General features: G+C 41.2%; 1 pseudogene; it reads right to left on the minus strand.

Moving 5' to 3' along the window:
• Positions 1-13082: 13082 nt before the first annotated feature.
• LOC147607508 (3-ketoacyl-CoA synthase 4 pseudogene) lies at positions 13083-14519 on the minus strand (annotated as a pseudogene).
• Between the last annotated feature and the right edge of the window lie 57570 nt (positions 14520-72089).

Consider the following 72089-nt stretch of genomic DNA (forward strand, 5'->3'; position numbering starts at 1 on the left):
TATGGTATCAGAAAGAGATAGTAAGAAAAAGCACAATAGACAATGTCATAGATACACAATGGAGAGAATTTAAAATTCTGATTATACCAAAGAGGTACAAGTGATGGTGTTGTCCACCCGGGACCTTGCACTCTCAAGTAGAGCTTAGATGGACATCTAGATGGATTGTGGATGGAGTATGTACGAAGTGTAGAAGGGGGTGGATACTCACAAACATTGGATACCTTAGCTCATGGCAACCATGTCCATGTATAGTACTCTAGGCGATGTGGTAGATGCGTATACAATGAGGGCGGTTACACTACATAGACACGATCACTGCCCGCGTATCAAGAACACGGCCCACTAAGACCACCGACCACCACTCACTAATGATGGACCTGGTATCTGAGGGAATATTCCTCATACTCTGACCCCAGCTAATGCTCGTATCCCTGACCATCTCCTAACTCATCTCATCAATGGTCACGATAATGATCCCATCGGCATCTGAGCCAAGGTTCCCACTAAAGACATATGCACCATGGCTACTCCTCATAATGGGGGCCTAACAAATTTGCATTATACATCAAAGTGAGATACATGCTGAGAGGCGGGCATTGAGTGTATACTAACATATCAGTGTTGCAAGAAACATTATATAGAGCTAGTTGCTTATTTGTTCTCTTAAGATTGGTTCCCTCTCACGTAGTTTGATGTCTCTTATCCTTGTAGCATTTAAAGAAATCGTTTGAAGAGGATGCCTCAAAAATGGATGTTTCTTAAAGATATTTTATTTTTGGTACAAAGGTTGAAAATAATATTTTGTCATAAGGTTATTGTCCAATTTTAGAAGAAGACCATGTACGTAAAGTAAAGCAAATTATTTTTTCTTTGAGATGTATCTTGAGCCCCAAAAATCTATTTTGAGTATAATCGATTTAAAAATATACCAAGAGGAAGCATGGGCTCACTCTCTTCAATGTGGAGGCAAATTGGATCCAATCTTCTGTTCTTGTCTCTACTCTTTTATTTTTGTGAAATTTAATATTTAAAGAGTCCTTGTCACCCAACCTTAAAGCTCTAAGCTTATTTAAATAATACACCTTAAGGCTTACTATTTCTCTCCCTAGTTCCTCCACATGACCTCTTAACTTTTCTTGTTACTTCTTTATAATAGCAATTTTGTAAATAACAACGAGAACTATGAAGTCTCCCTTCCTATGATAAACCAAAATATGTGTTGGTATACATGACTTCAATAATCCCTTTGATAAGACTATTGTCGGTTACAATAGACTTAGCAAATGAATCTCTTGTATTGCTACTTTCACCACATTTATTTGGCAATTGGTTGTTGCAAAGGTTACCCAATATACCCTCCATGTTAGATACACAAGATTTGGTATTGATTTCATATTGTTGATCAACAAACTAACCTTGCTAAAGTTGAGATAACCTTCTTTTTCATCAGATCCTTTACAATGTGCTAAATGTAATTTGTCACCCATTTAACTTTTCTTACTCTTGAAAAAACAACACAACTTTATGCACATAAGATTTATTGAGCCTACAATGAATTTCATCTATAATGATCTCCTACGATGCCTCACTCCAATGAGCATTAAGACTTTGAAGCAGTTGTACCAACACCTTTATCCTCCATGTTGAGAACTTGAAGAAATTGTATAAACACCTTTATCCTCCATGTTGAGACTTTGAAGCATCTGTATTCTCCAGTGTGAATGAATTCCTGCCTACGATGCCTTATTCCACCACGTTGAGACTTTGAAGTAATTGTACCAACACCTTTATTGTAAAAACTAATTAAGAACACAATCCTCACCATCAATACTATTAAAGATAAGAATAATATTATCTAATGTATATCACTTCCGTCAATATCAAAATAAGTAAAAACATCTTAAAATCATTTCATCTTTGTATGTAAAAAGAACATGAAGTTTATAAATTAGATGTATAGAATAAATATTTGCATTGTTTTTTATTATTATGTTCATCACATAAATTCATTTGTAAACATTTTTGCTCAAGGTTTGCACATACCCAAGCAACCTTCCATGAGGTTACTACGCTTTAATTAAAACATTTCTTAAGAGTTAACACTAGTTTGGTAATAGGACAAAAAAGTGTCTGTGGACATATTTATGTCATGTTTATTGACCAACTTTATGGAATTATTTAGAACACATGGATAGTGAAAGTCAAAGCTTTCCTTTTTTCATATCATCAGGTACATAGCGAAGGAAATTTGAGATTTTTAGGGATCACATTGATTACCTCTAGGCTTTTCAATTTCATAAAAGAATTCATCGACCAAATTATAATCATAATGCATTGCTATTTGGACTATATTTGGAACAAAGGCTCTAATTAGCCAATTTCTCATTGATTTTCAAAACGTTTGGATATGCATTTCTTCACAAACATATATATGGTGTAATACAGTCCGCCATCTTAGGCTCAAAATCAACTAGAACTCCAAAACTTAGATCTTAAATGAAAATTATAAGGTATTTATCTGTCTTTAAAAAATTTAACTTTGACGATTTTTATAGCTAATCAAACAATCATAGAATAGGACGAAATCTTACTCACATGTTATTCTTTGCTCTAGTGCATTTTGTGAGAGCCAATCACATATACACCTATCCTTTTAGGCACTTTGTTTTAGATCAAAGTTAACAAATTTTGAACCATATTTATTACTATAGAATAAGAGACTACTTCACTCATTATTTAACATATCCTAAGGCTTTAAGTAGAATATCTAGTCATTTTATATAATAATAAAGACTATTTTCAGTTTCTCACTAGATGATCTAAATATAAGCAAAAGTTCATATACACTATTTTGTTATCAATGCACTTTCGAAAGTTGAGACTATCACCTTGTCTTCTAACTAAATTTAAATATTTAGGTATGTATTCTTGACCGATTACTTTCACGGAGACATTGATTTATTAGTATAACTAAAGTAAATTACCATATAAGCTCACACTATTGTCATATTTTGGGTGTCAAAGACTCAACAACTAAAAAGAGATTTTAAGAAGTAGATTTAATTGAATTTATTATTAATGCAATAAATTTTGTGTCATGAAAAATCTCTCTCATCTCTTAAATACTATGTAAGGTCTAGGAGAAACTTATAATGAGTCGAGATCATTTTTTTCTTGCATATAGATACCTACTTTGAAAATTTATAACCTTTTGGATTATAGTGATGGATATACCTCTACTTATGGTGATTTCTCAATTATATTTAAGGTTTTTATCATTTTAATAATTTTATAAGATTTGCCACATTCATGAAGACATGCCTTAAAAGAGAAATGCTAAAATACCACTCCCATTCACAAGATATGAACTTTTAGCAAATCCCTGAAAATAAATATTTATGTCCTACAGGGCTACCAAAGTAGTGTTAAAGAGTTTACATTCTCCAAGAGTTAAAGAAATAGATTTTTCAAGCTAGTTTATATTTCCAAAGAGTTAAAGAAATAGCTTTGTCAAGCTAGTTTCCATCACCATGTTGTAAGTTGCTACCTTTATTTTGCTAATAATTTTGATGGCATGTAACATACCCATCTTCACTAATAAAGAAATGTCCATGTAATAGAAAAATTTATGAGTTTTTATGGTATAAAAATCAATGATTTTATTATTTGAGTCATTTCTACTTAGAATCTTCAAATTTTGAGCCCAAATTTGGAATCTGCGTGCGATTTTACCCTAATATAAGATTTTACAGCATCTAAAACGGACACCAGATCAAGCTTATACGCAAATTTCAGTCATTTTAGTTAAAAAGCGACGACCTTTGAACCTTAATAAATGCACGACCGGGCGTCCGATTGACGAACGGTCTAAACCCCAACGACGACCTTTAAACCTTAATAAATGCACGATCGGGTGTCTGATTGACGAACGGTCTGAAACCCAACGACCAGGAGAACCTCCCGGATAAAAAAATCGCCCCTCGGGGCGGTTCGACACGCAAATCGAGGCGAGCGCCCCAAATTTTAGAGACCCCGCTCCAAAAATTTAGACCGTTGTGTGTAGTTTTTTGGGAACCTCAGACTCAACTTGTACATGTGTACATGAGTGATGTTCGAGTTGTGATAAGGTCATGGGAGCACCCATTGACTCAGTGTGGACACTGTGGATGCGGCAATCAAGCATAGGGTTTTGATGAAAGTGTGTGTGCAGGAAAAAAGATGAAATTTTGGAGACACAGCTTGTCAGGAGCGTAGTTTGCTGAGGGCGGTATCAGCTACTTGGCATCGAATGTGTGGGCGCGTCAAAGAAAGAACGGGCACTTGAAGCTTTATTGAAGTGTGTATGGAAGGAAGGGCAAAAAGTAATGAGGGGCCATGTTGCCTTGGGCATTTGGTGTGAAATGGAAAAACTGGTGGCTTTAATAAAATAAATAATGGAAAATGTGGCCACTCATAAGGAAAGTTGGCATGGATGCTTAACCCAGCTGCCAGCGCACAGTCTAGAAGCTAGCGAATCACGATGGGTCGGCGCAGCTGGACGAAGAGAGGAGGCGACCTTGTTGTTTTTGGGGGGAGGCAGCTGCAAGATGAAGCCAGAGGGGGCCTCATAGCTGCCTGGTGTGAGGCGCTGCAGAGAAGCGCAGAGGAGGGAGATAACCAGGAGCGCAGGGGGGCTACAAAGGATTGCAGAGACGGGGGGCAGGAGGCCACCGCTGTGTGTGTGCTTGACAGGAGGCTGTGTTGTTTGAGTGGAGGAGGAGCAGTGAGCGTAGCTGAGGAGGCCACCGGGTTGTTGAGGGGCTCTGGGGGGCTGCTTGTTTTTTTGGAGAGTGTGGCTGCTGGGGGCGCAGCAGGGAAGACGAGCGAAGGGTTGCTTGTTTTTGGCAGGGTGTGGATACGGCTGGGACTCTCTGGGGAGAGTGCGAGGAGAGAGCCGCGTTGGTGCTTGTGTGGTGCTGGGACGTGAGCAGCTGTAGGCCTGCGACGACGAGGAGAGAAGAAGTGGTGCTGCGTGTGGGAGCCGCCTACGTGCGCAGCTAGGAGCGCAGTGAAGCTGGTGTAGTGGACGCCAACGTGAGAGGACAGGCTGGCATCAAAGGACTTATGGGCTGGTGACTGCAGCCATAAGTGTGTGCAGAGATGCGAAGGTGGTGATTGAGACAGAAAAACAGGCTGACAATGTTCGAGTGTGAGCGGGTGTTAAGGTAACGGGCTGAAGCATAAGGTTCTGCGAGTGGTGAAGGCGGTGTGCAGAGACTGGCGATGACAAGCAGGTTGCTGGCTGGTAGCTGAAGCAAAGAGACAGGAATAAAACCTGATAGTGTAAAGGGATCGCTCAAGTGAGCTGTTTTTTTTTTGTGTGTGGTTGGTAGCGAGAAGAGAGAGCAGAGTGAAGGAGAAGAAGGTGTGCTGGTGGTGTAGCAGAGAAACCTTCAACTAAGGTGCAGAGCAGAGAGCGAGAAGGGCTGCTGTTGCAGAGAAGCAGGAACGAAGGGATTTGGATCGACCAGGAGCTGGAGCAGGCTGATTGCGAGCGGGTGCTGATGAAGCTGGTGTCTGGGATATTTTGTGATATCCACCTCTGTAAAGGTCAAGGTCTTTTCTGAAATATGAGTCTTGCTCATGCTCTTTGGTCTGGTGTTCTGGTGTGTTTGCATGCGTGTGTGGAAGTGTGGCATGCTAAAAGGGCGTAGACAGCTCTACCGCTTCCGTGCCATCACTTTTTGGTGCCTCCACAGAGGAGCAGATTTCCTCTGGTTTGTGAAAGAGAACAGGGCAGTGTGAAGAAAGATTTGGAAATGGCTCAGGATTTTCCGGAGTATTGGGGATTGCCACAGGAGAATGCAACCAGGTTTCTGGAGAAGATGGAGTTTACAGCCTTGATGAAGGACAGGGCAACCCCGGAGATCCTTTCTCGGATTTTGGCTTATTGTTTGCAGGGTGATGCAAAAGTATGGCTACAGATGTTTGTGACTACACACAGGAATGTTCATCGAGAAGATCCTGAGTACCGTGTAGTCAGAGCTGCATTCTTGGCACAGTTTGTCCATGTGAAGAGTCCGAATGAGGTGTGGAAGGAGTTGTGTAACATTCAGCAGAAGGACGGTCAAGATGTGGATCAGTATCTGATAGAGTTTGGTAGACTGTGGAGTCTATGGTGTGAGGCTCTGATTCCTGAAGTACCCCCGCAGATGATAAAGAGAGAGCGATTTGTGGCTGGTTTGGAGCCAACAATCCGTTTGAAGGTGGAGCTGAAGAACTTGGATAGCTTTGAGGAGGCTGTCAGAGTTGCTCGTGAGAAGGAGTGGAAGGTGAAGTGTTTGAGGCAGTTGGGAATGCAGGAAGAGCCGAGGAGATTTGTGAAGGTGCCACAGATTGAGAGTATGCATCCTGGAAGAAAAGCTGTTGTTGTTCCTAAACAGGAGGATTCTTTAAAGAGGGAGGTTCATGATGCGGTGGAGCTCATGAAATCTTTAAGCTTGAATTGGATAGAGTCCACAGGAAGGGGAAAAGGCATAGGTGCTATGGGAAGGAAGACTGATGCATCATCTGGTTTTGGAGGAAATTCAGCAGATATTGGAAGAGGGAAAGGGTATCCGTGTGATGTGCAATGCCGGAATTGTGGTGAGTGGGGTCATATTAGTCCGCAATGTGAGAGACCAGCCAAAGCTAATGGTGGCATATATCAATTGCCTTTGGGAATGAGTGATAGGGTGATGGGCCCTAGTATACAGGTGAAGGATGCAATTCAGCCCAATGTTTGTGAAGTCCATAAGGTCACATTTGCAGAACAGGGTATGGGACAGGTTAGCTTGTTGGGAATGGAGAAGGGTGAGGTTTCTGGAATCAGCCCTGAAGAGCTTTCAAAAGGTGAGGAGGAGGAGGATGGGAGTATTGATGATGTTGTGGATTGTGAGCAGGTGCCAGTACTTCAGCCAGTCAAGATGGAGAGTGATGATCAAGGTGTTACTAGTGAAGATGTTGTGGATGGAGTCCAAGTGGATGATCTGGGTGATGAGTTGGATATTGCAGCCTGTGGTGAGAGTGTGGATGGTGAGCTGGACAGTGTACTTGATAGTGCACTGGATGATCTGTTGAAGATGGCTTCCTTAGAGAAGGAAACAAATACTTGCATGCCAGTTGTGCAGCAGGAAAGGAGTGATGGTGTGACTGATGGTGAGCTGGATGCTCCTTTGGTTGATGGTGCGATAGATTTCGCAGGTGAGGATGCTGATCAAAAGGTGTGTGTTCCTTGTCATGCCCAAGAGGATGAAGTGGTTGTGAGTGGTGAGGATGCATGTGAGACTATTGTTGTTGGTCAGGGGGACCAAGATGCTTTGCCTGGGAATTTGGGGAGCTTGGACTTGGTAGGGATGCCTGTGCAAGATGTGGAGAATCTTGCAGGATCGCCAATGGTCTTGAAGCTGGAGAAACTGCAGGAAAGCGACAATGATGAGTCTACAGTGCACGAGGTTGCTGTGTGTGATGTTGATGGGCTGAAGGGAAGTGAGTGTATGGTGGACACACCACGTGTGGATGCTCAGCAAATGGATGAGTGGTTTGGTTATAGTTCGAGTCTGGCAGATTGCCGAGAGGAAGGGTTGGAAGCCAGTGATGTGGGCAGCAGATTGAGCGACCGTGAGATGGGGGTTGATGATAAGATGAGTGTTGTTTCGGTACATGACTATGGGTGGGAGTCAGATGTGTCCGAGGGGAGTAGAGGTGAAGGATGGATGTTTCCCTCACAAGGTTATGTGAGCTGGTCTGGAGGAGGAAGTGCAAAAGAATATGGTGGTGAGGCCATATATAAAGAGCCAAGGGGGTTGCTGAAAGTGGAAGGTCATCACAGGGTGTATCAATGGTTGTCTGATGGAAAAAAATGCTTGAAGGACTGGAACGTAGATGCACCGAGGTTTTTATTTGATCCAGGGGGATAAGTGGTTTCTGATTGTGCAGCTGCTGCTGGACATAAATGTCTCAGCAGAAAAAAGGGGGTTGCTAAATATGTGTGTAGTTTTTTGGGAACCTCAGACTCAACTTGTACATGTGTACATGAGTGATGTTCGGGTTGTGATAAGGTCATGGGAGCACCCATTGACTCAGTGTGGACACTGTGGATGCGGCAATCAAGCATAGGGTTTTGATGTAGTCTAGAAGCTGGCGAATCACGACGGGTCGGCGCAGCTGGACGAAGAGAGGAGGCGACCTTGTTGTTTTTGGGGGGAGGCAGCTGCAAGATGAAGCCAGAGGGGGCCTCATAGCTGCCTGGTGTGAGGCGCTGCAGAGAAGCGCAGAGGAGGGAGATAACCAGGAGCGCAGGGGGGCTACAAAGGATTGCAGAGACGGGGGGCAGGAGGCCACCGCTGTGTGTGTGCTTGACAGGAGGCCGTGTTGTTTGAGTGGAGGAGGAGCAGTGAGCGTAGCTGAGGAGGCCACCGGGTTGTTGAGGGGCTCTGGGGGGCTGCTTGTTTTTTTGGAGAGTGTGGCTGCTGGGGGCGCAGCAGGGAAGACGAGCGAAGGGTCGCTTGTTTTTGGCAGGGTGTGGATACGGCTGGGACTCTCTGGGGAGAGTGCGAGGAGAGAGCCGCGTTGGTGCTTGTGTGGTGCTGGGACGTGAGCAGCTGTAGGCCTGCGACGAGGAGAGAAGAAGTGGTGCTGCGTGTGGGAGACGCCTACGTGCGCAGCTAGGAGCACAGTGAAGCTGGTGTAGTGGACGCCAACGTGAGAGGACAGGCTGGCATCAAAGGACTTATGGGCTGGTGACTGCAGCCATAAGTGTGTGCAGAGATGCGAAGGTGGTGATTGAGACAGAAAAACAGGCTGACAATGTTCGAGTGTGAGCGGGTGTTAAGGTAACGGGCTGAAGCATAAGGTTCTGCGAGTGGTGAAGGCGGTGTGCAGAGACTGGCAATGACAAGCAGGTTGCTGGCTGGTAGCTGAAGCAAAGAGACAGGAATAAAACCTGATAGTGTAAAGGGATCGCTCAAGTGAGCTGTTTTTTTTTTGTGTGTGGTTGGTAGCGAGAAGAGAGAGCAGAGTGAAGGAGAAGAAGGTGTGCTGGTGGTGTAGCAGAGAAACCTTCAACTAAGGTGCAGAGCAGAGAGCGAGAAGGGCTGCTGCAGAGAAGCAGGAACGAAGGGATTTGGATCGACCAGGAGCTGGAGCAGGCTGATTGCGAGCGGGTGCTGATAAAGCTGGTGTCTGGGATATTTTGTGATATCCACCTCTGTAAAGGTCAAGGTCTTTTCTGAAATATGAGTCTTGCTCATGCTCTTTGGTCTGGTGTTCTGGTGTGTTTGCATGCGTGTGTGGAAGTGTGGCATGCTAAAAGGGCGTAGACAGCTCTACCGCTTCCGTGCCATCACCGTACACACTTACCAGGGTGCCTGTACGATGGCCGCACAAGAACCAAAGGACGGTCGCCCACTGTGTGGCCCACACGTACCGCTATGTGGACACCCACATGCTGCCCCAGCCCAGATAAGGTACATGCGTACCACTCCTTTCCCTGATAACCGACACCGTACCTTTCCCCTAGACCCATGCAAGCCACCACTGATCCATAGCCTTTGATGGTACACTGTCCTTCCGTTCTTGCTTTACGCAGCGCCCGTACCCGTACCCGTACCCTTACCTCACAGCTATATAAACCCCTGGGGTCTCCACATGCAACACACATTTTTGCACAGCGTATGCCCTGTTGTACCGCCATCCGTACCGTCGTCTGTCCCTATGCAGTAGTGTACTTGCTGTAGTACAGCCGCCCCTTGCAACCATCCCTCTCACACCCCCTCATTTGCCTCTTTTCAGATAAGGCAATTTTCCTCCATCCCCCTCTTGCTAGGAGGCAGTGTCCTTAACTCTTCTCCCCCCCGTGTGAAGAGACTTACAGTAGCCCCCCTCAGCCCTTCTCCCCTTTAGCAAAAAGTTTTTGTCTTAAGGATATCTCACAATCCCTCCCCCCATTTGCGTAGACTTTAATAAGAGGTTTTTGCCTTAAGAAAGGGTTCATGCGCTATAGTCTTTTGCTCATACGGTGAGCAAATGATCTCAGAATTGAGATCCGACTGAAGCGTTTCGACCGCGACAGTGGCCCTATCCCAGAAACATCAGAATATTTCCTCGAGAGGAGCACGCAACAACGAGATTAGGGAAGATGCTCCCGATACGGTTCCCAACCACCCTCCCTTTTCAAGCTCCTCAAGGAAATGGTGGCTAGGTTAGCTTGGTTATATTTTAAAGAAGAGTTTTTTATTGCTAATAAATGATAGCTAGGTTAGCTTGGTTATATTTTAAAGAAGAGTTTTTTTTAGTGCTAATAAATGGTGGCTAGGTTAGCTTGGTTATATTTTAAAGAACATGCTCCCGATGCGGCTCCAACCCTCCCTTTTCAAGCTCCTCAAAGAAATGGTGGCTAGGTTAGCTTGGTTATATTTTAAAGAAGAGTTAGTGCTAATAAATGTGTATCTTTTTCTTTTAAAATAATGACATAAAATTGTATGAAATTACGAATTGTGTGATGCTGTATTCAATAAATTGCATTGAAATTGTTATCTTTAAAGAGTGCAACTTTTTCCTGGCTTCAACGCTAACTTCATTCCGTACTTGTGTAGCCGAGCGGCGTTGTTAGCAAAGCCCGGGAATGGCCCATGGTATCCCTCATACCATTGGGAGAATAAGGTTCACCGATTGAGACGAGAGATTATGATGCTGCCTAGTTCTGAGGGCCCAAGCTAGTGCGGTGAATAAGCCCACCCTAGTATGCAGACATCCCTCTGAGGGGCAGGATGATCAAGCGATGGAGCCTGAGAGGGCGACAGGCCGGCTTGAGTCCTCGCCACCACAGCGGGCCGACGATGAGGTGTATGGTCTCGTAGGGTTTTGCCAAGCATGTAGAGGCTGGAAGGCCGAATTCTAGATCATCGGCAGTATAAAGGAAAAGAATAAGAGAGCTGGTTTGGCTTGTATGGAATTGATTCATGTATAAACTTTTTATATATATATCTTGTCTTTGGCATGATTGTATTGTGTAAAAAGGCTGTTTTAACAAACCTTGTAAAAGAAACATGTTTATTTATGTCAAACTGTGTGGTAGGATTAATTAGAAAATAAATTGACGCGTGAGTAGAGTGGAAAGTGGGAGGATGGAATGCCCCGATGGCACCATCCTACTACGGACGGGTGGACCGGATTAGTCAGGTAGCTTTCCAACAGACTAAGTGAAAGCCCTACGCTAGATAAATAGGTTCTTGGGCAACTCTATTCTAGAAGACTAGGTCAACGGTTGTGCCTTGCATGGATGAGGGAAAAAGCGTTACCTCTAGAAATCAAGTCTAGTAGTTACCCAATTTGTGATCAATTACCCTATGGGTGATTTGATTTTTAGAAGATCACGCTTCCCCTGCGGGATAGGACTAGGTCTTACCTATGGATCGTATCCTTGAATCTCTACATGGTCAAGGTGTCGATAAATAGGAAATTTTCTCCAAGTTAAGACTTAGTGGACTATCTTAAGTGTTTCTCCTATTTTAGAAGGGGGGAACCTTACATGGCATGTCTTCACCTATTTACTAGGCCATATGGTAATGTCTTTTATATTAAACATCAAATAAAAAATCATTATTTTTATACTTTATTTATGTACTTTCCCTTGGTATTCCCTTATTATGGAGGTTTAGTACATGCCACTTTTCTGTTAACTGTACTCCTACACATTTAGTATTGGCATTTTGCTCTTAAAATGTAGAAGCTTCTACACATCATTTAACTATAGATACTAAGGTTTTATTGATCCCCCCATTAAAGTTTATATGTTTACAAAACTATTAATTGACGCGCTTAAATTGGTACAATCAATGCATATTTGTATACAAGCAATTGAGTTGGCACTTATAGGAACAACTAAAATAGCTTTTGAAGGTCTTCACTTTGACCTCTTGTTCTTAGTGTCACCACTAAGAGCATGATACTTCAGCACTTTGTTATTGTTGTTATTGTCATTGTGATGATGGTGGTGTGTGTGTGTGTGTGTGTGTGTGTGTGTGTGTGTGTGTGTGTGTGTGTGTGAGAGAGAGAGAGAGAGAGAGAGTACGAAATTTCTTGCATCCTAAAAAATAAGCTCTCAATAAGCCAGTGGAGGAATTAAGCTTCCTCGACATCTCAAAATTGAAAAGTGTGCTTTTTTAAAATCAATCTCACCATTAGATGTCAATACAACATAAAGAAATCATTATAAAGCTAGGTGTGGTAAAATTTCCTCTCACAAGCACTTCAAGAATGTCAATAATCATTAAATATCTAAGCATCAAATTATTGAGACAAATTTAATGCATTTTTTGTGACCTAGAGCTTTCTCATTCTTATTAAGAGGGAACTAAACAAATGAACCCTTAAAGTCGAGAATATGCTTTTTAGATATACCAACAAATTCCATGTAAGACTAAGAAAATTCACATCTACAAAATTCCTCACTAGTTCGTCCACTTTTTTAAAAAAAATGGCCTACTTTTTAACAGGTAGTGTCAAAGGGATGTAAATATTTGACTACTGAAACACTTAGAAAAATATTTGACTAGTGAAGGACTTAGAAAAATATTACAACTTAACAACCAAATATATTCAACCTTGTCTTTGAACTTTTTGGAAAACCCAATTCCATATGTTTTCGGTTCTCTCCTTCTCTCTCTTTCTCTCTCTCTCTCTCTCTCTCTCACACACACACACATCCCTCTGATAATGATTAATCATGATTAGGTACAAGATTAGTTCTATCTAGCATTTACTACCAAGTGGCTTCTTTGTAACTCTATTTTCTTTTAGAACATTGACACTTAGAAAAGGCATGCATGTTATGTATAATTAGAAGGCCCTTGAAATCCACTTGAACTTTAAGCTTCCTTACATTCATAGATTGCATCAATGATGTGTAATACATATCGTATGTTTTGCTAACTGAAGAGGCATACCCAAAATGTATCTGAAGGACAGTTTACTTGGGCTACAACTTGGTGCTTGAGTAAGAGTTTATCAGATTTCATGGTTGCTCTAATGGGCTTCAATCAAGATTAAAAGTACCCGCGTTATGTGAACGCATTAAAATGCTTTTTGACAGCGGCAGGGTACCGATGGATGCAGTCGAGCCAGGGGCTATCAAGCGGAACTGAGATGTCATTGATGGCCTTCCAAACTGCACTGTTGCACTTGAAGCCAGACCCCAAACCGAGCATCCACACCTTGTCCCCTTTCTTGATGTTCTGCTTGGCCTCCATGTAACCGAGCGCGTACCACAGGCAGCTTGCAGAGGTGTTACCAAATCGGTGAAGGGTGGCTCGCGAGGCTTCCATGTGGTCATCAGAGAGGAAGAGGTTCTTCTGGATCTCGTCTATGACTGCACGCCCCCCGGCGTGCAGGCAAAAATGTTGGAAAGCAAGCTTGAAGTCAGGTTGGTATTGCTTCGCCTTGAGGTCGAAGAACTTCCGAGAAAGGAAGCTACACACGTAACGCAATTGCTCCGAGAGCGGTAGAACACGCGCTCCAAGACTTCTTATGTTAGTTCTGAGTGCATCTGCTGCCACCCTCATAAGATCCTTTGTTAACAAAACACCCAAAATCCCATCTCCATCTTCTACCTGAAACGCACACCTGTGGGCGCAGTCTTCCGCCGCCTTGTTAGTCCTCACACAATGCAAAATCTCGTACTTGCATCTTCCCCTCTCCTCTCGCTTGTTTGTCAGTAGCATCGCACTGCACCCTAGCCTAAACAGACAATTAGTCACTAATTGCGACTTGTTGTTCCCACCATACCAATTAAGAGAGATGTTCTCCGTGCTTACGACTAAAGCATACTGATTAGGGTAAAGTCTAAGCAAATCTCTAGCTAAATGGCATGCTATCACAGATGCACTGCAACCCATGCCACCCAAGTGAATGGCTTTCACAGTCTCCTTCATCTTGTAGCGGTTTATAAGCATGGATGCAAAAGAAGGAGCTGGGCTATAGAGGCTACAATTGGTGACTACTATCCCAATGTCCCTTGGATCAACTCTCGTCTTTCTCAGGAGGCTATCTACAGAGCCAAATAATACTTGCTTTGCTTCAAAGCGCGCAATGGCATCTCTGGATGTGGTGTCAGCATCATCAAACATGTGGCGAGGGAAGTAGATCTCTTCGCCAAGCCCCGAACGCCTCAAGACCTTGCGTTGGAACTCCTCGCTGGGTATGGTGAACCTCCCAGTAAGCCTTGTGAAATACTCCGACTTCTCAGTGTTGCATTTCTGATCATCATCGGGCTGAAAGCAGGAGAAATCTACCAAGTATACTGGCCTTGGTCTAAATCTGAGGTAAATGAGGACCGCAGCGGAGGCGACGGCAAAGACCCATGACAAGGGAGGCCTGCAGAAGCTATGGCCTTTGCAAGCTTCGCGAAGCATCAGGAGGTCTTGTTCTGAGTATTTTGCTAGTTCAAATGCGGTTAGAGTGATGAGCACAGGGAGAAGAAGAGATAGAGGCCTCAGCATTGTGTCGGTGTAATGCAAGCTAGCTCTGAGGGTTAGTGATGTAGGTCTGGGCTTATGGGAAGCTCTCCTTGTATGTATGGTTGGCTAAATCGCGGCTCTGCCAGGCTCACATGTAACATCCTCTGGAGCCATAACAGACAAGCAATAACAAACCGAAAGTCGGTTGCAGTAAAAATTTGAGCACGCATAAACATGAAATGTAAATAAATAATAAAAATTTGAGCACTAATTATGATGGGACAAAAATGTAAATAAATAATAAAAATGAAAGTCGATGCATGAACATGGTTATGAGCCTTCTAACTTTAGTGGTTTAAAAGGTAAATTATTACCAAGTATTTGGGGAAATTAGCTGAGACAGTTTTGGAAAATCCTTTTTTTCTTTTTAGCAATAAAAGGTTTTAAACAAAAGCAAACCAAACCATATAAAAAGTGATAATATTGTTACGTAGCCTGTAGCGGCTATGTACAGGAGGCCTGACAGGCTTTGAGACCATCCACGTGGATGGCGAGCAAGTCGGGGTTCAAGGGTGTAGGACGGAGTTCCATGGGCGGCCGGGCATGTGTGCCTATATATGCCCGGCGGTGGGGAGGATTCCCCATAACCTCTCAGGATGGGTGGTGTTCCAGGGCTTCCCTCCTCTACGTTCATGAGACTATGTTGGTGTGACATTGGTATCAAAGCCTCCTCTCGCTGGGGTCTGCGTGTAAATGGGGACCGGGCCCATGAAGGTTAATCAACCTTGGTAATATAATTTTTATAGTATTTATTTTTTGGGTGGGGGATAATCCCTTATCTCAAAAAATGACTATGTGGTTGAGGGGAGCTCACCATTGAACCTGTAGTAATCTCTCTGCCTCTCCTAGGTTGGTTCCACTCTCTCGTTTCAGCAAGACGACTATGTGGAGGAGAAGACAGCCGTAGCCTTCTTTCATTATTATTATTTTTGGATCATGGCTTAATTCTTTCTTCTTCTCCTTCTCCATCTTTTTTATGCATTCATTAATATAATGGACTAGCTTCTAACAATAATTGCATTTTCCTTTCTTCTTAGGCTTATCACCCTCCTTCTTGACATCCTTGCCAAAAGACTGGGTTTATTCTACCTCTGTCTTATAGTCATCTTAAGAAAAGGCTTTTCCTTTATGTTTTTAACTCACTATGAATCCTTGATCTCCCACTTGCATACTACTTCACTTTTGTTTAGATTTCTCTTCTTGCAAGATAATTTCAATGTAAGGGCATTGGGATTACCTTCATCTCATGAGCCAAAGTGTGGATGTAAAACACGTACGAATCCATTAAATTTGTAAAAAGAGTAGACACCAATGAAATGTCTCGATGGGCCTCTTAAATACACACAAGATGCTCCCTGAGATCTTTAACACTAGTTTTGTAATAGGATAGAACTTATGTCCTCTTTACTGACCAACTTTATGGAACTATATAGAACACATGGATAGTGAAAATCAAAGGTTTTCTTTTTTCATATCATTAGGTGAATTGGGTTTTTTTTTGGATCACGTTGGTTACCTCTAGGCTTTTTAATTTCATAAAAATTCATAGGCCTACTTGCAATGGTAATGCCTGGGGGGGTTCACTACTAAGAAACCATATGTATCATGTGCATTTAAGAGGTATTTAAAAAACCATATGTATCATGTGCATTTAAGAGGTATTTAAAAACCCCCTTACTTGTAAATTTTTCATGGATAAAATATTTCCTTTTTCTTTATAGACTTATGGTTCTATTTTTCAAAATAGATTAAAAAAGCCCCTCTGTAAATGTATTTCTATAAATTTACCTTAAACTTTGAATTTAAAAACCCCTTCATTTAAACTCACGTGCTATACTTACATATTTTTAGGTGAACCCCCGGAGGGTAATGCAGAGCTGTTTGGACTCTATATTTGGATCAAAGACTATAATTAGCCAATTTCTCATTGCTTTCCAAAGTTTTTGGATATGCAGTGCTTCACAAACATATATATGATGTAATACAATCTATCTTAGGCTCAAAAATCAATTAGAACTCTAAACTTTAAGAATGGGAGTATGTAAGGGGATGCGACTACCACGTAAGTAAAGATATTTCCTCTCTTGTCCTTTCAGCTTGCTCTAAGGCATCTGTGACGTGCGTGTAGCACCACTGCGGGTGCCCTCACAATGGAGGGATCGGCGACTAGTTCACCACCCAGCCATAGAGGAGAATGAGGATTGCCCCTCATCCCCCAGGCTATATAGTGTGTGGCCTGTCGTCCACACTAGCCTGGCCGCCCATGACTCCGCATGGGCGTCCTCTCCCACTGAACCCCGGACATGGCCATCCGGTCTACCGTCGGTCACAGGCATTAGAGCCTACGTGATAGCATCTCTAAGCCATTTAATATTGTAATCCTTCGAAAGAGCCTCTAGGTTGGGTGGGTATGCCATGTGCCTTTATGTTGATCTCTTAAATGCTTTTATCTCCACTATCCTTTTCTTTTTTGCATCTTCATATTTCTCAATCCACTTTTTCATCACAAAAGTGTTTTAAGAAGACAAAATGTAATGACCTTTTTTGTAGATGGACTCATTCATCTTTCAAATACGTCCTTTTCCATGTGACAACATTCATTCATCCTCATCATTATGCATGAATCTAGACATAGATGGATCAATTCGTTTCAAATATTCAGAGATGTATACGAGGGATTCTTCAACCAACCATCCCTCTGCCATGATTCCTTCTTGCCTTGCTCTTTGCCTCACAAATCTCTTCAAGATTTTCATGAAGCGTTCAAGAAAGAACATCCATCGGCTACTATGATGAACAATGCCACATATAGCCACCTCATCCACCAAATGTACTAGAAGATGCAATTGAGTTGTGAGTATGCTTCTTGGAAAGATTTCTTCAATCATACGCACTGCCTCAATTGACTCAATTCAAGCCTTCTCAATGGAATTTGGATGAATCTCCTTTGACCCTATCCACCTATTCAACAAAGGAATAAATGATAAATTAAAGAATAATAGATCATTTCAAAGCTAAATGTTATACCAAATCCATAGATCTATAGTTTTGATTGGAACTCACCCCGCCAGTCCACCTAATTTATAGATGGCGTTCCAAGCTTTCTCATCTCCGCACCCACCAATTGATAATGAAAGTATGAACTAGTGAAATTAATTTTTGAAAATAATAAAAGATCAATATAGAGTCCACACAACATAAACCAAGGAGTGCCCAATTCATAAATATAGTTATGTATGTACCTGCGTCATCTTGTGCCAATCATGTGATTTGAGACCATACAATTGATGTTCACTCTTCTTTTTTGTTATTGTAAATGCACTCTTTAATAAGTGCATTACACCAGTTGGTGTATGAAAATATGAAATTTGATTCTTGACATTCTTTTCCTCTTGCCAACCTCCATGATACCTTGTCATTGACTACCCTTGGCCATGCATTTTTCATGTGTTCGATATCATTTAGGTCATACCTTTTTGCATGGGTGTCTTTTTTACCAATTAGGTGGTCCCAAATCATTGATGCCTTCTTAAAAATGTACATTAGATCCAAAAGATGATTTATTCTTAACTCTGTCCAATATAGTAGACGATAGAAGATTGAGTACCTTTTCATGCTCGTGGGTCGTATGATGGCAGTCACCCTCCATGTGAGATATCTACCCCCTTTGCACATTGAACTTTGGAGTTTGGTAGTGGAAGTAGCAACCTGGTGCATAGGGCACCGTTTCCCACTTGGCGCCTCGCCCACCACGGATGTCTGGACAAAGAGACTAATCCGATGGCTCTTCCAAATCCGAACCCGGAAAAAACTTTCCTCGCCCAGAAAGCATAGGCGATTCCTCCAGGAAAAATCTTCTAATGTAGTGAATAGCCTTAACTATCCTTTGTATTCCAACCGACCCCACAAGTCACATGGCCAAATCAAAGGAGGAACTTGCACTTGGTTTAACGGTTTTTTCCCCATCAAAAGAGGTACAGCCGTTGATTCTTTTTCCATAGAATAAGGATTATCTTGGGACTTACTTCAACTATCGTAACTTGAACATAATTTATTATAGGAATCCATCAGTCCAGCCTACAATCCAATGGGTTAGCCAACCACCCAACCACTTTATTGATAGGATCCATTATAAAAATTTGGTTATGTTTTGTCCCAGGTACCAAGGAAAAGAGTTCCTAAGTCCCCTAGCCGGCTCTCATGCAAAACATAAATAGACACACCACTTACGCACCCAATATGAAATTGCCTTTTCTTAGACTCTAACTATTTCCAAAACAGCATTGCAATAAAACCACATTGTTTCCATCACAATCCTCAGTATTCTAGTTCCAAGTCCAATTTCCAATCATTCCTTCCTCGGCGTACCTATGGCATCATTGGCAACTAGAACGCTCACCACCTGCTCACTCAGGGGCCTTTTTAATAGTTACTAGCCCATAGTACCCAAGAATATAATCGAGTATTCTATACATTCCTTCCTCAGCGTACCTATGGCATAATTGGCAACCAGAACACTCACCACCTGCTCACTCAGGGGCCTTTTCAATAGTTCCTAGCCCATAGTACTTAGGAATATAATCACACAAAATCCATATGGACTCTTAGTTGAAGATCAGCAAGATCAACCAACAAGATCCATGTAAAAGAGCATGAACTCATCCGTTGAAGACCAGCAAGGCCAATCAACCAGATACATGCCCGTCTCGCAGGCGTGGGTATCCTGGTGGGGGCGAGCACCGTATGGTCAGCACCCTCTAGGTTCCTTGGAAGGTCACCTAGCACTTCACTCATAGACAGCTTCCTTGGTCCCTCATCCACCATACCGGAAGCTCACCATTTTTAATCAAACCAAGGCTGGTCAAGACCTCGGCCGACCTTACCACGCGAGACATCCTTCATTGACTCTCTGTAAGTTGTTATAACTATTTCACTTAGGTCACCATGACCTCATTCCACAAGATAGCCGAAATGTTTCACCAGCATTATTGATATAAAACAATCTTTAAAAAAACATGTTTCACATACAATTATAATTCCAACAAAATTTCCATCTTTCCTCATCATTTCACATTCTTTCACATCATTCCTCATCATTTCTCATCGTCCCATATCATTTCTCTCATCATTTCTCATCGTCCCATATCATTTCTCATCATTCCATATCATTTCTCATTATCCCACATCAATTTACATCCAATTACATCCACATCAAAATCACATCACTCCCACATCAATTTACATCCAATCACATCACTCCCACATCAAACTCACATCCAATCACATCATCTCACAACAATTCACATCCAATCACATCATTCTCACATTAACTCACATCCAATCACATCATTCCCACATCAACTCACATCCAATCACATCAATTCATATCCAATCACATCATTCCCACATCATCTCACATCATCTCACATCATCTCACATCAATTCACATCCAATCACATCATCCCACATCAATCCACATTTAATCACATCATTTTCCCATCAATCCACATCTATTCACATCTTCCCACATCAATCCACATCTAATCACATCAATCCCACATCAACCCTCATCCAATCACATCATCTCACATCAATTCACATCCACTCACATCATCCCGCATCAATTCACATCCATTCACATCATCCCACATCAATTCACATCATCCCACATCATTTCCACATTCACTCACATCTTCCCATATCATTCCCACATTCATTCACATCATTTCCACATCATTCACTGTCAAGAGCTTGCCACACAAAAGAGAATCAAAGTACCAAAATTGCACACAATTATAATCGAATAAACATGGAAGATAAACCATAGACTTGAAAACTGTGCACAAAATGAACATCACCATCAGTCAACAAGGATTGGGTTAAATCTCCCCCTCATGCATGCTGGCTCCTTGCACCACATGAGTATTTAATCATGTATTCCCAAAAATAGCCCTTGAGCCAAGCGTGAAGCTTTAGCCAAAAATAGGGCTCTTTTACAAAAATAATCAATCCTTCTAGAGGATATTCACACACATCTATTGTGTACCAAAAACAATAGTGAACCTCTAGTTCACACGCACTACACCTGTGCACATCGAGGTGCATAAATATTCTAGTACAAACAAATGGCCCACGGCCAAGCAAAAATAGTGAAGTATAACTCATTAATGTCGAGGTGATGTAAATGCCCATGCACATGACAAAACCCGTGCGACACCTCGTTTGGTGAGCCTCGTGCGTGCAACACCTCGTTCGGTGACCCTTTGCACACTCATGCCTGTGCGACACCTCGTTCGGTGGCCCTCGCATAAGTACGACGCCTCATTCGGCATCCTCGTACTCATCACCTATACTCAACAAGTCAACATAGGTGAGGAAATCAGACACCAATATCAATAACACTAGCATGCATACACATGGCATCACCCAATCACAGCATACATAGCATAGACCTGCAAAGCATATGCCAATCACACTTACAATGTAGTATTTAATATGACATCACTCACGATACTAATTGCAAGCATGGTACAATGGTCGGACGGGTGTCCCCAATAGACCATAGGGGGCCAATAATGTAACATCCCTCTTGCTCGGGTTAGCAACAATTGACCTCAGTTGCATGTTTGATAGGAGTTGATTAAGTGAGGGCATGTGCGGAAAAACCGCTTGGGCATCCAGTGAGCACCTTCTCTTGGATGGTTCTTGAAGGTCAAAAGATATTTGTCATAAACATTGCCAGTTCTTGTAGTAGTCTGCTCATGGGGGGGTCAATAATTTCATCACGTATTAATTGCTCGGCATCATCAACTAGCTCTGGAGGTTCTTCATAAATAGGATGAGTAGGGATTGGTCCTTTAAAGGGTCTCAATAGACTAATATGAAAAGAGTTATAATCAGAGTGGGAAGGGTCTTTCCAAACACTATCTCAAATGGTGCTTTCTTAGTGGCAGAGTGAGGAGTGTTATTGTAGGCAAATTGGAGAATATGTAAATATTTATCCCATTGCCTAGGCTATGATGAAACATAGGTTCTAAGAAGGTCTAGGATATTGCTATTGGTCACTTTAGACTGGCCATTGGATTCAGGGTGAAAAGCAGTAGAGAAATCTAATTATCAAACAATGTTCTCCAAAAATCACTACAAAATTTAGAATCTCTATTTGACACAATGGTTTTAGGCAAACCATGATGCACAAATATATGCTTTAAAAATTAATGAGTAGCTTGATGTGAGCAGTCAGTTTCTTTTTACATGCAATGAAATGAGTCTGTTTGCTAAATCTATCAACTACTGCCCAAATCATGTCATTCTGATTATAGCAGTAAGTGGAAAACCAGTTATAAAGTCCATTGAAATCTGCTCCCATGGTTCATTGGGAATTGGGAGTGGCATAAGTAATCCTTGAGTATTCCAATTATAGCTTTTTAATCTTCTGGCAAGTAATGCATTCGGCCACAAACTTGGCTATATCTTTCTTTATAGATGGCCAATAAAAGTCTCGAGAAATGGTCTGCAAAGTAGATGATACTCCTATATGCCTTGCATAAGGGGGTTGGTGTAACTCCTCCGTAAAACAGACTATCTAAAAGGTCTCATGATGTATAATCTTCTCTGAAAGAAGAGATATCCATCATGATAAGAGTAATCTGAGTGGGGAATCCACCCATTATCTCTCATTTCGGTCCAAGTGTGTGAAAAGTCTGAGTCTTGGTCATAAGAGTCTTTAATAGCATCGAAAGTCAAGCTATCTACAGCCATGATGTGATGAACACTAGGCCATCGACTAAGGGCATCAGCGACTACATTCTCTTTTCCAGGGGCTGATAGAGAATATTAGGCTGGAAACTTTGAATAAAAGCAGCCCATTTGATGTGTCTATCAGATATCAAAGGCTGGGTGAGTAGGTGCCTGATACTCTGCTGGTCTGTTTTAATGATGAATTCTGATCCCATCAAATAGTGTTTCCAAATCTTTAGGGCATGGACTATAGCAGTCAATTCTTTGTCATAAGTGTTGTACTTGCACTCGGGGGGTCTCAGTTTCCTACTCTCAAATGCTATGGGGTGGCCATCTTGCATTAATACTGCCCCTATGCCTATACCACTAGCATCATTTACAACAATAAAGAAAGGTCTAACAAAGTTTGGAAATTATAGAACTGGTGCTTTAGTGAGTGCTTCTTTTAAAGCATTAAAAGATTTTTCATGTTTATTAGTCCACACATACTTGTTTATTTTCTTTAAAAGAAAAGTGAGTTAATGAGAAATGTAAGCAAAATTCTTTACAAAACATCTATAGTAACTGCACAAACCAAGAAATGATCGAAGTTCATGAATATCTTTGGGTCTCGGCCAAGTCACTATAGTCTCTATCTTTTTGGGGTCCACACGAATACCATTAGCAGAAACAATGTGACCAAGGTATTCAATCTTTGAGAATTTGTCGAATATTAATTCCCATGACAAAATTTAAAAATATACAAAGAGATGGTTTAAGAACTTAGCTCACATGAATTTGATTTACCAAGCTGTAAAATAATTAATTGGAGAACACAAAATATACATGCAATAATTTTTATAACTAATCAAGAGTACGAGTGATGAAAAACTTAGCTCATGACTTATCGAAGTTGAGCTGCAGAAATTAAATTATTTGGAAAATATAAAAAATTAAATTGTTCAAAGTATGAGAAAGAAGGACTTATCTCATAATTTGTCGGGTTGTAAAATGTGAGTATCTTAAACAAGAAAGCGAAGTTAGCAAAAATAATTTCAACTATTTCCACATGATTTTTTTTATAAAATTTCAAACTTAATTTAGCTCAAGAAATAATTTTAAATATGAATTTCAATTAAATTTTAATTTAAAAAAAATCTTGTCACCTTGAGTTGCAAAATGAGAATTTGAAAAACATTTTGAGAAAGTAATAATTATATATATATATATATTCAAAATAAAAGAAAAATGATGAGAAATTGATACTTAGCGCGTAAAGCGTCGAGTTAAGCATTAATAATTCTCCCGGAGTGTCCGAAAAGAGATTTGGAATTTTGTTTCTCCAAAATAGTTGAAGTTGTTCGAAATCAAACTGTAATTTTTCAAGAATTTTCTACACGTCTAAAATTTCTGCAACTTCTTAAAAATCTGAATTATTATCCTTGCAAATTCTGGTAGAAACTGTTGAAGAAAGGCTCTTTGAAAGCCTTTGAAGACTTTTGAAGAAGCTTCTTTGTATACCCTTTGAAAGTCTTAAAGGCTTAAAAGATAAAGGTCTTTGTAATCTTTAAAGTGATAATTTTGGAGGCTTTGATACTTTTGAGAATACCTGCAAGTTCAGAAAAAAAAAAAGAAATAATCGTGAGCCGTAGACCTCATCAAGGAGATGATCATCAGCAACTCCTTCATATGAAGCCGATTTCAAGGGTTTTGGGAGATTGCTAAACCATCTGCGTGGCCTGATTTGGGTATGGAGTCCTCTGCAGAAACATAAAAATTAGCCTCTAGGCGAATTTCGCTTCTAGAGGCCGGCCGGTGGTTAAGACCCTTTGGAAAAAAAAAAGACTAAATATTATGGATTAAAGCTATTATTCAATAGCTCCTATTTATAGCCCACATAAAATGAATCGGCGTAGAGCATCATCGTGGGAGAGAAAGAAAGCAGCCGTCATCGATTATGTAATTTTGTGATGCTCTGCCTCTTCAGAAGTTCAGATCAGGTCTTGGGGTTTTTCCAGATGCTAATCAAATCTATATGTTTGGATCTGAAAAAGGTGAAGAGCTGTAGAAAACCACGTTTCTTCTTCTAGGCATGGTTTTGCAGGGATTTTTCAAGTGGTTTTTGCATGTAGTAATCATTGCCTTGCCCAAACCATACAAGCTTGAGACCTTTAGATATGGCATTTGTCTTTGAAGTTATGACTTTGCCCTTTGATTTATGCTTTTGCCCAATTTCTCCACGAGATTTATGCCTTCATGCCTTCTCTTTGAGTGTGGTTGGCTCTGATACCACTGTCAGGAACTTGCCACACAAAAGAGAATCAAAGTACCAAAATTGCACACAATAATCAAATATTCAACTCCAAACAAATAACAGATTCAAACATATGAAACATAGACATGGAAATAAACATGGAAGATAAACCATCGACTTAAAACTGTGCGCAAAATAAACATCACCATCAATCAACAAGGATTGGGTTAAATCTCCCCCTCATGCATGCTGGCTCCTTGCACCACATGAGTATTTAATCATGTATCCCAAAAATAGCCCTTGAGCCAATTGTGAAGCTTTAGCCAAAAATAGGGCTCTTTTACAAAAATAATCAATCCTTCTAGAAGATGTTCACACACATCTAGTGTGTACCAAAAACAATAGTGAACCTTTAGTTCACACGCACTACACCTATGCACATCGGGGTGCATAAATATTTGAGTACAAAGAAATGGCACACGGCCAAGCAAAAATAGTGAAGTATAACTCATAAATGTCGAGGCGATGTAAATGACCATCCACATGACAAAACCCGTGTGACACCTCGTTTGGTGAACCTCACACATGCAACACCTCGTTCAGTGACCCTTGCACACTCATGCCTGTGCGACACCTCGTTCGGTGGCCCTCGCATAAGTACGATGCCTCATTCGGCATCCTCGTACATCACCTATACTCAACAAGCCAACATGTTAGGTGAGGCAATCAAACACCAATATCAATAACACTAGCATGCGTACACATGGCATCACCCAATCACAACATACATAGCATAGACCCGCAAAGCATATGCCAATCGCACTTACAATGTAGTATTTAATATGACTTCACTCGCGATACTAATTGCAAGCTTGGTACAATGGTTGGACGGGCATCCCCAATAGACCATAGAGGGCCAATAATGTAACATTCACATTATTCACACATCAATCCACATCATCCACACATCAATCCACATCCATTCACATCTTCCCACATCATTTCCACATTCATTCACATCAATCCACGTCCATTCACATCTTCCCACATCATTTCCACATTCATTCACATCATCCCACATCAATTCTACATCATTCAAATCATCCACACATCAATCCACATTCCTCATCCCACATTATTCCCACATTCACTCACATCATCCCACATCAATCCACATCATCCACATCAATGTACATTAACCACATCAATCCAATCATCAATCCACACATCACTTCTCATCACTCCACATCATTCCACACATCCCACACATCACTTGTCATCTCTCCACATCATTCCACACATCACTTCTCATCACTCCACATCACTCCACACATCCCACACATCAACCAGATTAAAAGAAGTTTCTCTACTTTTTATACTAACAGGACTTTCTAAGTCTTGGCCATTACTTGGCTCAGTTAAAGAAACTTTTTCTCAATGCAATTCAATTAAATCTAAATTGTCGTTCACTTTAGGATCCTCGATCCTTTCAAGTATCCCAGATTCCTTTCCTAGGGAATCTAGGAATAAATCAGTTACAATTATTTACGCTCATTCAACCACGCATGTTTCTGGTCTTTTTTTTTCAGGGAGTTCCTTTTCCCGTTCAAAATGTACCCAAGATTCTATTTTTTGAGAATCTAGTCGTATACCCCATAATTTCAAAAGTTAATGGGTTCATAATTCCTCTTTCCGATTAAAATTTATCCATGTTTTCTCGACGCATTCCTATGAATATTTTCACATTCTTTTCTTAATTTTTCTAAAATAAAATATGCTCAATATTCTTCTTTTTGAATAGAAGACAACTTCATGGGATTTACAAAATCAATTACACCCATATTTCCTCTTTCAGCATAAAACAGTTATGCACCCAACTAATTCATTTTTATCTAAATGAATTATTCCCATAATTCTCATAAATTGAATGAATCTAGAAAATTTGTGAATAATCTTCTTTATTTTTTTGACAAATGAATAATGCTCAAAACTCCACTTTTAACATAAAATTTATTTTGCGTAAATTCATTCTCTAATGATATAAAATTTACCATAGCTTCCCCGCATTTTCTATGAAATGATAATGATTAAAATTCCACTTTTTGCATAGAAATTATTATGCATAAATTCATTTTCTAATGCTACAAATTTTGCCATAGCTTCCCCACATTTTCTATAAATTGAGAATGCTTAAAGCTCCACTTTTAGTAGAAAAATTAATTATGCATAAATTTTATTTTCTAATGCTAAAAATTTTGCCATAGTTTTCCCGCATTTACTATGAATTGAGAATGCCCAAAATTACACTTTTAGAATAAAATTTATTATGCATAAACCTTCATTCTCTAATGATAAAATTTTGCCATAACTTCCCTACATTTACTATGAAATGAGAATACTCAAAAGTTTACTTTTAGCATAAAATTTAATTTATGCAAAAACCTTATATTTCTATTGATAAACTTTTGCTATAGTTTCCCCGCATTTACTCTGAAATGATAATGCTAAAAATTCCACTTTTAATATAAAAGTTAGTTTATGCATAAGCCTAATCTTAAACATAAACATTAATTCATCATAATCAAGAAAAACATGGTTTTTAAGAGGAAACCCATAGAATAAAATGCTTCCCAAGCATGAGGGAGGTTGGGAAGAAGATTAACATTAAAATGAGAGCATAAACAACATTGTTTAGGCTTACCCTTGTTTTTCTTGATAAAGAACTTTACCTTGCAAAAATTGTGTAGCCTTCATGAAAGAGGCTTGGCCACCAATGGGGAAGGGTAATCTTCAAGGAAGAAGAGGTTTAATGAAGCTCCAAAGCTTCATAATAATAGAAATATAATAAACTAAAAATTACACTAGCATATAGCTACTCCAATATGAAAATACAAAGGAATGAGGGTCTATTTATAGGTGAGGGAGCCCACCAACCAAGTCCAACTAGAATCTAGAGGCTTCCACCTCTAGTTTGATCCATTTTGGACAAGTTTAGACTAGTTTGGCTCACTTTTTTGATTTGGTTTGAAGGAGGAGAGAGAAGAGATGAAATATCTCACTTTTTTGTTTTAAAAAATACCCTCTTGATGTGATTTCTAGGCATCTCCTTCATGAGCCCTTCTCCCCATTCTAAGGTGCCAAAAATTCCATTTTTTAACTAATAAACCCTGTACTAGTCAACTCTTCATCTTATGTGAGAATTTACTCATTTTTGGGAGATTTTCTTATATTCTTTGCCTTTTTCTCATCCCAACACTTGGATTAACCTTATTGGCCCTTCTTGACACTCTTTGGACCGTAATAAGAATTTTTCTGAAATTTTATACCCCTAGGCCAAGATGTCCAATTCACATATTCAATTAATTTCAGGGATTTAATATTCACGTGATCACAAGATTTTTTGTGATAATAACACATGTGAACAAGTTATTCACATGTTCTCATGTTACCGTTCACAAAATAACAGGTCACTTGCTATTTGGGAACCCCTTAAAAGCTTGGCTACACATGGGAATAAGCTATTCACATGTTCTCATGTTTCCATCTTTACATAATAGCAGGTCAGTGGCCACCTAAGAAGATTTTTTATACCCGACAAAGATAAATTTTTAAGGCCCTTGTGAAAGCTTTGTGAATACAACATGTGATCACAAGATTTTTTGTGTTATTAACATATGTTATTAACATGTTCACATGTTCTCGTTTACGTCAGTGAAATCCCTGATTAATTTCTAATGCACATTGGAAAACTCTTTTTAAGATTATGTTTTAGGGGATCTCTTCCTATTGACTCGGAGAAAATTCTTATCCAAAAAATATTTCAAAACTTTATTATCTCTCTCTAGAATATTTTCTCTCTCTAGACCAAAACAGGGTAAAACAATGTTTTCTTGCATTTAGAATTTAGGGGATAATCACAGAGAGTGAAGGGGAGATTCTTACACCTTTACATCTCAAAAGCTAGAGGGAGGAATCTTACACTCCGTTTCTCGTCCCTCTCTCCACCTTCCCTCCAATGGCATTGTAGGAGACGAATGCCACATGGCCTCTGCACCTCTCATGACAATCGGAGAAACCTTTGATGGAGCATAATTTGGGTGGTTTGGAGGAATAAATCGATGATATTCATTATACACCACTTTCTTTAGTTCATGTTCCCATAAACGCCTTTTGTTCTTTACGTTATTTTTCATCCTCTTTTATTTCCGTTTAATTTGGTTGGCTCTTGTTTCATCAAGGGTCCCTTGGAGGGAGTTATTTATTTTCAATGCTTTATGAATGACTTTACATTGTTCTGGGAGACCTATATTAAGAATGTCAAACAAGATCTAGTAATAGTTTAATGTTTTTGTAATGGATCAATGTCTAAATATAGCATACATAAATCTAGGCTTATTTACCTAACCATTTTATATAAACAAATGGAGCTATCAAGCCATCAATAAGGATCAAGTGTGAATACACTTGTGGGGTGCCTCCATTTTATATAAACAAATGGGGCTACTATGCCATTAATAAGGAACAAGTGTTCATGCACTTGTGGGATGCCCTATGTGGACTTTGTTTTTGGCAAAGCTATTGTTAATTGGTTCAATGGGAAGATCGGTCCCTAAATTCAAAAAGTGTGCCAATTCTTGAATTATGTGTCAGCTCTTAAATGATTATTGCTATTTTTTAAGAGTGTTTTTGGCAAAGCTATTGCTAATTATTTTTGGCAAAGATTTTGCTAGCTTGTTAATGGAAAGATTGCGATAATTTTACAAAGTGTATAAATTCTTGAATTTTGTGTCGCTTCCCAAAAAATTATTGCTAATTTAAAAAAGTTGGTCAATTCTTGAGTTTTGTTTTGCTCTAGCATTATAATTTTAAAAGTGATTTTAATGGTTTATTTAAAATGTTTTCATTCCTTTGCTAAATGTAAGGACATGCACTAGAGAAGATTGTTAAGTTTCATGAAAATTTTTCTTTAGAAGGAAAGGTAGGGTTAAAGAGTTGTTTCTTATCTAGATTGGCACTAGGTAATTTGTATGCCCAAATATACTAGTTGTCGTAGGGTATTGGACATGAAGAAACATACTAAATCAAGGGTAGCTAAGCACTTGGGGATCTTTCTAGATCAAAAGAAACCAGTGTCTTACTAAATTTGTATGCTTACGTTCCATGGATAGTGGCATGGGTCTAGTGGCATGGATTAGGTGATTCAGAACCTGCCTTTTGACATAATTGTGATGATTAAGAACCTACCTTTTGACATATTTTTAATCAAGTGTTGGAAGGGGCTTTGCATTTGGTGAAGTGATAGGGCTCGCCACTCCACTAGAATAGTTGTCATGATGTGCCATCTTTGGAGGAGTCATGTGTTTGACTTTGCTAGAACATGAAAATTAGTATGAGGTTGAATAATAGAGGGATCTATTATTTTGTTGACTTGGGATATAAAGGAAGCTACTGCTTTGGGGCAAAATCCAAAGGAATCCAATGCTACCATGGGAAGTTTTTTTTGTATTATTTCTTGGTTATAGTGTCGTTGAGATCATGATACAATCTGCATCTCTAGATATTTGTTCTTCCCTATGCAGCTTATGAGATTTATGTGTGTGTGTGTGTGTGTGTGTGTGAGGTCTGATATGTCGTTGATCATGATGTTTGTAAGGTGGTGTTGAGCTTGTATATAGGCCTTCATCTCATGCTTTTGGTGATGTATACGAGCTTGGTTCGTGTATATTAATACAAAACTACTTCTCTCAAAAATGAGAAGTTGAAAGTATGATGAGTCACATTGGTGAAGGAGAACTTAGGATATGGGAAAAACACTTGAGAATTCACCTTGAAAAAACTAAGAGCTTCCAGAATCCAAAGCCATGACTATGGTAATTTTGAGGGATGCACGGACAGTATATGACACATTATTTGGACAGTATATGACACATTATTTGGGTTCATAAGCTGGCACGCGGTGATGTTCACGGTTTTTGTGCCGGGTCAAGCACGGCATCCCTGGCACTCTATTCAATTCATGCTCCAGCATTGATTTACTTTGCCACCCTTCAAAGTTCATATACTTTAAGCTTCATGCTCTGGAGTCTTAGCTGTCCGGGCTTCGGACTTCCTCACAGTGTTTAGAGCGTCCGGTCAACAAGCTGACACTGTCTTTTCAATTTTATCAGATTTCCCCGAATTTTCAAATATGGATGCCAAATTTCTTTTCACATTCATTAATTAATCAATTAGGGAGTGTCGGTCTCTGACGAGATTGAGGACGCCAATGATGCTGCTCATTCAAGTTGTGGACGTTAGCTCACCTAAACGTCTTAATTAATTAAACCCGCCCGTTAGGGTCTGGTTAATTAATCAATAGTGAATACACTATATGTCTATTGAATACTAAATCCCAGCTTAATATTTTCCAAATTCGCCCCGTTCTCTAACCTCCTCCTCCTAACCTTCATAATGCTTGCACGCGAACCTCTAAATCCTTGCCATGTGGTAGCTTCGTGAAACTCTTCTTTTATATAACATATACTAGTGGGTAGACCCGTGTTTTGTAAGTCCTTTCAGACCTCCAAATTCAAATTCTACCTGAACCTCCTCAAACCTCCTCCTTAGCCTCTAAATTCTTACCACATGGCAATTTTGTAAAACTCTTCCTTCAGATAGTATAGATATAGAGAAGCAATCATATAGAAAAGCCCATTGAATCTTGATGCTCTTAGTTGCTCTATATTGCTCTTTAGTTTATTAAGCCCACTGATGCTCTATATTGCCCCAAGACAATGATCTGAGTTGTTGATTTATAAAAGGAGCATATGAACCCTTTCAGTGGTAGTGTAGTCTTACCGACGAGAATTAAAAATTTCCTATTGAATTTATCCTTGTCTTTATTTTCAAGGAGCAACATGTATACATGTTAGTTGCAATCTTGATATTTTCTCTACTTTTATTGCAAAATCTAGTTAGTTCTGTTCTTCCCAAGGTTGTAACCTAATGGATAGAACTCGCTTTGGAATTCTTTCGGGACACTATTTTTAAAGTGTGTACGAGTACGTGTACATGTGGATATATTGGGTGCCATCCTAGACATTATTGAAGTCATTGCATCTAGGCATTTCTTGTGGTGACAACCATGTAACCTTACATGTACTTGGGATTGGGTAAATTACCCAAAATACTTTTTGGTTTGGTGTCCCATGGGTTTATTAAGGCCCACAATAAAAATTTAAATTAAACTATCCTTATCTAGACCAAAAATCTATCCCTTGAGCCCCTTGCTCAAGTTTGTTCTCAAATATTTCTTGTACATTCTCTAATAATTGAGTATTCTCACGTTTAATGACTATCCTAGTGGTGGTTATGATCATCAAGAGGCCTAAATTATGTTGTAATATCCCATTTTCCTTAATCAAACTTTTGTCCTAAAAATATAATCACTTTATCCTAATCATTCATATTCTCTCATAGGAGTTCATTACCACCTGAACACATGTAGCCATTTATATGGTAGTGATGTGTGGACGTAGGCTAATAATTGAGCGTGACATAATTTTCTTCCTTATGAGGTTTCTTTTCCTGAGCATGTATACACACTCTTATGAGTGTTTCTAAGCTACTTCATGATATCACTTCACTTGTACTACTTCACATATTCAATCTACTTTGGGTGTTGTTCTTCTCTCTTTCTCTCCTTGCTTGTTGCATCTATGTGTGTATGTATTTCTTCCTTCATCTCTACTCTAACGGTTGGTATCAGATCAGAGTAGGTTCTCTTGGGCCTCACCTTCTTGTCATATTTTCTTCAAGCCGCCAAGTTTGATTATCTCAAGATGTAGAAGATAAACCCTAGATAATGTGTTGTTAAGTATGTTAATAGAAATTTGGCACGTTTTGGGTCATTTTTTGCTGGGCACATTTTGATGCTCATTTGCATGCTATAAGAGTGTCAATTCGAACTGTGTTATTTTGATTTTGGGTTTTCTACACTACATCAACAATTGGTCTTGGTCTGTAGATAGAACCGTCGCATGTTCGATACCACATCTCTAAGCTCAACATCAATAGCTTCGATAGAATCATCATCTTTGTCATCGATCTCTATATTCTTGCAAGTAACATTTCTACAGCCTACCATTTTTCATAACTTTACAAGACTCCTTCATAGTTAATGATCTATGGGATTTGATAGTTCTTGCAAGTAGTGGGAGTATTTATATTATTTTTGTGCAAAAGATTCATTTTTTCATGTTAAAATGGTAGGCAGTGATGTATTTGTGATTCTCCCCATTGAGGATAAGCTTGATGGGACCAACTACCCATTGTGGTCCTATAAGATACGCCATATATTGGTTTCCAAAGGTCTTTTAAATGTTGTCGTTGTGATTCAGGCACACCCTATCTCGCCACCCAACACGTGATAGTACATGGACTTTGGATGGTGACACTAGTTTAGATGTAACTAGGTACATTTATCTCCACATCTCCCATATTAGAAGAAGCTAGGTAGGATGATATGGATGCATGAACACATGATGCATTGCTACCACTTTTCATGAAAAAGATCATTATTTCTTATATTCTCGTATTATGTAGAACTACCAAGAAATCTTGGGATGTGCTTGATGAACTTTACCAAGTGATTTTATGAGGCACGAGTAGCCTATTTGCACATGTAATTAGAGTCAGAGAGCATATGAATAATTGAGATTCAATAATGGATGAGTTTCTCACATGGATTAACACTAGCTTAGTAAGATATAAATATGTCTTTTCATGGGTTTGCTAAAAAAATTATATCTTATTCATAGGAGTGGTATTTTAGCATTTCTCTTCTAAGACATGTCTTCATGAATGTGGAAAACCTTAAAAATTTATTAAAATGATAAAAATAAGCTTAAATATAATTGATAAATCATTATAAGTAGAGGTATATCTAGTAGTATAATCCAAACAAAGATCATATTAGGAAGTTTAGGAAAATCCCATTACTTTGGAAATTTGCTTTTCAATCTACTTTTTGGTATTCTTGAGCATACAATTCCAAAGTTGTCAGAGAATGTGGATTAAAAATCTACTCTTCAAGATCTTTCCAAATGTCACATGAAAAGGGTTTTGATAAAATCTTGAAAGGGTTCACCATACTCCCCATTTTTTGATCTTGCAAAATGGGAATTGAGATTTTTCCAAACTGCCTAATATAGTCTTCACACATTATGAATTTAGAAAGTAGGTTCCTATAGTAGGCAAGAAAAAAATGATCTCAACTCATTATAAATTTCTCCTAAACCTTACATGGTATTTAAGATGAGAGATAGATTTTTCATCATAAAACAATTGATTGCATTAATAATCAATTTAATTAAATTTACTTCTTATAATCTCTTTTTAGTTGTTAAGTCTTTGACACCCAAATACGACAATGATGTGAGCTTATACGATGATTTACTTTAGTTAAACTAATAAATCAATGCCTTCACTAAAGTAATTGATGAAGAATACATATCTAAACCTTTCAATTTAGTTAGAAGACACGGTGCTGGTCTTAACTTTCAAAACTACATTGATAACAAAACAATGTATATGAACCTTTGCTTATATTTAGATCATCTAGTGAGAGAAACTTATAAAAATAGTCCTTATTATATAAAATGGCTAGATATTCCACTTAAAGCCTTGTGAGATGTTTAAAAATGCATGAAGTAGTCTCTTATTCTATAGTAATAAATATGGTTCAAATTTTATAAATTTTCATCTAAAACAAAGTGCCTAAAAGGATAGCTATATATGTGATTGGCTCTCACAAAATACACTAGACTGCTTACATATAAGCTATATTAAAGATTTTTTATTAGGTTACAGTATAAAGTGCATAATGTAATGTTGTCAAAAGGTTGTCATTTTTGCACTCAATGTGTGGAATCTAAGAGAATCATATGGTTGTGGTGTAATGGCAAGTTTTGACTTAGAAAGTTGAGCTAGTAGAAAAGATAATAATATTATAGCAGAGAAACTTGAATGTTGTGGAACAATTCTAGACCTCATGGAGATTGGATTTATAGCTTTCAAAGTGTTCATCTTTGATTTTAAGTGGTTCAAAGTGGTATATATAGAGGTACTCAAGAAACCATCAAGAAACCATCAAGAAGAATCCAAGAGGATTTTTTGCAATTGAATCAACTAATTTATGACAAGATTCAAGAGACACATAAGTTCTACCACAACATTGTGAACAGGTTGACACTTGATTTCCAATTTTGATAAATCTATAGATAGAAGGAAGGCATTGTATATATTTTCTTATAAATATTTTGTGGTTCTTTCTTTTAGGTTGTGTTTCATCCGGACCAAAGAGATCCTAATTGGTGGTATGTAATACAAGTCACTTCTCAATCCAAACGTATATTTCAAGATGAAGATGTTAAAGAAGAAACACATGGTGGACAGTCAATGGGGGATGCAACTAACTTTCAATATGATGACCATGAGGACCATGATGATAATATCTCTACATCTTCTTCAAGTAGTGGAATAGGACTTTGTATTGATATAGGAGCCATCGAAATGATGAATTTAGAGATAGACCAATTGCCATTCATGGATTTATTGCAAGATGAATTTGATGATAGTATAAATTAAATATATATCATCATAACATATATACATATTGATCGGTTTGTATAAATATTTGTTGATGATTTTGTTGTTTTATTTCAAAAAATATTTGGATGTTTGTCAAGCTTTTTGGGTTATTATTTATTTTTAAGTTTTCATTTCCACTCAATTTCAACACTTTTTTTTTCCCAGTGTCATGGAGTGGCGCTGGTGTTTTTACAGCGCCGCTAAGCAACGCTTATAGCAGCATTTAACTAGCGGCACTAATAATGGCATTAATATTGGCGCTTATCTAGCACTGTGCTCAGCGGTGCTTATATAACGACATAACGTAAAACACCGCTAATAGTGCCTTCTCTCGTTAGTGAAGCAAAATCCCCTTGGCCTAAATGTTCCACCTCCTCTTCCATACGGTCTATTGATTCGAGGTCTTGTTGGAAACCTAGTTGACATTGGGGCATAGTGATATGTTTTCATCACTCTCAGATTACTATTTCGAGTATTGTAAAAGCACGTCTTCGTATTTGTTTGTTTCGCAACAAACAAATACTACATATCCTGTGTGTTCTTTAACTTGTGCAACAGACGTCTGGTTTGAGTCCAAATCCTGCATGTCCTCTAGCAATCTTGGCTAGGGTGACCTTAAGTTCTTCTTGAACATTTACTATCTTCTTCCTATCTTTATTTTTTTGGGCCTTTTTCTCTTCAGCATCTAACTCTAATTCTGAGGCATATTCTCCGGAATTCGATTCGAAAGTTTCTTCCTCCTTCTTCCTTTTTTTGTCTATCTTCTTCTAATTGGGGTCTTTGCTTGTTTGCTTCAAGATCCCCTCAGCTCTAGTTGCTCTTAACACCACCACTTGTTTGAAGAGGTGAGCGCATCCAAGTCATATGAGGCCACTGCATTTTGGAGCTTTTTCATCATTCATCTCATGAACCACTAGCTTAGCGTGGCTGGAGAGCAGGTTGGTTGGGCTAATCTAGGCGCATTAGAAGCAGTGCTTGGAATTCACCTGCATAGTCCTATGTTGGCCTCTTCTTCTAAGTTAGCGTCAGCTTTTCTAGCACTTCTGTTATGGTCTTGTCTTTCCCAAATCTTTTTAATCAGGATTTCTTCAAATCTTAAAATGTCTAGAAGTGCTCAAGACCATATTGTGCATACTAGTGCTGGCTGGTGGCCTTCCCGCCCAAAGTTATCAGCCAAACACTATGTCTTTTGTGGAAACAAAGCTTTGGTGGCCAAGAATGTGGTTTCGAAGACGAAGATATCGGCATCTAGATCCTCCTCACTCTTTCCCTTCTTGAACTTAGGGTACTTGAGAGACATCCTTCCCATAGGTGCAGATTCTTCTTCTTCTTCTTCTTCTTGAGCTTCTTGCCTGCTATTTTGTGGCTCCTGCTGGTGATCTCCTTCGTGATCTCTTAGTGGTTCCTGAACCTATCGTTCTAGTTGGTGTGGAATCCCTTCTGGGAGTCTTCTTAGATGATGTAATTGTCCTTTAGGTTCTGCAGCTTTGGCCTTTCTACGAGCGACGGTGCTGAATTTCTCAGTTTGAGCTCCCTAGATTCTCCATGCATACTCCATTGTACTCTTATGACTCTCATGAAAAATACTGACACCAGTGTGTGCGTATTTCTTTTTTTAGATATATTCCGATTGGTTTTACTCTACTAGCTAGCCATGCAAGGCTAAGTTAGAACTACCCTCTATCTTCCTACTTCCCTACCTCATGCCAGTTCCTCAGTAGAATCCCCAAAAGTGTCGAAATCTAGTCTAGACCTGGAACTTACGTGGTTCTGGACCATGGAGTCAGCTTAGGAGGATCACACTAATGCAGTTGTGCCCAATGTAGCAAGACAACACTAGCACATTGAGCTACTTGCTTGCCTAAATGTGGGGAGATTGATCGTGTGCAAAGTCAGTTAGTTCTTAAGTCTATCTTGAATCTGGACAATGATCCACATCCAGACATGACTACACTTAACATAAGATTGAATACTAAATAGACAGAGATATGTAGAATGAATAGAAGTAAGACAAAGACCAATAAGATGAGGACCAACCCATGTGTCATTCTTAAGTAACAATATAGTACAATGCTTTAGCAAGAGCCCTATTTATAAACTGCTCACTCAACTCTCATGTCTTCCTCTTCAGTAATGTTCCTCTCCTTTGGGTTCAAGTAGACCCGACATGAATCTTGGACTATCTAAAGTGTAATGCACTCCTTCCCTACAATCTCAGCCGGGTATACCAAGTCTACTCTAACCCCTATATCCTTATACGTCTCATTCCAATGATCCTTATACGTATAATTCCAATGATCCTTTACAACTACATGGGTACTGCCCATTCTTCAAGAAGCTATTACAATTTTGTTATAAAATAACAAGGCCTGGTTTGTTACACAATGGTTAGTTCGGGTGGCAATCTGGGTGGTAGCCAAACGGGCTGGTTGGCCACCAATAATTAGGTGAAATTATTGGTCTCGTGGGTGAATAATTTAGGGATTGTTTCTCCTTGATGATGTATTGTTTGAAAACCTTGATTTAAGCTACATAAGGTAATGCTAGTATTTGTTGGCCTTGATAAAATCTTTTTAAGTTTTGCACATTGATGTAGTCTTCGTTGAATAAATTGTTAAAGTAACCCAATTTTTGCCTTTGAGATATTTGCCTTTGTCCCCAAAATCAACTTTTAAGAAAACCACTTTTGAATTAGTCCAAGCTTTGAATTTCTTTTCTTTCTTTCCTTCTTTTTTTTTTTAGAAAATAACCTTTGTGATAGAGGGTAAAAGCTTTAATATTAAAGTTTTTGTAAATGTGTGAGCCTCTGCTATTTAAAATTTAAATGTCTAAGCTTTGAATTTTTTAATTTAAAAAAGTTTTAATGTAAAAGCTTTAAGATTTTTAATAAAAACATTGTAAGCTTCCATTACAATAGAATGAGAGTCTAGCAATGAAAATAGCAGTGGTTTTATAACTACAAGGGCACAAAGATGTCACACATATTTCATTGCTAGAAACGCTGCTATTTTTGCTGTAAGGATCATTGCTCAACAAATTTTTTATACTATTTTTTTTGTTAAAAAAATTTATTATTCAATAGTGATCTAGTAACCTGCTAAAAAAAACCTAGGATAGACTAAGGAGTCATTACAAGATTTCCCAGTCTACTCCAAGTTTTTGGTTTCGGATACACATACAATAAAACTTCTTTAATACATCAAGTTCAATTTATACTCATCAACATCAATATAATCCTTTTTCCAAACTTGGTAGAAGTAAGCATGTGTGTCAACAGCCCCAACATATTTTAGCCAATGTTCTTTTGACTTAATCAGGAAGATGTATGTATATTTTCTAGGAAAACCCTTGAGTTTACACGTTTTTTGCAAATGGTCTCCCAATAATCGTTCTTCGTCTCACCACCAGTCTCAGGCTTATGGCTTGTAGCATCGGGCATGCAAGCCAACACTTAGCATGTAGAGGGATGGGATTTCCTACCCTTCAACCGCGTAGAAAATCTCGTACCCATGCGTCTTGGAAGTATGTCCAAGGTATCAAGGATATGCATCCAATTCTTAGAGTCTTCTAGCTCTAGAAGGGGTGCAAATTCTTCACTCTCCCGCTCCAATCGATCATCTTACGATGTGTTTAGCACATGTGGACTGCAGTGGATTGAGTCATTTACTAAATCTTTTGCTAAAGGTCGGCCACTCATAGGATGGAATTTCCAAGTGCGCAGGTTGACCTTTATCATTTGATCTTTCATTTGAGAAAGTCAATATGATCGGTGTCCCAATCCTTGTAAGATTCCTCCCCAACCTCTCAGGATGTCCAATATCTTCCCCTGTAGTCAAATCCCTCTTCAAAAATATAAAAGATCTTGTTTCTACCAGTTTTGGTCGCCTAGAGAGAGAAAATCTTCTAGAGAGTGGTAATTTAGTTTTTAAATATTTTTGGATGAAAAAATATCTCTTCTTATTAAAATAAGCTTCCCCAAACAGAAGTTCAAAAAGATTTTCAGAAGGTACATTAGAAATCAAGTATAATCTGTTCAAGAGGCCTTATCTTGAGGGTCAAGATTTTTTCAAAATTTTAAATTAAGGTTCCTATGGGCCAATAAGATTCATCCAAATGTGTGGAGGAGAAAAATGGAGGAAATAAAGAAAATCCCCTCCCAAAAATGAGTAAATGCTCACATACGATGAAGAGTTGACAATGTATAAGGTTTATTAGTAAAAAACTATGCGTTACTAAAAAAATGAGATATTTTGGGTATAATGATTCCATTTTGACGGATGTGTAAGGAAGGGGAGTCCCTTCAAGGAGGCGCCTACTTCACATGCTTGAATGAGTTTTGAACTCAAAAATAATGTGATATTTTTATCTCTCCTCTCTCTTGGATCAAACCGAATAAAAAAGGAACCAAACCGAATAAAAAAGGAACCAAACTAGGTCCAAATTCAACCAAACTGGATCTTGAAAATTCTAGAAATCAGTTGGTCTTGGTTAGAGCCTCCCTCTCCTATAAATAGAACCTGAGCCCTTTGTAAAAAATAGGAGAATTATACTATGCCAGAATTATGCTAAAATGATGATAATTTTTACTATTCTCTAAAATTCTCTCCAAATTGAAGAAATTGGAGCTTCCCTCCTTCTTCAATCTCCATTGGTGGCTCCATGAGCATACCAAACCAATTGATTGGTTGGGGGCCTCTACTGTGATCAAAGAATCAAGCAATTTGTAAGGTAAAGTGTGAATTTTGATCTTTTTCCATAATTTCTCAATGTTTCTCTCTTCTCAACCCCTCTCAAGCTTGAGAAGCTTAATTGGAATGGCTTTTTAATATTATTCCAAAAGAGTTATTCTTGTCAATTTTGATTTTATGCATAGAAAGATGCATAAATAATTTTATTTTTAATTCAAAAGAGTTATTTTCATCAATTTTGATTTTATGAATAGAAAGATGCATAAAGAATTTTATTTTTAATTCAAAAGAGTTATTCTTATCAATATTGATTTTATGCATTGAAAGATTCATAAACGATTTATTTTTATTTCGAAAGTATTATTTTCATTGAAATTAAATTTATGCATAGTTAGATGCATAAAAGATTTATTTTTATTTTAAAAGTGTTATTCTCGTTAAAATGGAATTCATGCATAGTAAAATGCATAAAAGATTTATTTTTATTTTGAAAGTGTTATTCTCATTAAAATGGAATTTATGCATAGATAGTAAAATGCATAAAATGTTTATTTTTATTTTGAAAGTGTTATTCTCATTAAAGTGGAATTTATGCATAGATAGTAAAATGCATAAAATGTTTATTTTTATTTTGAAAGTGTTATTCTCATTAAAATGGAATTTATGCATAGTAAAATGCATAAAAGGTTTATTTTTAATTTGAAAGTGTTATTTTCCTTAAAATTGAACTGATGCCTAAATAGATGCATAAAAGGATTTTTATAAAAGTGTTATTCCTACTAAAGTTATCTTTATGCCTAATTAGATGCGTAAAGAATCTTTTTATCAAAAAATAAATAAATTAGAATTCTCTTACATTCAATAAATAGATGTGATGAGATGTGATAGGAATCAGATAGATGTAAATGGATGGATGGAAGTGATATGAAACAGATAAATGTAAATGAATGAATGGATGAGGATGTTTGTGAATGTGAATGTGGATATGGATGTATGAATGAGGATGTGGATGTATGAATGTGAAAGTGGAAATGGATGTGTGGATGTATAATTGTGGATGTGGATGTGGATGTATGAATGTGGAATGTGGATATGGATGTATAAATGTGGAATGTGGATATGGATGTATGGATGTGGATGTATGAATGTGGATATGGATGTGGATGTATGGATGTGGATATGGATGTGTATGTATGAATGTGGAATGTGGATATGGATGTATGGATGTATGGATGTGGATGTATGGATGTGGATATGGATATGGATGTGTATGTATGAATGTGGAATGTGGATATGGATGTATGGATGTGAATGTGGACGTGGATGTATGAATGTGGAATGTGGATATGAATGTATGAATGTGAAAGGTGGATATGGATGTATGGATGTGGATGTAGATGTGTATGTATGAATGTGGATGTATGGATGTAAATATGGAATGTGGATGTGGATGTATGAATGTGGAATGTGGATATGGATGTATGAATGTGGAATGTGGATATGGATGTATAAATGTGGAATGTGGATATGGATGTATGGATGTGGATGTGGATGTAGATGTATGAATGTGGATGTATGGATGAGGATATGGATGTGTATGTATGAATGTGGAATGTGGATATGGATGTATGGATGTGGATATGGATGTATAGATGTGAATGTGGATGTTTTATCGGGTGTGTACATGGTATGCCTACTTTAAATTTTGCTTGAAAGCCGGCTAGGGGGCCTGGGAACTCTTTTTTCCTTGGTACCCGGGAAAATCTTTATAAAGGAATCCCACCAATAAAGTGGTCGGTTGGTTGGCTAACCCATGGGCCGGTTGGGGTAGGCTGAATCAGGGGATTCCTGCAAAACAATTAAGATACGATTAGTTACGTTAGTTAGATTAAGTCCTAAGAAGACCCTTGTTCTGTGGGAGGGAATTAGCGGCTCTGCCTCATAAAAGGAGGAAAAAAGAAGTGATTCTATGGACCAAGTGCAAGTCTCTTCCTTGATCTGACCATTTGACTTCAGGTTTGGTTGGATCAGTTTAACTAGTTAATACTTTGACTCGTTAGATTAATTCCCTTGTTAGAAGATTTTCCCTGGAGGAGTCGCCCGTGCCTTCCAAGCGAGGGAAGTTTTTCCGGGATCGGTTTCGGAGGAACCGCCGGGCTAGTCTCTTGTCCGGACATCCACAAGCGAGGCCCTGAGTTTAGAGCCCTACCCCACACATGATGCTGACGCTGCTTGTTGAGATATCGAGCTCATCTAGTGAGGTGGTGGACACTGATGACCCACCTGCTGTGGGGGATAGGCCCCACACTTACACCACTGGCATGGTTGGTGAGATCATGGGTGATATGCAGCCAGTGGGATGAGAGGCTGTGTGACAGCCATTTTAGAGACTGGCATAGTTATAGTGCCAGCTCATTTAGTTGGGTTCACACTATAGAGAACCCTAGTCTATATTTGGTTGAGTACCTTTTCATATAGTGTGTACCCTTATCTTTGTATATGGTGTGTTGAGTGTTGTGTGAAGAAGAAGATGATTTTCAACCTCTCACCTTGTGTGTTGTTGTTGTTGTGAATTCTAGGACAGTTGTTATTGCTGCTATTGGCCATAATTCTGATTGCCTATTCGGCCACATCCTTGGCCGCGTCCACAGCCTCCTCTACCTCTCGTCCTCTTCCTGAACTTGTGTAGAAGGCCTATTGCTTTGAACTGTTTTTGTTTTCTATAATCAACATAGACACCAAATCTATGAAATCGGGAATGTTTTCCCGAGTCTGAATAGATGTCTTGAACGCCTTGTATTGTGGCCGAAGACCACGTAGACAGACTTCCACCTTATCATCATCATCTACTGAAACGCCAATAGATGCAAGGAATTCCATAATACCCTTGATCTTCAATGCATATTCATTCATAGACATACTCTTTTTCTCCATAGTATGAAGTTCATTCTTCAACTGTATCTTTTGTGCCTTGGTATTCGTTTCATAGAGTTTTACCAAGGTGTTTTCAATAATCAAGGGATTTGACACGACAGTAAACTGAACTGCAAGCAAGGAGGCTTTTCTGCTGAGGGCATCTGCTACCACATTTTCTTTGCTTGGGTGGTACTTGATTTCAAAATCAAATTCGAGTAGGGTCTGCATCCACCTTCTTTGGCGCATGTTGAGATCCTTCTGAGTGAAGATCCACTTTAAGCTCTGATGATCTTTCATCAAAGTGAATCTTTGATCTAGTAGATAATGTCTCCACAACTTCAGGGCATATACTACTGAAAGTAGTTCCAGGTTGTGGACAGCATAATTTCTCTCATGCGTTTTGAGTTTTTGTGGGATTCATAGGCCACTGCATGACCTTCCTGCATGAGTGCTGCATGAGTACACCTTCCAGGGCAAAACCACTGGCATCAGTTTACTACCTCAAAGAGTAGAGAGAAATCTAGCAACTTCAAAATGGGATTCGTTACCAAGGCGGTCTTTAGCTTATCAAAAGCACTATGGCACCTGGCAGACCATTGAAGCAGGATATTCTTCTTGAGAAGATTAGTCAGGGGGGAAGCTATGAGAGCATACTTTGGTATAAAAATTCTATACCAACCAGTCAATCCCAAGAGTCCTCTGACTTCTTCCACTGACTTTGGTTCAGGCCACTCTATGACTGCTTGGACTTTTGCGGAATCTGGAGAAATTCCATCTTTGGATACCAGAAAGCCCAAGTATTCAACATGGTCGGCATAGAAAGTGCATTTGCTCTTTTTTGCAAAGAGTTGGTACTTCCTTAGAATCTCAAGAACTTTTCTGACATGAGCTTCATGGTCAGCTGCATTCTTTGAGTAAATCAAAATATCATCATCAAAATATCATCAAAGAAAACAAGAACAAAATCATCCAAGTATTCTCTGAGAATGTCCTGCATTAAGTGATTGAATGTAGCTGGGGCATTTGTCAATCCAAACGGCATGACAGTGAATTCATAATGCCCATACCGAGTATTGATGGCTGTCTTCAAGATATCTTGCTCATTAATCCTAATTCGATAATACCCTGATTTGAGATCTATCTTTGTGAAGATCTGGGCTCCACTTAGCCTGTCCAGAAGCTCATCAATTCTGGAGATAGGATACTTATTCTTAACTGTGCTAGCAGCTGATTGAGACCTTTGTAGTCCACACAGAGTCTTAGCATTCCATCTTTCTTTTTTTGAAAGAGAACTGGTGCACCCCAAGGTGAAACACTGGGTGTTACAAACCTTGCTCTAACAGCTGTCTAAGCTATTCCTTGAGTTTGATGGCTTCAAGAACTGGCATTTTGTACATGCGTAGGGCTATTGGCTGAGCTCCGGGGATCAATTCTATCACATGATCTACTTCCCGAATTGGGGGCATCTCTGATAATTTCGCTGAGAATAAATCATCATATTCATTTAACCATTCGGGTTCTTTAGCTTTTAACTTTGTGTCTACTGGATTCATTCTGACAACATAAATGAGAGGCTTCTTTCTAAGTCCTTTTAGTAACTTAGAAGCCTTTACTAAGCAGACTTAGGGATCCTGAAATTCTGCTTCCTTGAACTTTATTTTCGTGAAGGTCACGAAAGGAAATGGTTCCATTATGACAGTGAATGTCAGCTTGATTTTTGTGGAGCCAATCCACTCCAAGGATCCCGTCGAAAACTCCCAAAGGTATAACTCTGAACTAATAGTCAGTTAAATTCCCATCTAGATTGAACTGAATATGCTCTGTCTCAAGGTGAGTGAAAAGAATCTTCCCATTGGCCAATTCAACTTGCATAGGTGAGTACTGCCTGAATCAATCAAAAGCTTAAAAGACTTACCGTGATACTTAGCTGGAGTATGGATGACGGAGAATTGGTGATTTGGCCCTTGGTTTTAAATTGCTACATAAATGTGTCCTCTTTTCTCTTCCACTATTTCTGCTATTGTGACTGCTCTGGCTGCTGCAGTCTGAGGCGGAACTCTTTCTCTTTGGTTGCCCCAGTTCTGGGAGGGAGTTCTAAGGCTACTTTGGACAAAGGCAGATGGCTGAGCTCAAGTTCCCTTGGAATTGCCCTGATTCTGATGAGATAGACCCTGATTTGATTGATAGGAAGGGGCTGGTCTCTACACTCTCGGTCCTTGACTTCCTTGTCCCCTTGACATGGCAGGAGTCGGGCAGTCTTTCAGCTGGTGACCAAAACCCTGACATCCAAAACACCGGTTCTCACTTCTGAGCTCATCCCTTTGAATCCTTGAAAGAGGTGGGGCTCCTAAGAAAGTGTTCTATGGGAAGGGTCTTCCTTCACTTCTGAATCTCCCAGTATCCTGATTCTGATTTGGGACTCGCTTGCTGTCTCTTTGGGGGAGGAAAGTTTGAAGTACTTCCCAGGGTTTGGAATCTTTTAAAATTAGATGGTGCAGGCTTCGGTGGGACCTCAACTACAAAGGCTTTGGCAAAGTCCTTTGCCATTCTTACTGCTTCGGCCATTGAGATAGGTTTGGCATTCTTCACTAAGGTATCCAATGGCTCGTTCATTCCTCGAATGAATCTGGCCATCAGCTGCTCTTCATCCAATTACGGGGAATATTTAAGGAGAAGGGCAAAAGCCTGATGTGGTACTCTTCAATTTTTTGGCTATCCTGCTTTAGTTCCAAGAACTCATTCATTTTAGTTTCAAGGAAGCCCGGAGGACAAAACCTCTTTCTGAGGTAAGCTTTAAGATCGGTCCAGGTCTAGGTATTCCGGTCGAGATGGTTAGTCTCACAGTGGTTCCTCCAAGCGACCCTAGCTGGTTTCCACAATCTTTAACTTGGTGAGAGCCATCTTGCTTCTCTCATTATAGCCAGTTACATCAAAGTATTCCTCCATTGCCTCAATCCACTTTTCCACTACTTCACCTAACCTGCTTCCCTTCACCCTTGAAGGGACCAGGTTGGGATCTAGCTCTTCGTCTCATCGGTTAAAGGATCGGGTTGCCTTGCACGGGCCGTGTGCCTCATGACTGACAAAATGAGATTGTCAACTTAACTTTGACAACTGTTAACCTATGGTGGTGGACATTGAGACGTATTACTTTTTACATCATATAATTATTTTACGTATTCTGAGTCATGGACGGGGCTTGTCAGTACCACATGTAAAGGGTAAGGGGATTGGGTGATTGCCAATGAGAGGCGCACCTCGAATTTCATCACGATAAGGGTTAGGATCGGTCGGCCATGTGTGGGCACCCATGTGTGAACGGCCAGGTCACATATAAAAGTCAAATGTAACCTAAAACCTCTCATTCTCTGAGTGTTGAATACAAGGAGTGCTCTTGCTTCATCTTCTCCATCTCCTTCTCCACTGTGTGTGTGTGTGTGTGTGTGTGTGTGTGTGTGTGTGTGTGTGCGCGAGAGAGAGAGAGAGAGAGACAGAGACAGAGAGAGAGAGAGAGAGAGAGACAGAGAGACAGAGAGTGTAGCGATCGAGCATTGCATGGCGGCACGACGACGCGGCGAGTCGCGGCGCAAGAATCCTTCAAGACGACCGTCTGAGCGGTGAGTGACACACCATTGCTCCCTGTTTTAAGCTTGCTGGTTTCCTGGTTGTGTGCTTGCAGCCATTCGTGGCTTGCACACGGTGCTTGGCAAGTCCCTAGCTCCGACACGTGCGGCAAGAGTGCACATTTTTGGCGCCGTTGCTGGGGAATTGCCCTGCACCAAGCTCTAGATGCAACTCAGGCTGCTGTTTGAAGTCTATTTTATCCTGTAGGAAAGGCAAAGAGAGGCGTGTTTGTGTGTTTGCTGCTATTCTTCAGTCATTTTTGAGTTGTGTTTTCTTCATTTTCTGCACATTTCAGTTCTGTGTGTTAGCTATTAGAGTAGTAAGTTAGTTAGTGTTAGTGTGTGCGTGCGCGCGTGTAGACAGAGGGTAGAAGAGCTGCTACGCACTGTGCTGCTGTGTTGGCAGCCCCGCAGAGGGCGTCGCGGGCAGCAAGCGGCTAGCCCTAGGTGCACACGAGCTATTTTTCTCTAAAAATATTTTTAAGTTAAAAAAAATAAAAAAATTTTAAAAAATTTAAAAAATTTAAATCAACCCAACCCACGTGGAAAGAAATTTTTTATTGAAAATTGAAAAAGAAAAAACCCCCAATCGACCCTGCGGCCTCGGTCTTTTGATATATATATATATATATAGGAGAGTGAGCCTCCATAGCTTTCTCTCAAGTGAAAGCTTGAGGGGAGTAAAGTTCTATATATAGTCTACCCCCCCAAGGAGTGGAGTGGGCATGTGGGACAAAGCCTTCACCTTTCCCCCCACAGGCACCCTTGGACTTTCTAATTTAAGCCTCACACCTAAGCACAAATAGAGTGTTCTGAGGGCCACGGGAGCTCCGAATAGGCAAACATTGTGCTATAAAGCACGCTAGGACCCCTTGAATGATACGCTTGTCTTGAGCTATCACATGTCTTAGTCCAATTTCGACCATAGGTAAGAGGGTAAAAATGGGTTCAAAACAAGAAAAAAACAAGTAAAAACGAGGTACGAAACACTTGAGAAACCACTTGTGTGGGCTTCAAGGGTAGTTATCAATGCCCGTAGGATACCCACATCACATGCATCTATGCTCTGGTTGGGTGCTAGAGTCTGAGCAACTAGAAAGCATTTCAGTTTATGAAGGCTCACACCATCCCTCCACGTTAGCATCTTGGCCTTCAGTTGGAACCCAAGGAAGTGCAACCCAAGATCCACGAATAGCGACTAGTGACTCATCCTCTGACTCTAAAGTCATGGAAGGGCATCCTACCCAAAACTCTGAGGAAGCAAGCCAAAACGTGCCAATTTAGGCCCCACAACCCAGATCTAGCATGTTTAGTCGTCTAATAGAGACTTTTAGTAGAGCTACGTGCTTTGAACCTGCGAGAGGACAAGTGAAGTAAAGGAAGGAGGTGGGGAAGTAGATTCACCATTCACATCTCATGTAGACCCTTCCCTCCCAAAGAGTGTCCACGTGGATATTCTACCCACTTCATGTAATGAAGGCCCTACTGAGCTACCACCTTTCTGATGCTCTTCGTAAAGTAGAGACCCCTAGAAGTCAAACCACAAGAAGTGACATTGCGTCCACTTCGAGAGAACCTTTTGGCACGCCAAGTTTAGATGGGATATTTCTCAATGAAAATTGGGAATATGACCTACACACGGAGACTCTGACACTCTTCCTAAAGTAGAGGCCCCTAGAAGTCAAACCACAAGAAGTGACATTGCATCCACTTCGAGAGAACCTTTTGGCATGCCAAGTTTAGATGGGATATTTCTCAATGAAAATTGGGAATATGACCTACACACGGAGACTCTGAATGACCTATACACGGGTTACACGTACCATGTAGGGTGAACCTAGTTTCAATTGGCCCTATGAGATTTTTGGATATGGACAAGGCTAAATAACCAACCTTGTTGCAATTGGAGACTCCCTCGGTGAGCCCCGTAGATCCTTCGTATGTTGTTTTGCCTGGAGTCTCAATGCAGGGTGAGCTCACGAGCAGTAACTTTAGCTTTCCAACTTTGGCTCAACTTTCCATTAGGGAATCCACAATGCCTACTCCGATGATGAGCATGATGGAAAGTGCACCCGTTACCACTGTAGTTAGTACAACACCGCTACCTAGTGGTATAGTACCTACAACAGTGCGTACCAGTGCATATCAACCATATGTACCTATCGCTACTCATGCTCATGTAGCTCCTACGCCTCCTGTTATGCCAATGGCATATGCTCCACGAATGCCTTATCAGAACCCTTATCCAAGAGGAGATACGTCTAGTCACATATCATATCGTGCGTCAGCTGCATATATATACCAAGACCAATGCCAACTCCTGTCAACCAGGCCATCCCAAAAGTGCCTCCACAAGCTATGTCTACTCACTTAGGTGATCTAGCAGCGTTTGCTCAAACGATCGACGGACGATCTATTGCGGAAAACATGCGTGGTATACCTGAGAGAGAGCCTAAAAGCAAGGCGGTACAAGTTGCCAAGCTCACTCAGAACTTCAGTGTGGTAAAACAAAGATGTTAGGAAGCACATTGAAGTTTTTGAACACGTGTGTGATTCCTTGGAAGAGCACAATGAGCTACATAAGTGTAAAGCCTTAGGCTTAACCTTGAGTGGAAAAGCCAGAGATTGGTATCGAACTTTAAGGGTTGAAGAGCGTACTCACTATCCCACTCTCAAAAGATTGTCCTTGAAAGAATACATACGTGAGGGTGTGCTTTGGGGTGTAGCATCTCAACTCCAAAAAGCTGAACACGAGGAAGGAGAGTCAGTGAGAGACTTTATTACTTGACTAAAGCATCTAAATTCTCGCTGTACTCCCGATGAGCGCTTCAATAACAACCAACTTCTTGATAGATTCATCCAAGGATTGCGCCAAAAGGACATATACAATGGCGTAATCATTAGAGGTCTTACGACATGGGAAGTAGTCACTGCCAATGCAATCTAGTTAGAAGACAACTTGATGATTGCAGGTAAAAAGGTATCTTTGGAGATAAAGTCTGTTAGCTCACAAGTATCTGGGCATGAGCCAATGACTGTAAAACCTATTGCCAAGGAGCCTAAGATATCTGAAATGTCTATAGCTGACCTTACCAAGGCTCTTAAAGAATACTTTAGGGGTAATCAAGCTCCTCAAAATAGCCATATGTACCCAAGAAGAGAGCAACAATGGTGTTCGGTTTGCTCAGGACCACATAGCACGAGTGAATGTCCCACATTCAAAGTTAAATTCAATGGGACTTGCAATACATGTGGTAAGTATGGCCATCAATCTAAGAATTTCCTAGTACTTAAGCGTATGTTAGCGAATCAGGCACCACTAGCCTAGTCAAACGCACCTCAAGTACCCGCACTGATGCCCGCACCACCTGTCGAGCAACCGTCATAACACATAGTTCCAAGGAACCCAAATTTAGTCCAGTTTGTGCCGTTACCACCACCAGTGTGCTAGGACCACAACCTCCGTATCCGAGGGTTACCCCTATAAACCAGATGGGTTGTGAGTCATATAGTGCGTGTGGGGATTATGAAGAGGATATAGACCCACTGTTCCATATGGGATTGATACATTTGAAATGACTCCCTACTACTAGTATTACATATGGAGGATCATTTCGGGCAAGTCAAGCCTGTATATCAAGTGGCTGCTCTCGCCACAAGAGGGCAAAACCTTAATACCTTTGCTAGGAGACCACCTCTTCAATGCTACGATTGTGGTGGACCGCATCATATAGCGGAGTGCCCTAATAGGCTATAGAAGATCGCTACTCAAATGCAACCAAATCAAGGGAGCACGTCGAGAATGCCAGTACTTACATGTAATCGTTGTGGCATAGATCATTTGATTGCTCAATGTCAACATAATCCAAGTGCACCCAAGATTACGCCATTGAATTTGGTTGAGGTCACCACACCTGTTGTACCCGCAAATGTAGTCACACGGTCAACGCTTCAAAATCAAAACTACATTCTTGAAGAGAGGGATACTGCATCAATTGCTCGAGCAAAAAAAAAAAGAAAACGCGACGGAAGAGATCACTTAATGTGACAAACTCCAAACCTAGTTCAAAGACTAATATAGGGACAGGAGACGACCCTGTGTATATGAACGATCCTGAAGATGATTCTGATTCAATAGAAACCATGGAGACCAAAGCCACTACTTTAAGGGAGGAGCCCACTGGGGAGCGCAACGAAGGAGAATCAAGAAAAGCCATAAATTGGGGGAAACAAAAGCAAACTCCTCCTGCCCCACAACCAAGTCAGCTAATGCCCTCTTGGCTACCTAGACTGACTGCGACCTCAAAGACAAGCCACGTGGGCCAAAAACCCTCAAGAAAAAGATTGGGACTTACCAAACCCAGTAGAGGAGATTGAACGAGTGCAACACTTAAGGGGTTTGGTGGAAGAAACACGAAGAGAACTGGAGCCATAACCTAGAAAAATCAAGATTCCAGACACAGTGTTTCCTACACAAGTTCAGCCTCACAGGAGCCATAAACCGTTAGCTATACCTAGTATCATTCGAGAAAAAAAGTGAGGATAGGACATCACGAAGTGGGCAGACACCCCTCTTGCTTGAAAGAATGTTTAGTGAGGGAATGCCCATCGAAGAGGAAGTGATTCCATCTTCACCAGTCCCTAGGGCTGATATCTCAAAAAGTACCATTGAATGTGTCCAAACTAATGGATTTCATGTCCTCTGAAATCAGAACCACGATCTTATCCAAGTTATACGGAGATCCTGAGCTATTCTTAGCTCTTCGGGCATTTCTCAATGGAGAACTGAAGGTGGGGTTACCACAATTTGCAAATATGGATAGACCCGACACTCTTCAAGATGTGGAGGAACATTTGGATCTACAGCCCACCAACCTAGATAAAAACTCGGTCGTTGAATTACCTGTTAACAAGTTGGGATAGTACTTTGAAGGTGGCGAATCTAATGCAACCCTCCCCATTACTATAACAAGGGATTAACTCTAAAGGGAATACTTGATGGTGGTGCTGGAGTGAGCATTGTGACTAAAAACTGCTAGGAATCTATGGGAAGACCTCACCTAGAAGTCACAAACATAGTGGTTAAGATGGCAAATGGAACTATAGCTAAACCTATTGGAATGCTAAGGGACCTTAAGATCAAGGTTCTGGGATACAAGGTAAGGCATACCTTCATTGTAATGGATTTCTCTAAGCATCCTATGTCATATCAAATGATCTTAGGACATCCTTTCATTAGGGAAGCACAAATGGTACATGACTAGTCGAAAAACCATGTCTACTTACAATTCCAGGACTCTATCATTCGAGTTGATCTTGAGAATGGTCGTGCGCATCCTTTAGGAAGCAAGGTTATCATTGATAATCGATCGGATACCACTATTCACTCACCCCATTAAAGTATTACTATACATGCAAAAAAGAGACCGATGATGGAGAAGATTCTCCTTATATGGATGTCCCTACCGGGCATGACTGAGTCAAATAACGTAGATTGGGTACACCTAGCGGCAACCATAAACACATGGGGAAATAGAGGCACAAGTTGGGTAACACCTGAGAGGCAAGATATACCACCATTAGTGCCAGTAAACATGATAGGTGTTATGCACTTGACTTCTGATGGCAAAAGTGGTAAACTCCATTGACACTGAAAGTAGCGAAGACTTTGACCAATGTGACTCCGAGTCTGAATCTCAAGAAGAAACTGACTCTGAGCCTAATACGGGGTATGAATTGAATATTCACCCAAGTGTGGAAGCCACGTGCTCAAGGCCTAGGATAATAACCTCTTGCAGTTCATCCGAGAGTGAGGGGGGTACAAGTGAAGATCGATCAAGTGAGTATGATATAAACAAAAATTAGAAACTAGGTAAGAAGACGAGACATAAGCAACAATGCTATCGAGCTAATGTATGAGCTAGAATAAACAAAGAGAGATCCACTGCAGAATGGCTTAGTTATGTAGGAGCATATGACGCTCATTTGAAGTTAGTGGATAATTGGGGAGAATACCTCCAAAGTGTCATGTGGTGTAGTCCGTCTTAATGCTTGAACAACCTGGCCATGTGTGTTGACCTCTATGACATAGCTTCTACCCCTTTGTTGAAAGGATGTAAGAACGATAATCTGGGAGCAAAAATCCAAAGAGATAAATAAAAAATAAAAATAAAGGCCTACAAAAATGGCAATGTATGTCTGTTATGTGCTTTCATGTCGGCCTATCGCCCTATTGAACTTGGTAGGATAGGAGTATTCTACTCCAGACCGATGCCCTAGGTTGGTAGGGTGTAGCCTTGCCTAAGGTGAGCTAGTAGATTCCTAGAGAAGGCCTTGTGGTAAACATGGCACTAGGGTCGATGCTAGTTTTGCTTTAGGGAGGTTGCCATTGTTTGTAAAAATTGTCACAGCATAAAAGAAATAAAGGTAAAAGACTCCTATGACTCTGATATTTCTTGTGTCCTTAGGCTCTTGGGATTAGCTTGTTCTTGTTCTTAGAATAGACACATTGTGGTCATCTATTTATTTATTAAGCTTGGTAATTTTCCTTGACTTAGGCCAGTTGTAGACCTTGATTAACCTTCAACACCTTGCTAACTCTTGAATTACTTTCAATAATTTTAAACTCCTGTTAATTTGTTACGCTAGATCCTTAATGTGACCTCTTAAACTAGGCTCTCATGGCATACTTCCATTGTGGTCTAACATGCTTGATTTTATTTTTGATACACTCTATATCTTTTGAAGACCAAGCATGCTTTCACTCTACTTCCCTGTTTTGCAGATACAGTCTACCACAACAAACCCTATTGAGCTTACCATACCATAGCTTCCGAGGACAGAATCTACATCAGGAAGGGGGGCATGTTAACCTATGGCAGACATTGAGATGTATTACTTTTTATGTCATATAATTATTTTACCTATTCTGAGTCATGGTCCAGGCTTGTCGGCACAGCACCACATGTAAAGGGTAAGGGGATTAGGTGATCGCCGATTGGAGACGCACCTCAAATTTCATGAGGATAAGGGTTAGGATCGGTCGGCCATGTATGGGCACCCATGTGTGAATGGCCATGTGTGGGCATCCATGTGTGAACGGCCAGGTCACATATAAAAGTCAAATGTAACCTAAAACCTCTCATTCTTTGAGTGTTGAATACAAGGAGTGCTCTTGCTTCATCTTCTCCATCTCCAGCGCGTGTGTGTGTGTGTGTGTGAGAGAGAGAGAGAGAGAGAGAGAGAGTGTGTGTGTGAGAGAGAGAGAGAGAGAGTGTGTGTAGCAATCGAGCATTGCATGGCGGCACGACGACGGCGAGGCAGTGCTCTTGCTTCATCTTCTCCATCTCCTTCTCCAGCGTGTGTGTGTGTGTGTGAGAGAGAGAGAGAGAGAGAGAGAGAGAGTGTGTGTGTGTAGCAATCAGCATTGCATGGCGGCACGATGACGGCGAGGCAGTAGAGCGGCGGCGGCGGCGGCTCCTTCTTCATTGCGCGGCGCGAGAATCCTTCACGACGGCGGTCTGAGTGGTGGAGTGACATACCATTGCTCCCTGTTTTGAGCTTGATGGTTTCCTAGTTGTGTGCTTGCAGCCATTCGTGGCTCGCACACGGACGATGCTTCGCAAGTCCCTAGCTCCGACATGTGCGCTCCGACACGTGCGACAAGAGCACACAACAACAGATTTATGATTATTTAATTTTTACGATTTATTCTTTAAATAGATAATTATTTCATCATACTTCATGAAACAAGACTTACTTTGATAATTTTATTAACCATTCACAATCATGAAAACAGTTTGGAATTTTTTTATAAAACATTGTTTATTATCAAAAGTTTTTGATATATACATAGAGCATCACGGCTCCCAAAATCACTGCCTCAATCGTATATGCATAAAGAAGCGAAACTGCAAAGGAGACATGCCATGGTACACAGGATTCATTACAGGTAAAGACTCTCAAAATGACGTGCGAGTCTCACTCTGCTTACTCGGGCCGTAGCAAAGTTAATGAGGTGCTCGAATGCAAAGGCTATCATTCCCTGACTCAGGGAGAGTCCACGAATGGCAAATAGATTCGGGGTTTTCAATTTTTGAAGTTCATTCAACATAATATTAACAAGTGAAAACATTATTTCCCAAATTTACTTTAAAAATTTAAGCAATTTCTGCTACTGTTACACGTAAATTTACAACAGGGCTCTGATACCAACTGTGAGATCCCACTGCCCCCTCTGCGCACTGGATTCCCAAATGGTAGCAACGGAAGTAGCTTCCTCTTGTGCAGGGCAGGGTTTCTCACTTGGGGCCTCGCCCTCGAATGTCTGGGCATGAGACTAAGCTAGTGGTCATTCCCAAAACCGAAACGGGGAAAATTTCCCTTGCCCAAAAAACAGGGACGATTCCACCATTTTAACAAATTTCTCTAACGAGGTCAAGATACTGAACTAACCTTAATCTGATTAAATCAGATAAAGGGAAACTATTACAGACTTAACTTGAAGGAATCAACGCTTTTTTCCTAATTGAATCAGGCACAGCCGTTGATCTATTCATCAGAGAAGTCTTCAGGCTTTTAATTAACTACTCGAGTTCTAAGCGTATTCCTATTGATCAATTTTATTATTAAAACTCTACTGATTCTAGCCTAACCCCATCCGGCCCATGGGTTAGCCACCACCCAACCACTGGAATTGGTAGAACCAAACAAGTACTCACCCACCCATAATTGAGTGCCTTTCTTAACTTTTGCTTTAGAATACAGATACGCACACACTCCTCTTTAAACTTTAACTTTTAAAACAATCCATTGACAAACAATTATTGGTTACAGATGTCATAACTCAAAATTTTCATTCAATCCTTGTTTCTCACAAAATAGTATCACTCTCGACTTTTCGTTGAGACCAATAGGTCAGCAATGAGATTCAGTAATAGATTACAATAACTTTCTCGTCATCATACATATATATATCTTCCATGACATACGCATGGGTGTCCTAAGCACCACGAGCCCATGCATCGCATGGTCAGAACCCTCCAGGATCCTCCTTAGGTGTCATGGCACTTCACTCAAGGGACTGCTTTGTCGGCCCTCGCCCATCATACCGGAAGCACACCATTTTTCACCATATCCAGGCTGGTCAAGACCTCGGCAGGTTTTTGCCACATGAGCCGCCCTTTGAACACTCCCCGCCGCCAGCTGTTGGCAACCAAACTTCCCTTAGAAAAACACATATACCAAATGCTCCCTCGAGCATTTTGGCATAAGACAGTCCTTTAAGAAAATAGGGTTTCTATGCAAGTTTTCAGTTTTGATTTTCTTTTGAATATAATGAGTATATCTTAATTCCGTATCCCAAGACTTCTAGATCACAGGTCTGGATTCCCAAGCAGAATTCCTCGAATTCTGTAATCTTGATCCTCATATCAAAATCAAAGGTCTCAATTTAATTTCAGATTCGATGGTGATTTGATTGAATTTTCCTGAACTAGTCACATCGTCTTTTCTTGAAACGGACGAAGGAGATTAAGTCATGGTCATAGTCTGTGATTCAGGGTTCGAGTCTGGAAAGTTTTTCCTTGAACTATCTTTCTCGAAGGGTAATATTTCAATTACTACTTTACTGAATTTCATTCATTGAGTATTTTGCTTAACTGAATTCAAAACTAAACACGTATTCTTATGAAGAATAAATTAATCATTTATCTAAAATTCTAACTTCAAACAAGAGTAGATCCCTCAAACCCATCAAGCTAAAGGAAAGCTCACAGAAATTCAAGTAAGCTAGAAATCCTACTTTTTCTTTATTCCTTTTAATGGTTTTCTAATTTTTATTTTCTTTAAAATGAGAAATGATGTTATGCCTTGTTGGAAAGGCTTTCCCCCTCTCTTCATGCTAAAATTCAGCCTTTCTTTATCCTAGAATAAGTAATCAAATTGTTAGAATTAAACTTTTCATATTGTTTCTCTTTTAAAAGTGGAATTTGATTAGTTTTTAATGCTTTAAACCATTTGGGATAATTTTTAAGTAACTTGAGGATATAAAAATTTAAAAAATGGTCAGCCATACAAAGGAGGCTATGGAAAAATTTTCTTAAATTTTGTGAAATAAGTTTTATCTTTTATTATTCAAAAAGAGTAATCCCCACCATTTATGTATTCTAAAAGTGTTATTTTTATTCTATGCATAGAAAGATTCATATTGGATATTTTTTTATTCTTATAAAAGCGTGATTTTCATAGTTCTATGCATAGAAAGATGCATATTGGTTATTTTTATTATTATAAAAGAGTGATTTTCATTAGAGTTAAATTCTATGCATAGAAAGATGCATATTGGTTAATTTTTTTCTTAAAAAAGAGTGATTTTCATTAGATTTGAATTCTATGCATAGAAAGATGCATATTGGAAATAAATTTTTTATTATAAAAGTGTTACTTTAATCAGTATTGATTCTTATGCATAAAATGATGCATAAAAGATTTTTTTTATAAAAGCGTTACTTTCATCAATATTGATTTTTAAGCATAAAATGATGCATAAAAGAATTTTTTCAATTATAAAAGTGTTACTTTCATCAATATTGATTTTTATGCATATAACATTTTTTTTAATTATAAAAGTGTTACTTTCACCAATATTGGTTCTTACGCATAAAATGATGTATAAAAGAATTTTTATCATTATAAAAGTCTTACTTTCATCAATATTGATTCTTATGCATAAAATGATGCATAAAAGAAATTTTTTTATTGTAAAAGTGTTTTTTTCCGAAAAAACGATCCTTCTATTAGTTAATGAGAAAACGCCATAAGGCTACAAAGCTCACCTCGCAAGGAGGGATAAAAAACACACAGTGAACATCTGAGCTCCACCCCCGTGGGCTGGCCGCTCTCTGGGGGGGGCTACCTAGTAGTACATGTGGGAGGTGAGAAAAGCCAAACTGGAAAGGGCCAGGCTGCCAAGTGCGGAGGAAAGCCTTGCGGCGACCTCTCATGCGATCCGAGTCGCCCTGAAGTTTCCCCCAGTGTCAAGGTGTGAATGATGTCCACCCAGAGGGCCTGTATGACCTCCGCCAGTGGAGTCGCCTGGCGGTCAATGGCCTCCCTGCATCGGGCTCTCCATATGTGCCAAGCCGTCATGCTGCTGATCATCTCCCATCTGTGCCCGACCCCCTCCTGAGGGACTGCCGAAGAGAAGTCTGGCGTCGGAACCACTGCCATCGCCCTGTCAGAGACCTGGATGGTCGCACTGCCAGGGACGTCCTCATATCCAAGGGCCGGGCCGCTGTCCGTAGCCCAAGCCACCGCACCCCACGTCACCAGCATCTCACCTGGGGAGCCTGCAAAAACCATCCTGAGAGCGCGCTGCCAGACCTGCTGTGCCTGCGGGCAATCCCATAAGCAGTGCCGCTGAGGATGCTGGGTGTCTGCCAAAAGCTAGCCAGGCCCCCACAGCCAGTCCTCTATGCGCTGTGAGCCAGAGAAAAAGCGTCACCTTCCGGGGCGGGAAGCTGGCCCAAAGGCGCTGCCAGAAGCCCCTAAGAAAGGCAGGGGAGAGCCCCTGTCGCCGCCAATGCTCGGCTGCCGCCGGGGTGCTCGCTATCCTGTGCCTCTGAATCCGCCGCCCCAGCCTCGCTGTGTACTGAAAAAAGGGGATGCCTGGGCTGGTAGGGGCCGAGTAGGGATCTCGCCAAAACCACTCACCTAGATCCCATTGAATAAGAGGCCTGCTATCCCAAGCCCATAATCTCCAAGAACAGTCCTCCCCTATCAAGGCCGGTGAGGGGTCTACATGCCACTGTCTCTGATGAAAGCCGACCACCCGCACCCTCTGAAAAATACAACCCTGGAGCTCATCCAAATCTAGTCGTGTCCTCTGAAGCTGGCCACCCTCTCCCACCTCGAAAGTGAGTGGGGCGACTCTCTCCGTTGTGCTGCAGACCGCTAGAAGGATCTCATGCCGAGTAAAGACGCCCATCTACTGTGGAGGTGGAGGGTCCTGTACTGGGGTCCGCCACTCCCGGGGGATGGCCGCCTCAATGTCCTGTCTCATCAACTCTCTGCCCCTCATCCCACTGAGTCTCCTCTCCTGAGCCTCTAGAGGCAGCTGCTGAAAACATATCCAGTCGTCTAGGGACTGGGCTGGGCCGGAGCTCAACGGGCCCCACGACACGTGAGACCGCGATCCAACCATATGGCCACTGGGAAATCGAATCAAGGGGTTCCAAATCAATGGCTGCCTCAGGCGCTCCTCATCGGTGCCCGGGGGAGTCTGGAAGAGTGACGACCTCAGATGCGCCCAGGCCCTCAGAAGGCTAGCTGCAAAACGCTCCTCGAAGCCAAGGCCCACTCCTCTGGATCGCTGCTCTGTAAAGATCCACCTGATGCTGGGGGTCCAGGGGCCGCTAAGAGAAGGAGTGCGGCTGAGCATCCTGGAAACAAGAAACTCCTTCCACGGCTCAGTGCCTGGTAGGAGGCCACAAACTACCAACTTGCCAAGCAAAGCTCAGCTTTGGCAAATAGGATCAACAATGCCCAGGCTGCCTCTCTCCCTCGGCTGAGTGATCACAGCCCATGCCACCTTGGCCTTGGCGGGCCGCCCGTCGCTCGCCATCGGACCAAAGAAAGTTCCTGATGAGCCTCTGCACCTAGCCAATGCACGCCCGAGAGAAGGCCCAGCAAGAAGTGATGTACCACATGGTAGCAAGCAAAACCTGGTTGGCCACAACTACTCGGCCAGCCAGAGATAAACGAGCGGTACTCCAATACAGAAGCTTCTTCCGAATGCTCAGAAGAAGGGGGGCTATCTGCTGCTCCGGAGATATGTCAATGCCCACATAGCATCCCAAATAACGCATTGTAGTGCCGGGGGGCAGCCACTGGAAACCATCAACTGGCCTCCAAGTCTGGGGGGGCATAGAACTGACCCACAACCCACACGACTTGTGCCAGTTGATCAAAGCGCGCGAAGCTCTGCAAAACCTGTCCATGGATGAGGCAAAGCGGCGGAGGTTCTCCTCTCCTCCCTGAAGATAGACAGCAGTGTCATCCGCAAACTCCGAGTCTAGGAGGTGCGGATGGGAAACCTGTATCCTGCCCTGTCAAAAAAGTGCTCATGGCCTCCGCCACAAAAAGAAAAAGAAAGGGCAACCCCTGCCGCACCGAGCGCGAGAGCTGGAACCTCTCTCCGTGCACGCCCTGTATCAGCACCTGGCTATGAGCCGATGTGTAGAGTGCAGAGACCCCACGGATCCACTGAGGGGGGAAGCCCATCCTCTCCATAGTGCCTTCCAAGAAGACCCAGTCCACCCGATCATATGCCTTCCAAGAAGGCCCAGTCCACCCGATCATATGCCTTCTCGAAGTCGAGAAGGAGCACTGCCAGATCCTCCTGCCGAAATCTAGCCAAAGCCGTAGCCTCCTAGAAAGAGAAGATGTTATCCAGAATGCTCCTATCCTAGATGAAACCTGTCTGCGTGGAGTGGATGATGTCCGGAAGGTGAGGCTGAAGCCGCCTGCTGATCGCCTTAGCTAGGACCTTGTAGGCCGTGCCTAGCAAGGTGATCGGTCTCCACTGTCTAATCTCCAGTCTGTCTCCTCCCTCTTTGGGGATCAAGTGAATCAACCCCTCTGCCATGCTATCCGGCATGACTCTCGACTCCATAATCTCCTGGAATGCCAATCTGAAACCCCTATGTAAGAGACCCCAGTACCTCTAGAAGAAAGCCACTGAGAGACCGTCCTCTCCTGGGCATTTGCCCTGAGGTAGTGCCTGAAGAGCCTCCTCCAGTTCCGTATCCGAGAAGGGGGAGAGAAGGGAGTGCTGCAAATGGGCCGGCACAACCGGTCTCGTGAAGCTCCAGATGGCCTCCCGAGCCTCTCTCACCCTGTCATGTGCTGGCTCAGCAGAGAGAAGATCCCTGTAAAAATCTGTGGCTATCGCCCGAACCCTGGGGGGATCCACCACAACCTGGCCATCAGCCTGCCGAAGACGCCTGAGACCCTCTCGTCTGAAGCGAGGCCCTGTCGCCTCAAAGAAATCTCGAGTCACTCTGTCTCCAGCCTGTGTCCAAAAAGAAGCCCGAGCATGGAATTGGAACTCCACCCTCCTCTCCTCGAGCGATGGATCTGATCTCAGTGCGGGCTGACTCCATCTGCTCTGAGATCCAAGGGCTCGTAGGATCCCTCTCCTGGAGTCTCTGAAGGGATGCTAGACTCCTCCACAGGCTCCTCTCCTGCTCTCTGAAGGCCTCCAGACGGTCCAAGGCAGCCTATCTGAGCATCCGACTGATCTCCTGCAAGCCCCTGGCAAGATCGCTGGCTACCGATCCTCTCCTGAATTGCAGCTCCTGCCAGACCTGCTCAACTCTGGTCACAATCTCGGGCTCCTCTATGAGACAATCTGGAATCCAGACGCTCTGGACCCACTCTCCTCTCGTAGGGTCCTCGATCTGGAGAAGCACTGGTGGAAAGTGGTCTGAAAACAAGGAGCTTGCAAGTATGACCACAGTGCCACCTCTATCACAAGCCCACTCATCAATGTAAAACCTGTCGATGCGAGAAAGGTTAACTCCTGTGGCCCGTCTATCCGAGCGCGAGAAAGATAAACTCCCCTGCAACCTGCCAAACTCCGGGAGAGTCCACGGATCCTGGCCTCTCACCTGCAGCACTAGTTCCTCCCAGGCAGCGAGCTCCGGCCCATGAATGGTCTCCTGCCATCCTGTCCTCTACATCCTCCAGCATGTTGCAATCCCCCCCTAGGCACCAGTGGTCTGCCAAGGGGAGGGACTGCCTAATGGTGCTCCAGAACTCGGCTCTCTCGGTCGCCCCATTAGGGGCGTAGAAGTTGAGGAAGCCAATGCGGTCTTTCCCAACCCGAAGGATGATCCACTGCGCTCGACCCTGGACCAGAGTGCTAGAGTCCACAACCTCGGATAGAAGCTGCTCGCTGGCTGAGATGCATACTCCACCCTGGTTCCCCTGGGGGGGGAGCCATATGCCGGTGACCAAAAAGTGTGACTCCTGCCTGGCAAGATCTTCCCGCAGGTGTGGGTACGCCCGGCAGAAAGGTGGTGCTCCTGGATGAAAAGGATATCTATGGGTCCTCCAACGAGAGCCCTCTGGATCTCCTGGCGAAGTCTGCCCCGACCAATGTAGCAGCGATGTCCACCGAGACCCTGGATGTTCCATGAGAGGATCCTCATGGATGAGCTATGGCAAGTGAAGCAGCCGCCACCACTGGCTCACCCCTCTCAGCCGGCCCGGATGATCTGCCCTCCACTCTGTGAGTCTTGGGTGCCGGCTTGGAGGGAGAATAGTCACTGTCTGTCCGGGTGCGGAGTCTCTCCAAAAAGAGGGTGACCTGTCTCTGTGTCCAGCCCCACTCCGCCTTCGCCCTGTCCAGGGCATAGGCGTGAGACCAATCCTCTGCATATATGTATCTAAAGGTAGGCTGCACCCTCGGGGCGGCATGGAGGAGAATCAGTAGCACCGCCTCAACTAAGGTGTGGACCAGATCCACCTGCCAATCTCCTATACCAAACAAGCTCATGAGTGTAATCGGGTCTGCAATAGGTCCGTGCGCCCCAAGTCACTGAAGTGGTGAGAAAACTCCAGTATCTGATCACGCAAAACTTCCTCTACAGAGTTGCAATCCCATGCTGTGTCTGGGGCAACACTGAGAGGAAAGGAGAAGGCCACCATGCTGCTCACCACTGAAGGAGAACGAGAGGGATGGCACACCATGCAAACTCGCAAGGGCGCGACCAGTGTCTCGAATGGGCCAGCATCCAGCTGGAGGCACCTGAAAAAACCGTAATCCACTGGTAGCCCCATCACTCGTGGGGGCCCCCCACCAAGGGAGGCTGGAGAGAACTCTCTGGCGGGCGAAGCTAGGATCGCCATCTCCACCGGCCCGGAGGCGGTGGAACAGCCACTGGACTCTGGCCTACCCAGCTGCGCTGCCCCGGGGCAGTAGGTGGTATGGCGAAGTATCTTGGAGAGGCCGAGGGAGGGATGGGGGCTCGCGGAGAGGAGGGGGGAGAGTGAGGAGAGGATGGAGAGGCATCTGCCAGAGGATAGGTGTCAGGGGGGCCGCCGGGGGAGGCGGGAGGGGGGGCTGGGGGGAGAGGGGGGGTGGAAGGAGTGCTCTCCAGGTGAGGGGAAGAGGAGCCGGGGGTCGCAGAGTGCGGCCCGGGATCCTCAGGAATCTGCTCCAAGGAGGGGGCGGGGCCCCCCGCGGGGGAGGCGGGAGCGGGGTCTCCACGTGGGAGGCTCCACCAGCGGCCTCAACGGGCACTGAGTCTGAATCCTCGTCCATCGGGGTGGGACCTACTGGCCGCCTATCCCTGACTGGAGCATAAGTGCGGGTAGGTGCCTGTACGCTAGCCGGAGTCGCCTGTGCTGCCTGCTGGCGTCTGCGATGGTCCCTGCGGGCCGGGCGTTTCCGCCGGCGAACCTCCTGCCATCCGCCAGCCTCCTGGGTCTGCGCGGCATCCTCCGCCGGGGCCTGCTCGTCAGATGATGGCGCCTGTTTGTGGCGAGCCAGGGATGTCCGGTCTCTGAGGTGGATGGCCACCCCTCGGGTCTCCTACAGGGGGTCCAGAGGCGGCATAGCATGAAGGATGAACCCCCTTGCTGGGACAGGCGCGTGCGAGATGGCCCATCTCCCGACATGTGTAGCACTGGCCGGGGAGGCCCGAATACTCCACGCACTGTATCAGATGTTCTCCAGAAAGACAAGGGAGGAGGATCGTCTTTGGGAGGGACTCCGATGACGGAACCACAACGCGAATGGCCGGGAGTCCTGCTGCCCGAGCTATCACTAAAGCTGCTGTCTGCGGCGTCTCCACCACCTGCCCGAACGCCTTGCCAATGGATGACAAGAGGGGCAAGTACTCCCTACGGAGTCCAGGAAAGCAGATAGTGACGGGAAAACCTGTCGCGCCTGCTAGCGGGTCAGAGAAGCGGGTCGAAACCATGAGTCCATCGCGCCAGAAACGCCCGGGATGAGCGGAGGGCAATGGGGCTCCGAGCCAGCACCATCTGAGCTACCTGGGGGGACTCGAAATCCACCTGGTAGTAGCCACGTCCCAAAAAATCTACGCTGACGATCTTGGCAGGCACGCCAATAAGGCTGCCTTGCAGAAGGTCGCGAAGCTCTCTCCACATCGGGGATGGCTACCCACTATCTTGCAGACCAAGGAGGAGGCCTCAAGAGCGGATACTGTGGAAACAAACAGATGATGATCTTCAGCTGTGAACTCTAGACAGAGACCGAAATCGGCAGGGGTAGTCGGAGCAGCTTCCATGCAGTCCTCCAGAGGGAAAAGGCTAGAAACCGGGGTCACCAACGGGAGGGACACAGCCCTGCGAGGAAAAAGAGAGGCGGAGGGTTACAGGATAGCGGGGGCGGGGGGGGAGGGGGGAGCTGAGGCGGGGGAGCTAGCGGTGGGGGGAGGGGCGAGACGGAAGGGGAGGAGAGGGAGAAGGCGGAGGGGAAGAGTCGCGCAGCGGAGGAGAAGGCGGAGGGGGTAGAGGTGGCGGGGGAGAGAAGTGAGGCGGAGGAGAAGGAGGCGTGGGGGGTAGAGAGGCGGGGGAAGAGATGGCGGGGGAAGGAGGCGTGGGGGGTAGAGAGGCGGGGGAAGAGATGGTGGGGAAAGGAAGCGAGTAAGAAAGCGGGGGGGGAAAGGCGAGGGAGGAAACGTGGAAGGAGGAGGAGGAGGAGAAGGCGGGGGGGGAAAGAAGGCGGGGGAGGAAACGAGGAAGGAGGCAGGGGAGCGATGGCGGGGGAGGATGCGAGGCAGAAGGCGGGGGGGAGATGGCGAGGAGGGGTGCAAGGAAGGAGGCGGGGGAGAGGACGGAGGAGAAGGCGGGGGGGAGAGGGGGGCGCGACGACGAGAAGCAACGGGAGGGGGAGAGGGGGGATAGGCGGGGGGGAGAGGGGGGACAGGCGGGGGGAGAGGGGGGCGCGACGACGAGAAGCAACGGGAGGGGGAGAGGCGGAGCTCGCAGGCGCAGATCGTCAGTCCTCTAATTTCTGTGTTATTGTAAAAGTGTTACTCTCACCAATATTGATTCTTATGCATAAAATGATGCATAAAAGAATTTTTTTAATTAAAGTGTTACTTTCACCAATATTGATTTTTATGCATAAAATGATGCATAAAAGAATTTTTTATTATAAAAGTGTTACTTTCATCAAAATTGATTTTTATGCATAAAATGATGCATAAAAGAATTTTTTTATAAAAGTGTTACTTTCACCAATATTGATTTTTATGCATAAAATGATGCATAAAAGATTTTTTTTATTATACAAGTGTTACTTTCATCAAAATTGATTTTTTTACATAAATAGATGCAATTTTCTTTTATATAAAAGTATTATTTCCATAGAAGTTGGATTTTCTGCATAAATAGATGCATACAGAATTTTTTTATCAAAATAAGAGTTCTCTTTAATCCTACGTTTAAATCCCATGAATATTGGTAAATGAATAAGTAAATACTCTGTGAGAGAAAATTCTACCGTTTCATATTCTCTAGGATGGTAATGAGAAAATTTAGAAAAACTATCGAAGTCAGAATTTTAGATAAATGATTAATTTATTCCTCATAGGAATTCATGATTAGTTTTAAATTCTGTTAATCAAAATACTCAATGAATAAAATTCAATAAAGTAGTAATTAAAATATTATCCTTCGAGAAAGTTAGTTCAGGGAGAACCTTTCCAAACTCAAATCCTGAATCAGACTATGACCAAGACTTAATCTCCTTCATCAGTTTCAAGAAAAGACGATGTGACCAGTTCAGGAAAATTTCGCTCAAATCACCCACACCGAATCTAAAATCAAGTTACGACCCTTGATTCTGATCTGAGGATCAAGGTTACATAATTCAGGAAATTCTTTTGGAATTTTTGACCTGTGATCTAGAAGTATTGGGGTACGGATTTAAGATATACCCATTGTATTCAAAAGAAAATCAAAACTGAAAACTTGCATAGAAACCCTGTTTTCTTAAAGGACTGTCTTACGCCAGAATGCTCGAGGGAGCATTTGGTATATGTCATGCTTAATGAAGGTGGTGTAGGGGGACAAAAAAACCAAAACCTGGCTAAACCCTTTTATTCCCGGAGAAGGAGAATATGGTTGCTACATCGGGACCCAAAGGTGAATCAAACCAAGCCAATTTTTAATGCAGTTAAAAATTAATTTTGCAACAGAGGGTTGGGCTGTTCGTCCATTAAAGCGGTACGTTCTATGGGAAGTTCGGTTGCAACAGCTCGCGGGGAGTGTTCAAAGGATGGCTCACACGGCAAAAACCTACCCAGGCCTTGAAACCAGCCTGGGTATGGTGAATAATGGTGTGCTTCCGATGGTACGATGGGCGAGGACTGACGAAGTGGTCCCTGAGTAAAGTGCCACGACACCTAAGGAGGATCTTAGAGGGTTCTGACTAGGCGATGCATGGGCTCGCGATGCTTAGAACACCCATGCGTATGTCGTGGAAGATATATATATGTATGATGACGAGAAAATTATTGTAATCTGTTTACTGGATCTCGTTGCTCATCTCAATGGAGAGTCCAGAGTGATACTGTTTTGTGAGAAATAAGGATTCAATGGAAATTTTCAGTTATGACCTGTAAATAATAATTGTTTATCAATGGATTGTTTTTAAAAGTTAAAGTTTAAAGAGGAGTGTGTGCGTATCTGTATTCTAAAGCAAAAGTTAAGAAAGGCATTCAATTATGGGTGGGTGAGTACTTGTCTGGGTGGTTGGGCGGCCAAATGGGGTTAGGCTAGAATCAGTATAGTTTTAATAATCATTAGGAACTCAATGGAGTCTTTTTGGGCCCTTTAATTTGCCATGAGGTTATGGAAACGTTTAACTTTTTGACAAATAGGAGCCCGCCATGTAAGCAAAAACCATTGGTGATTAAGAGAGGTGTAAGAGTGGTCAAAGGGTGCACTTTCCCCCCCAAAAAGGGGAGGAGGCAATTTTACAATTTTTGGACCTCCAGAACTTCTACATACAAGTTCCGATTTGAGCGGAGATTACAGATCCGTGATCTACGCATCAAGAGCTATCCATAGATATGTTACATGATATGGTTTTATCTCCCAAAATTCAAATTCGAATAAAGTAGCCGTTTTGAAGCTTCAAATTAGAAAAACGTTTCTTCTTAAGAGAAAAGGTTTGACTCCCTTAAACTGCCAAATAAAAGGGCCCAAGAAGACTCCATTGAGGTCCTAATGAAAATTGATTAATAGGAGTACGTTTAGAACTCGAGTAGTTAAATAATAACCTAAAGACTTCTCAAAATCCGTGACCTTCACGGAAATAAAGTTCAAGGAACCAGAATGTCAGGATCCCCAAGTCTGTAGTTAGTAAAGGCTTCTAAGTTACTAAAAGGACTTAGAAAGAAGCAGCTCATTTATATTGTCAAAATGAATCCAGTAGACACAAAGTTAAAAGCTAAAGAACCTGAATGGTTAAGTAATTATGATGATTTATTCCCAGTAGAATTAATAGAGATTCCTCCAATTCGGGAAGTAGATCATATGATAGAATTAACCCCCGGAGCTCACCCAATAGCCCAGCGCACGTATAAAATGCCAGTTCCTGAACCCATCAAACTCAAGGAACAGCTTAGACAGCTGTTAGAACAAGGGTTTGTAAGACCCAGTGTATCACCTTCTTGGAGTGTGCCAATTCTCTTTCAGAAAAAGAAAGATGGAACGCTAAGACTTTGTGTTGACTACAGCGGTCTCAATCAGCTCTCTGACTGTTAAGAATAAGTATCCTATCCCCAAAATTGATGAGCTTTTGAACAGGCTAAGTTAAGCCCAGATCTTCACAATATTGATTCTTATGCATAAAAGATTTTTATTATTATTATAAAAGTGTTACTTTCACCAATATTGATTTTTATGCATAAAATGATGCATAAAAGAATTTTTTTATTATAAAAGTATTACTTTCATCAATATTGATTTTTATGCATAAAAGATTTTTTTTAATTATAAAAGTGTTACTTTTATCAATATTGATTTTTATGCATAAAATGATGCATAAAAGATTTTTTTTATTATAAAAGTGTTACTTTCACCAATATTGATTCTTATGCATAAAATGATGCATAAAAGAATTTTTTTTAATAAAGTATTACTTTCACCAATATTGATTGTTATGCATAAAATGATGCATAAAAGATTTTTTTATTATAAAAGTGTTACTTTCATCAATATTGATTTTTATGCATAAAATGATGCATAAAAGAATTTTTTTATTATAAAAGTGTTACTTTCACCAATATTGATTTTTATGCATAAAATGATGCATAAAAGAATTTTTTTATTATAAAAGTGTTACTTTCATCAAAATTAATTTTTTTACATATTTTTTACATAAATAGATGCATAAAAGGATTTTCGTTTATATAAAAGTATTATTTCCATAGAAGTTGGATTTTATGCATAAATAGATGCATACAGAATTTTTATATCAAAATAAGAGTTCTCTTTAATCCTATGTTTAAATCCCATGAATATTGGTAAATGAATAAGTAAATACTCTGTGAGAGAAAATTCTATCGTTTCATATTCTCTAGGATGGTAATGAGAAAATTCAGAAAAACTATCGAAGTTAGAATTTTAGATAAATGATTAATTTATTCCTCATAGAAATTCATGATTAGTTTTAACTTCTATTAAGCAAAATACTTAATGAATAAAATTCAGTAAAGTAGTAATTGAAATATTACCCTTCGAGAAAGTTAGTTCAGGAAGAACCTTTCCAGACTCAAACCGTGAATCAGACTATGACCAAGACTTAATCTCCTTCGTCAGTTTCAAGAAAAGACGATGTGACCAGTTCAAGAAAATTTCACTCAAATCACCCACCGAATCTGAAATCAAGTTAAGACCCTTGATTCTGATCTGAGGATCAAGGTTACAGAATTCAGGAAATTCTGTTGGAATTTTTGACCTGTGATCTAGAAGTATTGGGATACGGATTTAAGATATACCCATTGTATTCAAAAGAAAATCAAAATTGAAAACTTGCATAGAAACCTTGTTTTCTTAAAGGACTGTCTTACGCCAGTGGAAGGGAGCATTTGGTATATGTGTTTTTTTTAGGGAAGTTCGGTTGTAACAGCTGGCGGGGAGTGTTCAAAGGACGGCTCACGCGGCAAAAACCTACCCAGCTCTTGACCAGCCTGGATATGGTGAAAAATGGTGTGCTTCCGATTACGATGGACGAAGCAGTCCCTGAGTGAAGTGCCAAGACACCTAAGGAGGATCTTGGAGGGTTCTGACCAGGCGATGCATGGGCTCACGGTGCTTAGGACACCCATGCGTATGTTGCGGAAGATATATATATGTATGATAACGAGAAAATTATTGTAAGCTGTTATACTGGATCTCATTGCTGACCTGCTGGTCTCAACGGAGAGTCTAGAGTGATAGTGTTTTGTGAGAAACAAGGATTGAATGGAAATTTTGAGTTATGACTTCTGTAACCAATAATTGTTTATAAATGAATTGTTTTTAAAAGTTAAAGTTTAAAGAGGAGTGTGTGCGTATCTATATTCTAAAGCAAAAGTAAAGAGAGGCATTCAATTATGGGTGGGTGAGTACTTGTCTGGTTCTACTAATTCCAGTGGTTGGGCGGTGGCTTACTGTTAAAACCCTATGATCTCTCTAGATAATTGTTATGCATAAACATGCATAAATCAGGCATAAACTCAACCACCCAACCACCCCCGAGCCCAAGGGATGCACACATGAATAATAATGAAATACATCATACCTCTACCTTGATGTCCCATACCATCAAGAGGTATAACTCCAATCCAATAGCATGTAGCTATAGTGTGAAATGGTAGAAGAGTAGATATGAACCTCTACACAAGAGAGCATAACATAGCCTTGGCCTCATGGAACCCAAACCTCCAAGCCCCCTTGAGTGTGCCCCATACCCTTATTATATAGGAGGGCCCTCAAGTGACTCTTGACTCTCCATTTCCCATGTATGACCCTTGGATGCCTGACCCTAACCTTAACCCTTAAGGTTAGTCCTAACCCATGCTCCACTAGAGCTTGTTCCCATGCTCCCATGCTCACAAGCCTAATGTGGGTTAGCCTCCTAGTATATGCACACATAATGTGTATATAACATAGCACACACAATGTACATATAATATACTTCCCCTCTCTCAAAACATTGCACTCTTGCAATGAAAAGAAGGAGAACTGCGCTGAACAATCTCAACCGACTCCCAAGTCGAATCCTCAATTTCCCTATCTTTCCACCTAATTTTAACCTCAAGGATAAGTCAACTACAAAGTTTCCTTTCCCTGAATTCATGTACCATATCAAGTTCATGTGGAACATAGGATAAATCTTCGACTTCAACGAGTTCTTGAGGAGTAACTCTGTTATCCTCACCTCCCAGTTTCCGTTTCAATCTATTGATATGAAAGACTAGATGAACTCTAACAATTGGAGGTAGTTTTAGTTCTTACGCAACCGTGCCAATCCAATGCATAACTCGAAATGGACCACAATATCTAGGAGATAAATTCGAGCATTTTCCCATTGACAAAGTCTGAAAATCTTTAGGAGCATTAAAATAAACCAATGCTCCTGGTTCAAAAGACCGAGATGAGTGTCCCCTACTATCAGCATAAAACCGTGCCCTATCATGAGCACTCCTGATAGAATCCCGAGCTTCGGTCAGCATTTCTTACATATCACGCAAGAAATCTCTCGATGCATCAAGCTCGATGTCCTTATTTAAGACCGACGTCCAACAGGTGCCCTAGGTTAATACCCATACATAAGTATGCACGGACTAAAACCAATAGCCGTATACCCATACATAAGTATGCACGGACTAAAATCAATAGCCGTATATTTAAAACTGTTATAGGCAAATTCCATCATTGAAATATTTCCCAATATGATGATTTTCTAGAGACATGCACGAAGCATATACTCTACAATCTGATTCATACACTCTGTTTGCCCATCAGACTGCGGCGGATGATCAGAGCAATTCACATTCAAAGTAACTTCCTCATTGTAAAACATTCGGAATAAAGTAGGAAAGCATGGCATTATAACAGCAGAAACTAGGGATTCATCGGCGCCCCGACATACCCACATCTGCATATGGAATAATCGACGTCTCGAGTTACCCATATCAACATAGAGAGTCATCAACGTCTCGATGAGACACATATGTCCATCCGTAAACCTATCAGGTTGATTGTATAAATCACCTAAAGTACGGAACTAAAGAGAAAGAAATGCCAACAAAGGAAGAATCCAAATTTCCTTATCCGAACACAACAAGATAAACTTGTTTGAACTCTAAAGAAAGAGATTTCAACAAGTGAAAATGCCGATGAGATTGCCCTCATCATAACATGCAGTCTATAGATAAAAGAAGTTTATCTAGAGAATGCCCACACTATAACTTCTAGTGAATTTAGAAAATAAGATTGTCTATGAATGTTGAGGTCAACATGCTAAGTGATGTAAGCAAAGCAACAATCTTGAGCCCAAATTATCCCATAAGATAATATATGTGAGGGATCCCTAGCGTCCCATTCCACCATGATACCACCCATACATACCTTAACAATTTGAAACTCCCTAGTATGCCGTCTAGGAAAATATGAATAAAATCCTGTATAAAAGGAATAAGATGACCATATCCAGACTTTCACATACTAAACCTGTCTCTATATACTTGAGACTACATCAAGGAATAAATCCTTCTGAGTACATCATTTAGAAAAGAAATTGAATTATTGGCGCCTTTCTAATGATAACTACCCAAAATATAATAAAGTTAGGGTAGAAAAATAACTCACCTAGATATATAAGCAACTAGGTATCCGAGTTGGAATATGTACAAGAGTATAAAAAATATACTCCAAAATTACGTGCAAAAAACAAAGGCAAATGCTACCTTCAAGGCACATGAAATTATCCAAAAGATCAAAAGATCCTTATAAAACCATGGATAAAAGCATAGAAGCTCCTCCAATCCATAAAAACCATAGTTGATCATAAAAATCAATGCATACCATCTAATGGACATAAATCATGCCAAAAGAAGCATTAAAATTGGTGGCCAACTCATCATCAATCCGGAGTATATAAACGTTATGTTGTTCAAATAAAACTCCAAAGTAAGAAAGTGAAACACATGTGTGGAGCACTCAATAAGAAAGCCCTAGACACAAGTGATCTAGGCAAAACCTGATGAGTCCATATAAAACTTGAAAAATATCCAATAAAAATTCCACCAAAACAAACCGATCAACTAATCCATGATAGAATTTGTCTTAGGCTTAAGAAATTAAGCACAAACCACACTTAAAAAAGTGCAAAATAAATTATCATGGAAAAGTATCAAAGGTGAAACACACTTTGAACGTAAATTATAGCCATCAAAAGAAATTAAGGAACATGTCTAATCAAAAGAAATTAAGGAACATGTCTACAAAGAATGGCTAAATAATGGTAAAAAATCATGAATACATCGTTTAGAATTAATTCAAACATAATTATCCATTAATACAGGGTATAATCGTATTAATAATATGCGAATAACTTGCATCTATCTAATGTCAGCAAACGTACTTCAACATTAAATAATCCTCAAAAATATTAAATTCTCGAGAAAAAGAA

The sequence above is a fragment of the Cibotium barometz genome, chromosome 55 (genome assembly GCF_041138505.1).
Source record: "Cibotium barometz isolate CiBa-2024 chromosome 55, ASM4113850v1, whole genome shotgun sequence".
Classification (NCBI taxonomy): Eukaryota; Viridiplantae; Streptophyta; class Polypodiopsida; order Cyatheales; family Cibotiaceae; genus Cibotium; species Cibotium barometz.